The sequence below is a fragment of the Nelumbo lutea genome, chromosome 3 (assembly GCF_056320005.1).
Source record: "Nelumbo lutea isolate HS-2025 chromosome 3, American lotus-T2T, whole genome shotgun sequence".
Taxonomy (NCBI): Eukaryota; Viridiplantae; Streptophyta; class Magnoliopsida; order Proteales; family Nelumbonaceae; genus Nelumbo; species Nelumbo lutea.
The window spans coordinates 12,732,713-12,804,801 of record NC_142686.1 but is presented as its reverse complement, the minus strand read 5'-3'; the positions used below and the strand labels follow the sequence as shown (position 1 = coordinate 12,804,801).

The 72,089-nt window shown below is 37.8% G+C and overlaps 2 protein-coding genes and 2 pseudogenes across 4 annotated transcripts; 1 reads left to right on the top strand and 3 right to left on the bottom strand.

Annotated features, from left to right (window-relative positions):
* The first annotated feature begins 12,969 nt into the window (after positions 1–12,969).
* LOC148863015 (DDT domain-containing protein DDR4-like) lies at positions 12,970–44,940 on the top strand. Its single transcript, XM_088978977.1, has 12 exons — positions 12,970–14,524; positions 14,620–14,730; positions 19,535–19,621; positions 19,741–19,778; positions 19,866–19,947; positions 20,159–20,265; positions 20,403–20,559; positions 42,622–42,714; positions 42,824–42,947; positions 43,203–43,245; positions 43,362–43,550; positions 43,637–44,940. Exons 1-12 carry the CDS (start codon positions 14,120–14,122, stop codon positions 44,367–44,369), a joined length of 2,169 nt encoding a protein of 722 aa, XP_088835103.1. The 5' UTR covers positions 12,970–14,119; the 3' UTR covers positions 44,370–44,940.
* Positions 44,941–45,924: 984 nt separating this feature from the next.
* LOC148863014 (AAA-ATPase ASD, mitochondrial pseudogene) lies at positions 45,925–49,043 on the bottom strand (annotated as a pseudogene). The gene has a single exon (XR_016109562.1). The product of XR_016109562.1 is annotated as an AAA-ATPase ASD, mitochondrial pseudogene (transcript).
* A 1,035-nt stretch (positions 49,044–50,078) lies between these two features.
* Positions 50,079–52,621, bottom strand: LOC148863013 (AAA-ATPase ASD, mitochondrial pseudogene; annotated as a pseudogene). The gene has a single exon (XR_016110684.1). The product of XR_016110684.1 is annotated as an AAA-ATPase ASD, mitochondrial pseudogene (transcript).
* Positions 52,622–58,546: 5,925 nt separating this feature from the next.
* On the bottom strand, positions 58,547–63,013 carry LOC148863012 (hydroxyproline O-galactosyltransferase GALT6-like). Its single transcript, XM_088980560.1, has 8 exons — positions 61,850–63,013; positions 61,162–61,394; positions 60,781–61,071; positions 60,558–60,686; positions 60,305–60,478; positions 59,220–59,327; positions 58,984–59,135; positions 58,547–58,930 (listed from the first exon to the last, which is right to left on the bottom strand). Exons 1-8 carry the CDS (start codon positions 62,733–62,735, stop codon positions 58,873–58,875), a joined length of 2,031 nt encoding a protein of 676 aa, XP_088836686.1. The 5' UTR covers positions 62,736–63,013; the 3' UTR covers positions 58,547–58,872.
* Between the last annotated feature and the right edge of the window lie 9,076 nt (positions 63,014–72,089).

The following is a 72,089-nucleotide window of genomic DNA, read 5'->3' as shown; positions in this document are numbered from 1 at the left end:
GTACATTTCCTAGATATTTCTATTTAGTATCAATGCTCCAGGAAACATTTTCAGCACTGATACTCATTATCCAATCACTGTCACTTCACATCCCTATTAGCAGCAATGAGTTGCAGCTTCAGGAATCGTCAAATTTGACATTGCTCCAAGCCATGCCTTCCCGATTTCCAATGTATAGCTTGAAGCACCATTTTTTAATAGAAGAATGGTTCCAAACACATGCCCATTTTCTAGAACACAGTTTTTTTCTGATATGACACTGATGTGATGCCATTTTATTGAGCAATGGCAATGATGCCAAACAGATACTTAGAGTTTAGACCATTTAAAATTGAATCAGGATTGTGTCCTCACAAAACTCCAGCCATGCATTGAAAATATATTCTCTTGAATGAAAACATATACAAGTATAGAGATATTCCTCATGCATAGCTGCAATTATTGTAAGGACGGTGTAAGGACAAATTTTGCGAGTTTAAAATCCCATTTCTTCAAAATTAAAAGCATATTTTTTCCTCACTAGGTTTTCGTTGTAGGGATTTTCACCTTTTCTGTTCAGATCATCTTTATGCCAAAATCGGCAATATTACCAAATATCAATCAAATAATAAAAGTAAAAAATAAAATAGACAAATGGTTGAAGAGTGAAGACCTGCGGAACTTGAATCTACAATCTAGATCAAATCATCAAGGTCCATGATTGAATCTAATAAAGCTTAATTATGAAACCTTGACGCTATCCACTCAGTCAAAGAAGCAAGCTTTTCTCTTCCCTTTATTTCTCTAACACTATGAAAGTGTATGATAAACATCTGTGATATTTTTGCCACGTGGAGAGATTATATAATTATTCCCCATTCAAAAGGCCCATAGGGTAGGGCACCCTTTAGATTCTTCATCCATTATTTTTGCCACGTGAAAGTTCTTTCCTAAAAGATCCCACAAAAGGAGCCTATTCCTGACACGTGGATTTTGGTATCAAAATAGGACCATGAAATTTAAGGAAAACTTTCCAAGGATGAACGATCATCATTAAAATTGTGTTTGATTTGAAAAAAATAAAAATAAAATAGGGGAACCATTACCATACATCATATGCATCTCTCACCGTCAATTTGAAATATTCACATTTTTCGGTAAAAAATGCCGTGTGGGAACCACACGAGACCGCATTGTTTAAGATCAACTGTGAAGATGCATGGGTGCATTGATTACATGTCACCTTACCATTTCACCTTTTCTTGGTCCTGTGAGATCATGTGTGAATCTTCCTATTGAGCTAACTTGTATATCCGACATTCCAAACAGTTTTGGAAAGAAGATATATCTATACTATTTTAAAAAGTATAAATGACATCAAGAATATTTCTGAAATTTTATAAGGATAACATTTATCCATTTATATTTAAATTTATTGATAAAATATTAGGACAAATAAGGTAATTAGTTCTTGATATTAAATGAATTGAAAATAGGTCATTTTAAGATATTAAATGCATTTAATTCTCTCTTATTAAATTCAACGTTTAAGTTATTAACTTGCATTCATGTTCATTGAATCATATATTTAAGTCATTTTTGTTTCTTCTCATCGTTAATTTCTATTAATTAAGTTCATACTTAATAAATTAATAATTTCAATATGTAAAAGCTTATAGATTTAAATTTTAAAATCTACCTAACAAAAATAGTGTTTTCATTTAGGTGGTGGTAAGAAATTAAATCATTTTGGGTCAAATGGGTTAATTCATGTTGCCACAATTAAATAATAAAATTGAAAAAATAAATAAAATGAAAAAATTAAAAATTAAAAAATTGGGAACATTTTTAACATACATATTAAACAATAATAAGTATGATAAATAAGAAATGTTTTTATTGATGATGGAAATGTAAAATTTAAAATATATTTTTCTCACCATTAAATTCTTATAATTAAATCCATAATATTAATTTTAATAGTTTAATGTCAACTTAGAAATCAAACTATTTTTCTTCTTTGATGGTGGGTTAGTGGTTTGAGTCAAATGATACCATAAATAAATAAAAACTAAGTGTGATAAGTAAAAATGTTTTATATACTGTAAATGATATATATATTTTAAAGGAAAATTATAGTCAAAGTCGATTGTGCATTTAAAAGTAGGTTGCAGATTGGTCAAAACACTAACAAAACTCTGGCAACTTGCTCTACATTTCAAATTATAAAACCTCCACCATGTAAGTTGATGCTTATGTGGTTGTTGACAACATGTGACTCTTAGTCCATGTTAGACACAACAAAAAGCCTATATCGAAAATAGGTTTTCAGTTTCTTTGCCACTCCCTTTGTCTCTTGATCTCCCTCCCTTCTCTCTTACTCTCACAATCATCTCTCTATCTCCCGCTCCCTCTGTCTCTTCCACTCTCTCAGCTTCGGTCTGTAGCCGAATCACTCACTCTCTCTTTCTCTTTATCATTCTCTCTCAATCTCTCTCATTTTTCTCCCTCACTTTTCCTCACGGTCAATATCTCCTTCTCCCTCAATCTCTATCATTCTCCAGTTGGTGTAAATTTCTAGCCAATAGTTTCTTGTGAATTTTTATCAAATTGGTGTAATTATTTTTGAACTGTACCAAGTTGGTCTCATGCTTTTTATACTATCTAATTAATACCATATAAGTGTGTAAGAAAATTAAAAAAAAAAGCATGAAAGAGGGAGTGGGAGAGAAATTGAGGGGGAATGAGAGATCGACTGAGAAAGAGAATGAGAGAAATTGATATAGAGAACGTAAATGCAGAAACCAAAAATCATTTTTATTTATTTCCAAACCATACAGTCATTGAGCAGATAAAGATGATTGTAAGAGTGAGAGAGCGTGAGGGAGATTGAGAGAGAGAGAGAGAGAGAGAGAGAGAGAGAGAGAGAGAGGAACTAAAAACCCTTTTTTTATTATTTTCAATCACCCAACATTAAAGGGCAATTTCGATATAAGCTTTTTATTGTGTCCAACATGGATTAAGAGTCTCATGTTGGCAACAACCACATAAACCTCCGATGACATGGCAAGGGTTTTTGTAATTTGAAATGTAGAGCTATTTGTCAGAGTTTTGTTGGTTTATCAACCAACTTGTAGCCTAATTTTAAATGTACAACCAACTCCGACTATAACTTTCCCTAATTTAAAACCTATCCAAAAGCAAAGCTATTAGGGCAGCAAGTCAGGCCAGGTTAGGTCGCGTTGAGGCCAACCCTAGCCCAACACTAAGTTCTAAACCTCCAACCCTAACCCGACTTTCAACCCAACCTACCCAACCCTAACTAAATTCCTTCAACCCTAACCCAACCCAACCCAACCCAAAGTGAACTTTAGGTTGGGCCCAACCCAACCTTCTTCCCATCCCATAAAATCTTATTGAACTTCTTAATCTTAGATCTTAACTCGACTTTCATTACATATGTTAATCCTATGTTTTATTAGTATTTGTTTGTTGATGTTTTTATTGGTTCTTTAAGTACAAAATTCAGAAAAAAAAGTGTTTAAAATGACTATAGTTTATTATGATGACCTATAATAGATCTTTTATGGACAGCAAGCTATGGGCGGCAAACAACTAGGGTGAACATTAGTTGGGCTTTTCACGAGCCATTCGAGCTCGGCTTGGCTCAAATCAAGCTTCGAGCTGAATTCGAGCTTCATACCAAATTCGTATAGTAATCGAGCCGACCCAAATAGTTTGAAGTTCGGTTCATTAGGCTCGCAAGCCTAACAAACTTATATATAATTATATATAATTTATATTTTCATATATTTATATATATTATACCTTTTCAAGAAATTTTATTTGTGAAACTATTTTTAATGATAGTCCCTTATACATGGTACAATTTCAAAAACAAAAAACCCTTCGACCTAACCTAACCCTTCGAAAGTTCACTCTTCTCATCTCTATCCTCTTTGCTTTCTCGTCTCTCTTCTCCGACTCCGAGTCTCCTCTCAACAACTCTCAAGCTCTCAGAAGGTCAAACTCTCAAGCTTTAGCCTCTCACAAGTCACCAGACTCACCACCACCATAGCTTCTTCGCCTCTCGTCTCTCCTCTCCTCTCAGCTCTCTCGTCTCTTCAGAAGGTCAAACTCTCAAGCTTTAGCCTCTCACAAGTCACCAGACTCACCACCACCATAGCTTCTTTGCCTCTCATCTCTCCTCTCCTCTCAGTTCTCTCGTCTCTCCTCTCCGAGCCTCCTCTCAACTCTCAAGCTCTCAGGCGGTCAGGCCTCAGTCTCTCACTAATCACCACCACTACATCTCCACTTCTCATATCTCCTCTCCTCTTAGCTCTCAACTGAAGCTCACAGGTCATAGTCCAAAGACTCCAAATTCGCAAGTAACAGGTCTTAGCCGCAAGCTGCAGCCTCTCGCAGTCTAGCCTCTCACCGTCTCAGGTCTCACACACTCTATCCCTAGTCATTCTAATATCTAGTTTTCTTCTTTTCTGTCTGAAATTTCCTGTTTTGGGTAATTTACAGACTTATAGGGTTGAAACAGTCTTATTTGAGTCTGAACCGAATGGAGCTTTTTTTTCTTAAATAGATGCCACAGGTTCATTAGAGCTCGAGCTCGAATAGGCTCAAATCATTATCGAGCTCGAATATATAGTTTTTCATTCAAGCCAAGCTCGAGCTTGCATTTTCAGTTCGAATCGAGCTTGAGCCTAGTCATTTTATACCGAGTTGAGCTCGAATACCCTAATATTTGGCTCGGCTCAGCTCAAATAACATATATTTATATATGATATGTGTTATAGAGTTGGGTTGCCTAAGGGGTCAACCCTAACCCAACCCGAAGTAAAGTTGGGTTCATAAATTTCAACTCTAACCCTAACCCGAGCATTAATCTGACCCAACCTAACTCAACATTTTTGGGTTGGGTTCGGGCTAACCCAACCCAAGTTGTAGCCTTAAAAAGCTATTTTCTTATCTAGATGGTGGGTCAATGATCCAACTTTTCAAAGAAACCCATGATGTCATAATTGAATAATAAATATTTAAAAAAAGATAGTACACCAAAAATTAAAATGTACAGAATTTGGTCAAAAACATTTGAGAACATTTCTTATGTTATATATTTATCATATTAAATAAAAATAATTTTTAAAATAAAAGTTATTTTTATTTCTGATAAAAATATTTAATAATAATAATAACAATTGTTATTTGCTACAAGTATGTAAGTTTATTTTCATCATATTGTTACTTTTGTAAATTTTTAATTTCTATCTTAACTATGATTTATCTAAAATTCAAGTTGTTACCAACATATATATATATATATATATATATATATATATAGATAGATAGATAGATAGATAGATAGATAGATATAAGCAGTCAAGAAATTATCTCTTTTTTTTTGAATTTTTTGTTTTTTTTATTCCATGTCATTTTTGAAACATCCAATGAGATGTACTTTCCCAATAACTTAAATAATCTCTTATCCTAAAATTTATCATAAACTACCTCCCCCACTTTCTTCATAATTATCTCTAATTCCTATTTATCTCCACAATTATCACTAATTTCTTAGATAGTTTTTTTTCCTAAACTATCTCTAATTCCTATTTATCCTCTCCCCTACTTTTTATCTAAATCTATCTAAAGCAATTTTGGATTAAAAAATTTAAGAATTATTTAAATATTCCAACAAAATTATATAATAACTTTAAAATATTTATTAAAAATACAAAAAATAATTTTATATTTATTTCAAAATATATCACGAAATTATGTACTAAAAATTTAAATTATGTTTTTCTGGATTATCAAAATAAATGCTTTTTAAATATTTAATAATATGCAAAACATTTGTCATAACTATATTTTAAATAGTTAAAATAACAAAATTATCTGATAATTAATTTTATATTTTTACAAAATATATCACGAAATTATGTACTGACAATTTAAATTATGTTTTTACAGATCATCAATTTAAATATTTTTCAAAGATTTAATAATATGTAATAGCTTTAAATAAATAAATTTCAAATAACAAAAAAAATTAAATACTTTATAGATTATTTAAAATTTTAAATAACTAGATATTTATCATAACTATATTTTAAATAGTTGAAATAATGAAATTATGTAATAAATTTAATAAATTTCTTTAAAGTAGAAAAATAATTTATATATAATATCAAAATTAATAATGAAATTATGTAATAATAGTATAAATTATGATTTTGTGGATAATTAAATTCCATAAATAATTAATATTTTAAAATTTAAATATTTTTCATATTATTTAAGTATTTAATTAACTGGCCTAGTATTTGAAATAAGAAAATATTGAACATAACTAGATTTTAAATAGTTAAAATGGTATTTTTATTTTTATTTTTTATTTTATTTTGATTAAATTTATTTAAATGAACATTAGGGTCAACATTGTCATTTTCCACTATCATCTAATGAAAGATTGATTAAATCCATTGCAAATTATAAGTGGTGTTTTAGTAAAATTTTAACTATAGGGTAGATTTTAGTAAATCCATGAAACTATAAAGGGTATTTTAATAAATGACTCTTTCTATTATTTAGCTTTCACTTAATAAATCCCACATCGCCTAGTCCAAGATGGAAAGTGTATTATGTATATATGTGCAAGGCTCTAAATGGTATTCGATTGTCGAATTTTGGTTTTGAATATAATCATCTGATTGAGATTCCGAATCAGGTTAAATATGGATTTGATTAATAAGATGGTCCAAGGTTAAATTTCGGCTTTCCTAGTAAAGTACTCAAGTTGGTGGATGTAGTTTACAGTGAGCAATCAAATTTCACTTTTACTCTCTCCACCATTTTCATTTCTGGATCATTGTAGTGAGTTTTCTTTTTTTAATTATTGGGATTGCTTTTAAATTAACTTAAGAAACTAATTTTGTCAGGTATTTCCAGTTGGTTTTGTATTTTGTACTTGAAAATTATAAAGGCAAAAAATTGAGGCAAAAAGTGATTAAAAGAAGCTTAAAGTGGAAAGCACAAAGCCTAGGGCCCGTTTGGGAGGGCTGAAGCTTTGGTTGAATTGCTTTGGAGAAGTAACTAAAAGAAGCATTAATAGAAAGGCCTTTTTTTGGGGGGCCTGAAGGATAGAGAATTTGAGTTTTCTGGATTTTTCACCAAACATTGTCTATGTAGGTTGTTCTGGTGGGTTACACTCCACATGGCAAGTCTTATCAAAATGGAAATATCCACATGGCAAGTCTTAAAGGTCTATGGACTGGGTTTTTTATTTGAATTTAGAAACTATTTAAGGGAGGTTTTAGCAACATGATTGGTTTTGTTTTTCAAAGCAATATTGCTAATGTGGCAATTGTTTTGTGTCAAAAGGCAATTAATCATAAATGTTAGCAAACACTCCCTAAGTTGGTTTTGGCTTGTGATTAAGATTTAAGGCTATTTTTGGTTTGAAGGAAAAAAGTATGGAACATAAGAGAAAGTTAGGGACCTTTACAAACCTTGTATAGCTTTCCCTACCTTTTCCTTCAAACCAAACATAGCCTAAGAGATTTAAGCTACCTTTCTAACATGAATTAGGAAAATGTTTTTATATCTACATAGAATCCATATGACTATATAGGGAAAATCTATGATATGGAAAAGATATGGTATGGAAAGAGTTTTGACCAATTAAAACCCACCCATGAATTTTGATAAATAACACCTGATTGGCTACCAAGTCAATGATTCCAGTTGACTATCTTTTCCATATCATAAACCCAACTATATATGAAACCCACATGTGGTTGGCTTTTATGAGAATGATGCCTAACCATGTGTTTGAAGGAGAAGCCTTCATGCATGAAGGACTGTTTTAATACATGTCTATCCACGATTTGCACCATGAAACCAAAAATTTGAACCGATAAATGATAATGTTGTTGAAGTCTTTGATGGTAAATACGCCATATAAAATATAAACCAATAAAAAGTAAGGGGATGTTCTACAATAGTCTAGATCAAGTAGGCACAACATTGTAAGCACATTCGATGAGTACTTGGAAAATTTTTTGATACTTGTCCTTTAAAAGACCCACAACCTATCATTTGAAAAAGATTAAAAACAACGTTTGACTATTGCCAAAATATTTATTAAGTACTCATTGGACTTGCTTACTACATTGTACTTACTAGATCTGGTCCCGTTCTACAACATGAATGATTTTTCTTGTTGTTGGTTCCAAAAAAAATTGTTTTAAGACTCGAATTGTAGTACAGACCAGAATGCTCTCTAGGTCATGGTTTTACTAATCAATCAAGTGGTTTGCTTGTTCAACAAAACCCTCATTTAACTAAGACTGGAAAAGGCCACTAGTTCCTAGTTTTCACAGTTTGATTGTTTGGCCTAGACAATCTTAAAACATTGCCAAAAATAAAAACAAAAACCATCTAGTTTGAGAACATATTGTTTCTCAAAACAAAAACACACACACAAAAAAATGATCTTGGTTGTATATGTATTTTTGTTTTCAAAACTGAAGCCAAAAAGCGTGTTCTTGAATTATTTGTTTAAAAAAAAACATGTTTTCATCTAGTTATTTAATATCATATTCCATAAACTCATATAATTTTTACACTACAAAAACCATTATTTTAATGATTTTAAAAAATGTCGTATTTTCTGAAACAAAACCAACTTCTTTTTGCATTTGAAAACAAAAATTATAAAAACCTTTTTTTTTTTTTTTTTTTTTTTTGTTGCAGATGTGGTGATTAAAAAAAAACAAAAGAAAACGATTTCATGTTGTGGAACACCTCCTATATAAACTATATAATGTCTTTAAAATGATTGTTAATGTTTTAATTAACATGCAACAAATATTTAAAGTGCATCATAACTAGGCCATGTTTGGGAGTGCTTATGTTAAAAATAAGTGCTTACTAAATAACACTTATTTGCATTTGGCACACAAAATTTTCAGGTGCTTAGTTTAAAAACTAAGCACTTATTTTATATTGGGTGTTTGGTGGTCTTTTTCTCGATAAGCACTTGTGACTCTTTTGTCCTTCATTTTCTTTCAAATTTTCAAAATATCCAATCCAAAGTGAATGAATAAAAGTACATGCTTTGATGGAAGTGGTTTCGTAAAAGTGGTTTCATAAAAGTGTTTTTATAAAAGTACTTTCGTATTCATAAAAGTGTTTTTGTAAAAGTGCTTTTGTAAAAGTAACAATATTGAAAGGGCATAACTGGTATTCTAAAAATTTATTGGAGAAAGTTATGGGAGAAAACATTTGAATGAGTGTTTATTGTATGAGCACTTGAGAAAAAAGATGAAAAATTGGTTTTAAAAAATAAGCCATTGTTTTTCAAATAAGCACTTATTTCGGACTTATTTTCCAAAAACCAATAAGTGCTTAATATGCATAATAGTGTGGTCCCAGCCCAAACAAACACTTATTTTTAAGGACTCCCAAACACAACCTTAAGACTCATATACCAATTAACTAATGACACTGATATTTTATTTTGTTTTATTCATAAATTGGACTTTGAAACCCAAATATAAAATGAGATTAAGTAATCTGCAACCCAATGCAGAATTCTGAATGGCAGCCCCCTATATTCTGCTAGTAGCCCCCCTATAAACCTCATCCTGCCCATGAGTTTGACATCAATTCACAGTCATATGCATCCCCCTGTAGGGTGGGGCTACAAAATTCTGATCTGGACTGATCAGTCATTGTTGAACTCTCACCAAGTCCTGACATAGTGACATGGGGAAGAACAGAGTATGAAGCTCTTGAGGACTGAATTGTAAAAGAATAGCCCAAACCCGTGAATTCTGTACTACTTCTTCCTCTTCCAATATATGGGCCACGCTAATGACTCCAGTCCCATCCCATGAGAATCCCAGGTTGGCTTGCCTAGTCAATTTTAAGCGGAAGGCTTTATTTCTGTTCAACGCACGTTACTTTTGGTTGGACTGGACTGGGCCAATGCCTCATACAAACCCACCTTACTCAACTTGACACAGTTATTCATGTTTGTATATACAAATGCTAGTTATATAATTATGTATGTATTAATAATTTTGATTTTAAATGTTAAGATATTTTATTGTAACATGAGTATACTAGTATAGCACTCCTAAAGCACTAAAACCTTTTCCTCACTTCTTAGTTTAAAATACAAAAAAAAAAAAAAAAGCACAAGTAGAATGGTGTGGATTCCAGTTTAAAATCACGTTGTTTCCTAATCTAAGTTAGAAAGTTATATTACATTCTTTGAAGACAAATAAAATCCAATTTTAGCTTCCTAATTTAAATATCATCTACAATTTTGTGGGAATTTTCGGGTGTCCGATTCATCCTGACCCTAATAGGACCTGTTTATCAAAATCCTATAGAGTTTAGGATGTTTTTGGATTTTGACTCTAGGGTATCTAATACCCAATACCTGGTTTTATTTGACATAGGTAATATTTACTCCAAATATATCAAATTTGTTAACTTTTATAAGATATATATCATAAGCAAATTCATATTTTTTAATTACTAACATAATTATTTCATTATTAAATTTGAACTTCTATACATTAATTGAAACTAAAAATCATTTTTTCATATAAATGTAAATTAGTGGATTTCATAGATTCAATTTAATATTATATTCTTGAATATTTTGTAAACAGTTTTTTTTTTGTAGGTGATAAATATAATGTTGTTTAATATGGATTAAAATATTAACTAATAATTATAAAAACATATAAAGATTGTAATATATATCACACACAAAATTATAAATTTTAAGTACTAAGATAACTATTCTATTATTAATATTTTATTTGTATACATTTTTTTGGATTAAAAATTTTTCTTTTCATCTCCCTCCCACCACTCCAACCGTCAAGTTCCATTATGGCAGAAGATGAGTTTTTGGTCAGGCTTTAAGGGTGGAGGATGAAGAAAGGAGAAATCCTTTTCTGACGATATTTGGTCACATGGCTTCTCCGTCTATCACTATCCCATAACGTAACAACGTTGTTGTATAGCATCATTAAATCCTGATAATGGTACCAACCCAAATCTTCTGTATTCGTATTCCCTACTCCCACCCAAATCATTTCTGTTCCAGTTTCACCCCGTCATGCTCCTTAATGTCCCGTGTTGCTTACTGCCAAACACCACCGATGCCATCAAAACCCTGGTCATCCAAGCTCTTTGTTGGCATAGAATCGTCATCGTCGAGATGGCTGGAGACAACTACGTTGTTGCGCAAGCACTAGCTTGAGATGGCTTCTCCAACAAAGATGGTTAAGACAATTATTGGGAGGAGTACGAGGGCATTAACTCTAAAGATGCTCCATACTCATTGATAATCTTCTGGCGATGGGGAGGCGGAGGAGAATAAAGAGCTTCCAATTTTGGAGGGTGAGAATGGGAACTAGATGCTCTACTGCTCTAATTCTCCAAATACAATAGTTAAGGTGGTTGCTATTGCTGGAAATTGAAACAGACGGCGTTTCGTTTTCTCTCGGTGGGACAACAAGGACTGCAATCTCTTGCTTAGAAGAAAATGTTGGACTTTTACCTCCATGATTTACTAAATGCGAAGAGTGTTAAATGGGACCAAAACCTGGTTCACATTTTACACTCTCATGAATCCATCGGTGTAAATCTAAATTTACACAGCAAACTAACATAACCTTATGGGGGGTAGTTGTAATTATCAAATTTTGTAAAAATTTCGGTAATAATCAGAACTTCAAGGGAGGTTTTAGTAATTTATTCTAAAAAATTAAATAAAGTATTATATATAAAATCTATTCTATTTTTACTTGAACATGTGCATGACACACTCCCTTAAATTAGTAGAACAAACAAAAATACTTGTACTCAGGGTGAATGTTTTAAGATTAATGCTTGGATAGTGCATATCAAACAAGAGTGGTGCCTATAGCTCTCCTGTGATGACCGATGAATACGAAACAATAACTAGTATGGAATCGAAGAAAGGTGAACTTATTATTTATTATTACTATTATTATTTTGAAAGCAATAGGAGTACCATCACGAGGCCGACCAATCCAAGCCCAAGCCGACTTATATCCAAATGGTACCCAATAACTTATTGCTTTGTATACTCGGCAATTAGTGATTGAGTAGGTTTTTGAGTTGTTAGATGATATTCTGTGTGTTTTTTTTTTTTTTTTTCAAAGATTTTATGTTGAATATATTTAGGGATGGAAATTTGTGGCATTTTTTGGTACCTGACCATATAGGTATCAACTTCCAACCCATGTATATATTATTAAGTATGAGAAGATCTATGGTGCCGGGAAGACATAATATAAAGAATTTGACCAATCAAAAGCTCTAATAAATTTTAATAAAAAACATATAATTTGTTATCACTTTTATGATATGGGTTGATTGGTTATAAGTCCTTCCAGTATAGTAATCAAACCCTAATGAATATATTTTATAAAAAAGGGTTAAGCGAAATTTAAATCCTTCCCCCTTTATGTGTCCCATTGTAGACATCTTCACGGATAGCCTATCATACCATTTTTGCTTAAGAGGGACATCACATTTTAGTTATGTGATTATGAATTTAGAATATTGGTAGGAGAAACTATATAAATTTGAGACCAATGATGCTTAGATAAGTTTGAGAATGGAAAGGGCAATTTTCGCGAATACGGGGACTCGTCCTAAACTCCAAAAGAAAAAAAAAAAAAAGAAAAAGACAGCCCACAATGGTGGGCTCATGCAGTGATAAGTCTAGGTCTAGTTTGTTTAATTTGTTCCAACTCAAGGCCCAGTTAGGTTTAAAACGGCCCAAAATCGAAAGAGGTCCGGCCCACTTTAGTTATAGCGCTGTTTGGTTCAAACTTCAAATAGACAAATGGGTAGAACTTGAAATAGCTAGAACTCAGAAGAGCAGGAATGAATCAAATACAAGATTTCTTGACCTAGGGTTTCAGTTTCGTCTCCACTGCAGATATAATCATGCACACGCAATCGACCGCCGGCATCTACGGGAAGAGGGTTCCCGTGGGACCTTCCGAACAGTGTCGCACAGATTCAATTTACATCCATGAATCGCCACTTCTCTGTACCTTTTCCTGTATTAGGCAGCTGAGACCTACACGATATAGAAGATCAAAAAAACTTGGGAGGTAACTGACTGGCAAGCGAGTGCTCAGTCTACCGCCTGGCGTCTACCCAGTAGCCTATCAGTCATCATCTACTCTCTCTCTCTCTCACAGCGCGTGCACGATAGAGATAAGGGATCCGAAGATCAAACTCTCAGAGAAAGGGGGGAGTGGGGGGACTCGGGACTCGGGAGATGTCTTCAGTGTCAAGACTTTGGTCTTCAATGATCACTGATTCAATGGGGTCTGGGGGTTGGGGCCCATTCAACAAACATTCCCAGCTCCAGCAAAAGGAGTAGCGTAAGTTGTAGAACAACCTAATTCCCGTCCATCTGATTTGTAGACTTGCATCTGCAAAATCTTTACCTGGAACCTATTTCTATCTATCCACAGAATCCAATGTCTCTCGTGACCTCGGAAATTCTTCTACCACGGTCCCACTAAATCAATGCACCTGATTCTTCATAGACTGTAGATGCATGTTTAAACCATGGAAGTTATAATATAATAAAATTGAAGGAAAAGGGCAAAAGCAAAACAGAATTAACCACAAACACTAACCCAAGTTGAATAAATAACCGGATCCCTGACCAAATTCCGGGCATTGTCCCTTCTCCTCATAGTTCTTCCCCCTTTCTTTTCTCCATCTCTTTCCTTTCCCTCTCCCAGCCCCAACCCCAACCCCACCCCACTTCTCTGAAAAAATAAACTGAAAATTTATTTAAAATCTGTTTTCCTTTTATCTTTATTCATACATGTGTGATGATGGGCTGGGGCACTGGTTCGCCATGTCCATCTCGCCTCAAAATCCAGCCTTTTTGGGTCTCCGCATCTGTCTTCACCCTAACGACTCTCTTTTCTTCTTCTTCCTTAACTCGATTTCTTCCCTCTGTTTTGGTCTCGAATGCAAACCCTCGATCTTTCAGTTAATTCCTTCGTAAGTAATTCCAAGCCCCTCCGTCATTCGATCTCCCTCGATGACGTCCGAAGACGCCTCGGCGGCGATCCCCAATGAGGGATCTTCGCCCGAAGAGCAGCCGCGGAACAATAACAGCGAGAATAACAGCAAAAACAACAATAACGGCACCATAACCACCACCACCACTGCCAACAACAACAACAACCACACAGGCCGAAAAGAGCGTCCGCCACGCGCATGTACCTTTCGTTCCTCTGCTAGGCTTTACTCCTCTGCCCCCGCGGTCGAGCGCAAGCCTGGTCCGTCCAAGAAAGAGAAAGAAGAGCAACTTCAGCAGCAACAGCAGCAACAACAATGCAGCAAGATCATTACACCGCTCCTTAACGAGCCTCCGCCTTCGCAATTGCCGCGCTGGAATCTCCGGTCCATGTGGGAGTTAGCCTCCCTTCTTAACTTCTTACATGTGAGTGGTGAAAGTTTCTATCTTCTTTGTTTTTATTTTTTTTATTCTAGTTTTGCCGTTCTAGGGCTCAAGGTTGTTACTTTTTCTCCTCGTAGGTTTTTAGGCCGCTTTTGAATATTTCGGTAGAGTTCTCGGCGGAGGAGCTTGAAACTGCTTTAATCACCCCGAATAGTACTTTGGATGATATACACATACCTTTGTTAAAGGTTGGTACTTCGGTAGTAAAAAATGCAAAGTTCTTGTTTTTGGTATAAGAAGAACGATTATCTTCTTACGCCTGAACTCTCTCTTAGAGAAATAGTCCATGCGTTATGTTATGAGAAAGTTAAGTTCACGTGTCATAGGGTTATTTTTACTTCTTTTTCGTATGTTGTGATTATTCATTTGGTCTTTATCTAGCTCTTGTTGATACAGGTTCTCATGCGTTCTTAGTTCAATGTCCTTTCCAGTGCTAGTTCTTGAATTTAACGCTATTATTGTCATCACAACTTTTCCATCCATCTAGGGTGTCAGGAAGACATTTATGAAAATTCTAACAGTTGACTTCCTTAAGGTTTTGATTTTTTTTCTCTCATGTTTCCACAATTGTGTCTATCTATCATCAGTTCAAACTGTAACTTTACTATCTATTGTTTCTTGATGTGTTACCAGGATGTTTAATTTTGAATGTAAGAAGATTGAAAATGTTCATGAGTCACTGGCTCAATAAGAATGCACACATCAGTTAAAAGATTAAAACCTAACAGTAATGTGCAAATACCAAATTTATGTCAATTTTAAAAAGAACCACAATCCATGAGCTTTTCATGATAGGGTTTATGCGGCAATGTTAAATAAACCTTCTGATAAGAAAATAAAGAAATAATTAAATAAACCAAAATTTATGTAAGTCATTTCTTCACAAATCATAATAATATCATCTGTTTAGAAGGCAGTTACCTGAAACACAAAGTCATATGGATAAATATATTCTTTCTTACATGATAACTTGGAACTTTGATGTGAAACAAGAGCTGTCTAAATAAATACATTTAGTTGCAATAGATGTGGAAGCTTCACAAGGGAAAATGGCTGGTCCATTGGGAGTTGAGATACATGATTGGAGAAGCAAAGCACCTATAAGTTAATGAAAGCATTATATGATGCTGGGCTCTCAAGGGAACAGGGTTCTTGACTTGCATGTATTGTTTCCTCTTACATGAATGTACATTTTCCTCATATTAATAATTATTTAGTTACTAATCCCAAAAAAGTGAAAGATGCAAAAGTTTACATACAAGCTGTAATGTGTAATTGCATACTGAATACCTATGAAACTACTAAAAATTAACACTGAATATCTTTGAAACCTTCCACCTGCAAACAAGCACCTATAAGTTAATGAAAGCATTATATGATGTTGGGCTCTCAAGGGAACAGGGTTCTTGACTTGCATGTATTGTTTCCTCTTACATGAATGTACATTTTCCTCATATTAATAATTATTTAGTTACTAATCCCAAAAAAGTGGAAGATGCAAAAGTTTACATACAAGCTGTAATGTGTAATTGCATACTGAATACCTATGAAACTACTAAAAATTAACACTGAATATCTTTGAAACCTTCCACCTGCAAACAAGCACCTATAAGTTAATGAAAGCATTATATGATGTTGGGCTCTCAAGGGAACAGGGTTCTTGACTTGCATGTATTGTTTCCTCTTACATGAATGTACATTTTCCTCATATTAATAATTATTTAGTTACTAATCCCAAAAAAGTGGAAGATGCAAAAGTTTACATACAAGCTGTAATGTGTAATTGCATACTGAATACCTATGAAACTACTAAAAATTAACACTGAATATCTTTGAAACCTTCCACCTGCAAACAAACATCACTCATTTAGACTGAAAAGTTTGGATGCCCAAATTTGTTGGTAGAAGCAAAAATGCCATCTTAATAGCTGCTTCCAACTTGTTCAGTGAGAAGGCCACCTTTACTAAACTTGTTGGCTACTATAAGCATGTGGCCACTAATGGGGTTAGGTATAGGCTGCATGGTTCATATTTGTCAGTAAAATTATACGTGGTAATTGCCCTTCAGGCGATAATTGTATTTGTGCATTTGGTAATGGATGTGCATATTTCTCAATATGCATTTTCTCTTTTACTTGTCATCCAACATGTTTTGACAAGTCAACATATGCATCAGATTACATTTGCAATATGATTCATTTAAATATTTGGGAATTCTGGTGATGTCTTGTTTTTGGATTTGAATGACATTCAAAGAGGCTTTTAATGGGAGCTTTTATGTTATTATATGTTTTTTTCTTTTTAACTAGGGTGTATTAACTTATCAAGTTGAGTCCATCTCCTGCCTCTGGTCATTTACTTTAGGAATACGAAACATGACAATATGGGAAAATACTCCCATGTTTGATGCTTTTGCATGATGATCATCTGAAAAATTTGCTAGCGTACTTTTGCCTAGATCCTTGGTAAGCGCTTGATGGGTTGTTGCAATGCTATATAAATTTTCTGGCTCTTTTATGAAATTACTGACTTCTAAATGCTTGTTTGGAGACATCGATAGAAATGGACACATAGTCTGAATTTGATGAAATTTCTGGAGTTTTTGGCTTTAGAAAGAAAAATGGGTTATAGGATTAATAATTTCGCAGTTTGATGGTTGAAGCCAGACTGTAACAATAATCATCTGGCACCAAGTTATAAGTTACAATGTCAGTGCTATAATGATTTTATGTTAAGTGTCTTCCCTAAATGACACTGGAATCTTCCATATGGAAACTTAGTGAACTTCTCCTTACTCTTTATCAATGGATAAAATTTTAGCCAATCATTTGGTTAAGTGCTCAAATAAAACCTCTTTATTGAACAACTTTTATATTAATGAGTTAAAACTTTGGGTGGCTATTATTGACTAGGCAGAACTCCAATACGAGGTTGGGTACTTGACTGATGTGGACTGTGGGATTGGATGCATCTGATTGAGCATATCTCCTATATGATAGATGGTCCGGGTTACCCACCTGATTTTGTCCATATGGTATAAATAAGTTGGGTCATATGGGAGAAACTCCATACTTGACCTGATTAAGGGACCCTTTTTCTTCTCTCTCCCAATATGTGTTTGTAGTACATACATGTAGTCATGTATATAAGGTTTGGATAAAAAACAATTATAAAGATAAAAAGTAGAGAAGAAATTGGAAAGCTATGCCTATGCGTTATGCCTCATGCGTCTCATGCATGCACCTCATGCAAAACTTGTACAAAAAGACAAAAGAAATAAAAAAAAGAAAAAAAGAAAAGAAAACAAAGGAAAGGAAAAGAAAGGGAAGGGAAAGAAAGAAAGAAAGAGAAGAAAAAAAGAGAAAAAGAAAGAAAAGAAAAGGGAAGGGAAGGTATATATAAAAAAAGGGAAGGGAAGGTATATATAAAAAAAAAGTGAAGGGAAGGAGGTTGCTTCTTCGTTCTTCCTCCTCCCCCTCCTTATTCCTTCTCATTCTCCTCTTAAGGAGGCTTAGACCTCCTTGTGATCGGGAGGCTTATGCCTCTTATGTTCTGAACTACTCTTCGTACCTCCAGGTAGTGGTCCTAGTGGAATGCCTTGTGTCACGCCTCCATGTTTTGAAACATTGTGAGACAGTTATTAGGATCAGTTTGGTTGTATAGCTTAGGATGGGGCTTTATTAAAGAAAGGAAGCATCAAAGACCCTATTAGTTGGAGAGCATGTGAAAATCCTTTTAATAATTAAAAAGTAATAGACATCACCACACACATGTTCATTTTTAACTAGGTAGGCTGTTCTCCTTATTATAGCTTTTCCATTCACAAATTGGAATGAGTCATTTAGGTTAAATATAAGATGATGGATCTCTAATGGTGTTGGGCAAACCTGAAAAGATACTTCTCCTGATGGGTTTATTGCAGAAAAATTAATTTAGCTTCATGATGCTGAGAGGCTCTGGATATTTTTGCATTCCCACATGATCAATATTTGTTTCATCATTCCCATCAGGATGTCATTCTTTCTTTGTCAAGTGGTTTTGGACGAGGCAGGCATCACCTTTATCCTTTAAAGAGATTTTCTCAGATTCAATATTGCACTGCTGCACTTTCTGGTAGTGCTTATCTCTTTGTTGCCGGGATGCTCATATGTGCATTTTTGATATTCAACAGGAAGTTGTAATTTGTATTATTGTAGAGGTTTAGTAGTTGTGTCTTTGCAGTTTTTGGACATGCTTCTATTGGCCAGTTGGCAGGTGTCTATCTTTAGTATTTTACTTCTCTGCTTGTTTTAGAATTTGTACAAGGTGCCTCGAGGTGAGACTCATGCATTCTGAACTGTGGTTCATGCTAAGAAAAAGAAGCTTAGACCTCCTTTTGCAGCTTACTACTCTTGAGGAGGCTTAGACCTTCTTGCATTCAGGTTGATAACTCATACATTCTGAACTGTGCCTCATGCCTCCAGGTAATGGAATGGCTCAAATCGTACCTCCATGTTTTAAGAAATTGCTCCTGTGTGCAAATTACCATTTTTTTTGCTGGGATTTCATGGAAAGAAACAATCCAAAAGGATAAGTAGTCAATAATCAATCAGAAAGGAAATACATCTGTTAAACCTTAATACTGCATTGCTGTGTTGCATGCACTTTCAAACATTTTAACTTATCTTTGAATGTTTTGTTTTGTTTATTAGTCTATTGTGGTTCGTTTGTTGACACAAGAGTTCACTTATATGTGCTTTACTATGCTTACATTTCTGTTCTTGCATATGGTTGTAGTTCATTTTAATACATAAAATGTTTACTTCTAATCAGTGGTCTCTCTCTCTCTCTCTCTATCCACCTTATGATTCTCTATTGCAATATGACCTGTTCTAGTGAAGCTACTTGGCATGTATAAGTATAATTTGAGGAAACTTTTGTATGCTTTATAGTGTGGAAGAAGCAGTACTAGTACTTGTTTTACACATCAATCATGTTTTGATGCACTTGTAGGCTATTCCTCCTGTTACACGCATGGCACTAGGGCGTGCTACTTGGGTTACAGTGTTATGCAGAAAATTGAGGGACTGGTGGCATTGGGTATGCAATTCTAGTACTCTTCTTTTTTCCCACTCTCCTGTCATTTGTCCATGCTGCAACATGCAGGATGCAATTTTCTTTGAATGTTTGAGCTTACATTGCCTTGTACTTTATCACAGGTTGCTGAGGGTGAGCTACCAATTATAGCATCGCATGGGTGAGTAATATATTATACACAAAGTATACAAATATGCTAATACTCTTACCCCCACATTAACATGCATATAATGTTAATTTTGTTAAGGATGGAGGTTGAAGTATACAAGACATTAGATCCTGGGACTCGTGCAGTGATTTTGAAAGCACTTTGTGACATCCGTGTAGAGGTATTATTACATCCGGAATTAATCCTTATGGTTTATGCTCTACCCAAATGTCTACTTTTGGCCCTGCTTTTTGTCCGAAAATTATTGACTGATATGACAAATTCTTCTCAAACCCTTAGTCGGTTCTTCTAGTTATTTTTATCATTGTGTGCGTATGTGTATGCGGGCATGTAAAGATTGAAATGGTTGACCCTTGCTCCTCATTTTGCAGCAAGAAGATATCCGGAATTATATTGATAACTCTATAAAGCATGGTGTTCAGCTTTCAGGATTTCGTAAAGAACGAATTGGTGGTGATTCACATGGGGTTTCATATTGGTAAATTAAATAAATGTGAAATTTAACCTTTTTAACATTCTGATATCAAGCATAATTAACAAAATTTGGTGCAAAGATTTCATATTTTGTTTGATGGATTGTGATGCTTATATGATGTGCATTTCTCATTTGCGTAGGTATGAAGATGATCCTATTGTTGGTCATCGGCTCTATCGGGAGATTAGAAAAATTGAGGTAAAAAAGCCAAAGGGAAGGGGGATGCCATCCTCTCCGATCATATCTTGCCAGTGGGAAACAGTTGCAACCAACTTAGATGAATTCCAAGAAGTTTCAGTAAGTTCTAGTTTTGATTTTTCTTCTTATTGTTTATTTTTGTTGACAATGTGATGCTACTGCTGGACATTCTATCTCATGAGAACTGTTGAGTTTTGAGTATAGTTTCATATAGGGAAAATTACCCACAATTAACTTGTTTATAAATTGTGGACAGCCTGCTTGATGCAAGCTTGAAAGACCTGAGAATGCCTTTTTTTAACCCCAATGCAAGAACAACCATCTCTTTTTTCCAATGACCAAAGTTCCCTGTCTATAGAGTTAAGATGAGCTTTTCTTATGTATGGAGTTAATTTCAACTTGTACCTTCAATAATGGCAATACACATCATGGTGGAAAATAATTTGGTTGTAGAGAACAGAGATAATGGTAATTGTAGAGACAAAAATGGTTGTGGCCAATGGAATTGCAACTAGTTATTTAAGACTACTTTTTAATAAAAAATGAGAGGAGAAATGTTGTAGTGCAACAAACCAGGCAGAATTTCTTGGTTCCTATGATTTGACTTCATTGATTAAAGAACTTGTCTGATTATATAACTTGATCTGTTGTGCCTTTTTTGGAGAAAAGATCACTTTTTCTTCTATCTACCTTGACAACAAGGTTTTAAATTCATAAATAAATTACAATAGTTGCACAGCTCCATTGAGTAACAGTAACAGAAGAACTGCACATTTCCCCTCTTGACCAAAGGACCAATTATTTCATAAATAAATAAATAAATCTATTTCTCAAGAAATTCATAAAGAATGAGCTGGCAAAATCCATAGTAGTTGACTTTAAATTAAGTATCTAAACTCATAAAAGTCATCACAAATTTCCTAAGGGAAGCCATATGTCTCCATAATTACTGTGGTTTGTGGAACATCCACTTCATTCCTTGGCTGAGAATATGGTACTTGTTGAATTTCTCTTAAGAACTTCCAGACCTGTTGCCAACTCAAGTTCTTTGAAATCTCAATTTCTGTTTTTATATTTTTCCTAGGTGGGGGCGGGGGTGGGGGTGGGGGAGAAGACATACACATGATATTTCTTGTATAACATTTGATGACCTGTATTGCTCAGGTCTCAGAATGAATTTTTATCCATTAAAACATTAGTCTGTGCAGAATAAGGACAAGTTGCTAGGTATGGTATTACTCTCAATGGGAAGGGCATCGCTACTTCTACAAGGAAGCTTTAGGTTTTATTGTGCTTTTGTCAGACTTAACTGGTAAACGTAGGATCTTTGAGGCTTGATTTCATGATAAAAACAAATAATCAAAAGGTTGTTCAGGATATCTATTTTATGCATTTTCTCTAGATGAATATTTGATGATTCCAATAAACATTGAGATGTAAAAAACTGGGAAGTGGAAGGGGGCTCATTATTGGTCATCTCTTGGGCTAAGCAAGTAAACTCAGCACCATGAAAGTATAGATTCGCATTCAGGGAGATTGACTTACTGGCTAAGAGCTTTAACTCTACATTTGGGTGGACTAAAAGGACAGCAAATGGATTGGCAGACGCTCTAGCCAAAAAAGTAGTTGATAGGCCTTCTTTATTTTGGGCAAAACCATAGCTGGCTCTGTTAAAAAAGAGGGTTGATTATCCTTGTATTCTGGGACATTTCAATATTGTTATACTCTGGAAAGTACTTGTAATCTGTTAATTAAATTAATAAAAAAAAATATGGGAACATTTTGAACCTTCCACAGTTTCCTAGAAATGATGCAAGTGGGAGCAAGTTTTGAAAAAAAAATTATTCTAAATATGTGTGTTTTCCTTCACTGCTATCGGTTATTGATGGCTATATTTTGCTTTACCACTCAAATCGAGTTGAGCCGCCTCATCATATCTGTAGAGATTTAGAACAATAATGTGGTCACCATTGTTGCATGCCTATTTATATTGCTGTTAGTATGCTAGCTGGATTAGTTGGTACTTATTCTCTTTTATTTTTAGCTTATGTAAGCAGTAGGGTTAATACTGGTTTTTTACCTTGTTTTAAATCATTAATATAAATAGTTGGGTGGGGCGACAATCTTAGTTATGACCCACACTCTTCTCTGAATCTTTTCTCCTCTTCGTGTTCTCTCTTCTTCTTCTCCTCTTTTCTTCTTTTTCTTTTATTCTCTGCATTATTTCTTGTTTAATTCAGATCTAAACTAAGACTGATTGTAGTCTTACTAGACAACTTGGTATCAGAGCCAACCTAGGGTTTCTCATGTGAGTCTAATCAGGCCAATTGCATGAGAACTTCCTAGGTTTGGAAGTTTTAGCAAAAATAAGTCAATTGGCTGGTTCTTGGAGACTGCTGGTGGAGTGCAGCAGATGTCCAAGGGATTGTAGAGCCTTGGAAGGTGTCCAGTGATCAGGAAGATTTAGAGGAAAGAAAGAAAATTCAAGATTAGGGTTCAGACTGTGGATTGGAGGTGGTGGCTAGACTTTTCTGGGTAAGTTTCAATTTGTTTTTGAGATAGACTTCAATCAGAATTTGATTTGAGTAATCTGGAAGGAGCGGTGAAGTTTTCTATTTTCTCTGAATTTTTTACGGTTTTTTCTGACCTACGACTGGTTCTCAGATTTAAACCCTAAATTTATGACTGTTATTAGTTTCTGGGTAATAGTTAGACCTGTCTCAGTAGTTCAGATTGAGTGATATTAGTATCTAGAAGTTTGTTAGGCTTGTTCCAATATTTCTGGGTGATTGCTAGACCTATTTCAACCTTCTAGGTCGGCTGTTAGCAATTTCTGGGTGTAATTACATATGTTTCAGCATTAAAGGGGTTTCCTTTTGATAAATTTCTTGAAAGAGATGGCAGTGTTAAGATGTGCTGAATAGGGGTAGTTTAGTCTTTTTCTGTTTATTAAGTAACTTGCTTATGTGGCAGTGTTATTAGAGTTACTCTACCCCACACTTAAGTAAGGTCATTTCTGTCTTTGTAACTATGATTAGAACCTAATATAGATTAAGGGGGTCGACTGAATGGGTAATCCATCAGATTTTCAACAGACCCTTCTTCTTCTTCTCTTCTTCTTCTTCTTCGTCTTCTTCCTGTTCGGACTACTGTAGCAACAGTCAAAACATGGATTCAGAGCAATGCTCCTGACCTAAATCAGTTGGTAAAGCACCTTAGCACTGTTCGTGACTCTTCACTTTCGTTTCTGATCAATCGATGGAGAGAACTGGTTCGCCCTAGGTCAGAAACAGTACAGCTTGTCTCTCTGCTGCGCATAACCTTCTTCAACAAGGAAGGTGACTTCAATAGTGAATGGTTGCTTGATATTCTCAAAGGAAGGTCGGTTCTCTCTTCTTCTAGTGTTGCTTATATTTCTGGGTAGAAACCCTACAAGAAGCTGTTGTACTGAGTGGAACCTAGAGAACTGGGTTCATTGTTGCCCTAGGAAGGGCTGTGTGTGCAGTAGCCGAATGTGTAGGGCTGCTGTAAGTTGTTGTGTAATAGCCGAATGTGTAGGGCTGCTGTAAGTTGCTGTGTAATGCCCTCTTGATATGGTATAAGGTAGAATGCTGTAAGTTGTTGTAGGGCAGTAGCTGAGTGGTATAAGGTAGAATGCAGTGACCTTGCCGAACTCCTTGTGGTTGTGTAATGCCCTCTTAAGTGTGTTAAATAAGTCTGAACTGGGTGCAACAGATTTGACTGTGTTGTGGTGCTTGAGTGGTTGTAAGAGGGCCTCTACTTGTGATTAGTGAATGTAAACTGATGCTTATGTGAGACATAAGTGTGTGAAGTCAGCAGTAGTGTGAATAAGAACAAGTGTGTGAAGTCAGCAGTGGTGTTTAGAGGCTGCAATAGGGGCTGAAATATCAAACTGTGAACAACATCAATCAGCTTGTAGCTGAGAAGTAAAGTTAGAGACAACTGTGAAAAGGTACAATGGCAACAATAGGAGATAGCTACAATGATAAAAAACCTAGTGTAGTAATTTCTTCCGACTACCTAGGAGTACAAATGACCTCAATTAAGCTAAATGGGGAGAACTGTGTTCCATGGGCTAAATCCGTGGAAGTTTTTCTCAAGGCAAAGAAGAAAGCAAAGCATGTTAGAGGTGAGAAGCCACCGGTTGACTCTCCAGGGTTTGATGATTGGGAACAAGAAGATGCTCAAATCATGACTTGGCTATGGAATAGTATGGAACCCAAAATCAGTGCCAATTTCATGTTCCTTGATACGACTAAGGATATATGGGAGCATGCTAAGAAGCTATATTCTAGACAAGATAACACAACAAGAGTATATCAACTGTATTAGGAGTACTTTGATTTGCAACAAGGAACCAAAACACTAGAAGAGTATTATGCCTGCATGAAGAATATAAGGAATGAACTCTGTCTATCATCCCCTTACTCCAGATATTTAAGTTCAGCAACAGCAAAGGGAGCAACTAGATGTTACAAGATTTTTAGTGGGGCTGAAGTCGGAATATGAACTAGTTAGAGCTCAAATATTGGGGGGCTCTACTCTTCCTACACTTGAGGAAGTATTCTCAAGACTTCGTAGAATCTCTTTGGGCCAGATAGAGAATCCCACACAGTATGATAGATCAACACTTGTGACAGCTAGAGGTGGTGGACATAGTACAAGAGGGGGAGGTCATTCCAGAGGGGGCCGTGGCAATTCCATGATTGGTAAGGGTGGCCGTGACTCAGGGGGAGGCCGTGGCAGAGGAAAAAATAACTCTACAAGGAAGTGTACTCATTGTGGTAGGGATGGACACACAGTGAATTTCTGTTATAATCTACATGGCCCTCCCTCTAAATGGGCTAATCATGCTGTAGCAGGCGAGGTTGCTATTAGTGACAGTAAACTGGCAGACCTAACTCCTTCCACATCTACATCTACTTCTGGGAGGGAGATGGTGAGTGTTCCGCGTGATGAGTATGAACGGTTCTTTCGAACTACTTCACAACATACCACTGCCACATATGCCCAATCAGGTATCGCTTGCATGTCATCTAAAACTCCTTCATGGATTATTGACTCTGGAGCCTCAGATCATATGACCGGGACTCCAGGTGTGTTCTCTTCTCTTGCTGAAACCTCCACACCACAAATTGTTACATTTGCCAATGGGTCCTCATCTCCCATCTGTGGTGTTGGTAATGTTGACTTGGCTTCTGTCCCTTTATCATCTGTTTTATACGTACCTAAGTTTCCATTCAAATTTATGTCTGTTAGTAAAATAACCAAAGCTCTTAACTGTTCTGTTACCTTCTTTCCTTCCACTTGTGTTTTTCAGGATCTCAAGACGGGGAAGAAGATTGGTGGGGGGCATGAAGCTGGTGGATTGTATTACCTTGACGGCGGTGGATCTTCAATTGCACTTCAGACTTCCCTTACTCCTCTACAATGGCATTGTCGACTGGGACATCCATCTCTCAAGGTTCTCAAGATGTTGGTTCCATCAGAGTCAATTGTCAGTTTTACAATGTGAGTCATGTCAGTTTGGTAAACACCGTCGTGTGTCCTTCAGTCCAAGAGTTGAGAGTTGTATGTTGAGTCATTTTTCTTTGGTTCACTCAGATGTTTGGGGTCTGATCAAAATAGAGTCTTATAATGGTTACAAGTATTTTGTCTCCTTTATTGATGGATTTACTTAATGAAAGAAAGAAGTGAATTATTTTCCATTTTTCAAAAATTCCATACTGAAATACGCACACAATTTGGTGTTCCAATCAAAGTTCTCCGTTCAGATAATGGTCGTGAATACATTCTTACTGCATTTCAACAGTATTTAGAACAACATGACATTATTCATCAAACCTCATGTGCTTTCACCCCTCAACAAAATGGGGTGGCTGAACGGAAGAATCGTCATCTTCTTGAAATTGCTCGGTCTATGCTTCACAACATGCATGTTCCTAAACGGTTTTGGGGTGATGCTATACTCACTGCATGTTTTCTCATTAATCGGATGCCCTCTTTTATTCTTCATGGTCGGTCCCCCTTCTCCATCTTGTTTCCCACTTTATCTCCGTTTCCATTAACTCCTCGTGTCTTTGGTTGTGTGTGCTTTGTTCATAATCTGAGTCCTGGAATAGACAAGCTAGATGCACGCTCAATTAAATGTGTCTTCCTTGGCTACTCTCGGACTAAAAAAGGGTACAAGTGTTACAATCCTATTGCACGAAAGTGCTATGTCTGCCCTAATGTCACATTTTTTGAGTCTGTCCCCTTCTTCTCCAGTCATGAAGCACCCTTGTCCTCACCCTTACCTCCTCTTCCTCTTCCTGTCAGTGATTCAGTTCCAAAGGCTATTATTGGAGTAGACTCATCTCCTCATCCAGTGCAGATCACCACTGAACGACCACCGATCCGACAAGTGTATACACGTTGAACGACACCGGCCCCTCCTGCTTCTACCTCATATGCGGATCCTCTCATGGCTCCTATTGCTGAACCTTCAGATCTTGACCTACCCATTGCCTTACGGAAAGGTAAACGTAGTTCCACACTCCATCCCATTTTCAATTTTGTTTCATTATCTCGTCTTTCTGCATCGCATCGCCAGTTTGTTTCACTTTTATCTTCTATTTCCCTACCTAACAATGTTCAAGAAGCTCTTAGTTCACCTGGATGGCGGCGGGCAATGGAGGAGGAACTTTCTGCTCTTCAACATACTCAAACGTGGGAACTTACTACTCTTCCATCTGGGAAGCATGCTGTGGGCTGTAAATGGGTGTATACTGTGAAATACTTGCCAGATGGTAGTGTGGAGCGTCTGAAGGCCAGACTTGTTGCTAAAGGTTACTCACAGGTGTATGGTGTGGACTATATGGAGACATTCTCATCGGTGGCTAAAATTGGTTCTGTTCGTGTCCTAATTTCCTTGGCAGTTATGTATGATTGGCCTCTCCTTCAACTTGACATAAAGAATGCCTTCCTCCATGGTGATCTAGTGGAGGAGGTATATATGGAGCAACCACCTGGGTTTGTTGCTCAGGGGGAGGGTGGTAAGGTGTGCAGGCTGAAGAAAGCAATTTATGGGTTGAAGCAATCTCCACGTGCTTGGTTTGGGAAGCTCAACGAAGTGGTGAAGAGTTTTGGAATGAAGCAATGCCAGGTTGATCACTCAATGTTCAGCTATGACTCAGAAGCTGTGAAGATTTTATTAGTGGTCTATATGGATGATATTGTCATCACTGGTAGTGATAAATTGGGGATTGGCATACTAAAGGTATTTCTGCAAAATCATTTTCAAACAAAGGACTTTGGAACATTAAAGTATTTTTGGGAATAGAGGTTGCCAGGTCAAAACAAGGTGTGAATCTGTGCCAAAGGAAATATGTCCTTGATCTATTGGAAGAAACAGGACTGTTAGGTGCAAAACCGGCCGAGACCCCTATGGAACCAAATGTTAAGTTGAGCAGTGATACAGGAGAAATATTTGAAGATCCTGGAAGGTATAGACAACTAATGGGAAAGCTGAACTATCTGACTATCACGAGACCCGACATCTCCTTTGCAATAAGTGTGGTGAGCCAATTCATGTAGAACCCTCGTATACCTCACTGGGATGCAATTCTTTGAATTATGAGGTATTTGAAAGGTGCTCCAGGCCGTGGGCTATTGTATAAACCAGGAGGAAAACTTGAAGTAGTTGGGTATACAGATGCAGACTGGGCAGGCTCAGTGAGTGACAAAAGATCTACTACAGCTATTGCACATTTCTGGGAGGAAATCTTGTGACATGGAAGAGTAAAAAACAGACGGTTGTAGCCAGAATTAGTGCTGAAGCCGAATATAGGGATAAACCTATGAAATTGTACTGTGACAACCAAGCTGCACTACATATCTCATCCAATCCTATCTTTCATGAGAGAACAAAGCACATAGAGGTTGATTGCCACTTTGTGAGAGAGAAGGTTCCAATGACCAGTGGGCAGATTTGTTTACAAAAGCTCTAAGCTCAGGGAAAGTGAACTATCTATGTAACAAGCTGAGATTATATGACATATATTCTCCAGCTTGAGGGGGAGTGTTAAGATGTGCCGAATAGGGGTAGTTTAGTCTTATTTTGTTTATTAAGTAACTTGCTTATGTGGTAGTGTTATTAGAGTTACTCTGCCCCACACTTAAGTAAGGTCATTTATGTCTTTGTAACTATGATTAGAACCTAATATAGATTAAGGGGGTCAACTGAATGGGTAATCCATCAGATTTTCGACAGACCCTTCTTCTTCTTCTTCTTCTTCTTCTTCTTCTTCTTCTTCTCCTCTTCCTGTTCGGACTACTGTAGCAACAGTCAAAACAGGTAGGAATGGAGTTTAAAAATCAAGGGGAAAGTGTTGCAATCAAGCCTATTCTTAGTGCATAGTGAGCAAAGTAGGAGAAAAGTTATGTTGCAATATCAACCTATGGAATCAGCCTTAGCAGCAGTGAAACCAAAGTTTGGGGGTGACAAGGAGAGGGATATGGAGGATAGGAGGGAGTTAGTATGCGAGCATTGCAAGAAATCGAAGTATACCAAAGACACCTGTTGGAAGTTATATCCACATCTAATTCTAGCAATACTCATAAACAAAATGGGGAATGCCAATGTGGCTATCACTACTGATGGTGCACTCTCATCCAACACAAGAGCCACATCCCTAAACACTTTGGCTGTTCCGAGTTGCTCTGACTCAGTTGGAAAGTGAAGTTGGCACTTCAGCATTCTCATCTCAACCACTAGTTACAACATTTGTTACTCCCACTTCAGCATCTGCTCATTCAGGTACAAGGGCTTCAACATATCATGCCACAACCCCAAGTAACAATGAACCTTGTTGGGTTATAGATTTAGGTGCATTTGACCACACAATTGGCCTGTCCTCACTGTTTACTACACTATCTTTATCTGGGGAGATGTTTAACCAATAATAATGCCCCACATCAGTCATCAGCCATCAAGTGTAGATGCCCCACAACCACTTGAATCTCTAACTCTGAGTGCATGGCTGACATGGAGCATTAAGTTTAAACAGCCCCTAACACACTCATCAAAATGCAGCTAATCCAAAGTTGCATTGGTGCTGTCCTATATATCATATCCCTTGCCTTTGCTAGATCAAGTTATGTTTCAACAGTTGGTTGGGCAACTACTCTATCTTTGCCTCACATGACCAGACATTTCTTATGCAATCAGTGTTGTTAGCCAGAATATGCATTCCTCCAGAACTACTCACCTATTTGCAGTTGAGAGGAAATAGGCTTATTCGAAGGGGTGTCCAGGCAGAGGTATACTCTTCAAGGATAATGGTTACATGAAAATAGAAGTTTACACAGATGTTGATTGGGCTGGGTATGTTGATGATAGGAGATCTACCTATGGGTATTCTGATTTTGTAGGAGGGAATTTTGTATCTTGGAGAAGTAAGAAACAAAATGTTGTTGCTCGCTCAAGTGTTGAAGCTGAAAACAGATCTATGGCAAATGGTGTGGCTGAAGTATTATGGTTGAGATCCCTATTTGATGAGTTGGGTATTGCTTATGAGAAGCCTTTGGTGCTGTATTGTGATAATCAGACAACTATTAACATTTCCCATAATCCATACATCGCCTCCAATATGCAGCTTGCAGATCTCTTCACTAAGGCAGTTACAAAGACCAAATTGGAGACTGACTTATGCAAGTTGGAAATGACTAATATCTACTCCCAATTTGAGGGAGAGTGTAGAGATGTAGAACAATAATGTGATCTCCACTGCTGCATGTCTATTTATATTGCTGCTAGTATGTTAGTTGGATTAGGTGGTAGTTATTTTCTGTTATTTTTAGCTTATGTAAGCAGTAGGGGTAATACTGGTTTTTTATGCTGTTTTAAATCATTAATATAAATGAAGATGCTAGGAGCTATGTATAGCATAGAATGCAAGCTACTTTCTGTTCAGAAGGTCATTTAGGAACCTTCTGAACCCTGTTTGTCTTATGCATGGGAGAAAGATAATATAGGCTGAAAGAACTGCATTGGAGATAAAATTATTAATCCTATTGATGCTAAATTGGTAAAATATCCTTTCTTCTGAAATGACAATTTTTTGGCACTATTCCAAGCCAGAATTGGACCATAAACTGGGGGGTAGCGGGTAGTCCACCTCAAATTCTATACATTGTTGGTAGATTTCAGATTTTCATGCACTTGATGGCTGTTTTAGGGGATGTTTAACCAATAATAATGCCCCACATCAGTCATCAGTGATCAAGTGTAGATGCCCCACAACTACTCCAATCTCTAACTCCTGAGTGCATGGCTGACATGGAGCATTAAGATTAAACAGCCCCTAATACACTCATCAAATGCCAGTTAATCCAGATTTGCATTGGTGCTGTCCTCTATGTCCCTTGCCTTTGCTAGATAGTCAACAGCTTGTTTTCTTCTTGATAGATATGCTTGTATTTTACCAACAAAACTGCTTTTCTAACTTGTTCTTAACAATACTTAATACTGGATTGGTATTCTTGTTTGGTGAAGGTGTAAGGCACTTTGTTCTGGTATGATGGTCAATGACCTTGATATTTGGGCAGACAAAGTGGGAAACTTTAAGAACACAAGTCAAGCAGAATGGGGAAATATATACTTGTTAAAAAAAGGGGTTTCCTTTGTTTCATGTGAGGGTTAATACTGTTATTATTATAGTGTCAATAATGAACAAAGGGGTTTAGTGTCTTCAGTTTGTGAGATAATATATATCAAGTTGCTCTTCTGTTAAGCTATCTGGGGAATCTGGAACTAAATTTCTGTTGATGCATGAGTTTTATCATGTCAGGTTTCTGTGAGTCGATAAACTATTTGACTTATTAAGTTACAATTTGAAGAATCTGCTCCATGTACTGAAAATATTTTGCTCATTTTTATTTTCTTATTTTTCTAGACTGTTTAGTGCCCCCAGAATAGCTGCTTCTCCCTACAACACCTTGTCTTACTAAGGCATCCGCCAAGCCATTTGCTGGATTATCTCAATTATATATTGTTCTGGCTGTTCAGGAAAGTATTGTAGGAAATTGGGAACATCCTTTTCCTAGAGTATCTCAATTGTTATCTGTTCATTTAAGATGTGTATGCTTTAGGAGTTTTGACAAGGGATTTTCACTTAAGTAGTGAGCTTATGCTTTGCTTGCTCAATGTTTCTAAAACTTGGGCTTGTGCTAGATTTGGCTCAGTTAATTCACAAACTGATTTTAGGCCCATTTAAGCCCATATATATATATATATATATTTTATAGAGCCTGCAATAAGAGTCACAACTAACATATTTTATGGGTAGGAGGCAATTTATTAAAATGAAAGAAATAGGCCAGCAGTAAGTTATAATACACATATGTATTATATCTAATATATTAACTCGTGTTGTCAGACTCAGGCTGGACCGGATGGTTGAACAGGTGACCCATTTACCTTTTTTAGATCCTAGTTAAATGGCGGTTTCCGTGGTTTGAAATGGTGATCCCGTGAGCATTCTAGTTATCTGTTCGGTCAGAGTCCAAGTAAATTATTAACTACATAAAATTGTATGATATAATGAATGGATTTACTTCTTTTATTGATGGGTCTGGATCTCTTGAAAGCAAAAATTGGGTAACCATGGCTGAGGTGGTTGCTCATGGTGCACACTTGAATGCTATATTCATGGGGAGAATTGCCTGCCATAAGGTGGTTGCTCATGCTTGGTTTGGCTTGGCTCATACAAGCTTACCTAGAAAACAAGCCAATAGTAGATTTGTTCATTTGCATACCTACATGCAAATAGTGCCTATTGAAGAATCAGTTCCCATTGGACCTGGCAGCATTTTGATGCTACTATTTCCTTGGCATGTGACATGGGTGCACACAGATATTTAATCATTAACTACTTTAAAAATAATATAAAAGTAAATAGTCTAAAATTGGGCAAATCTATGATGCCAGGAAGTTATGATACTAGAAGATCTTTGACCAATCAACTCCCCCCCTCCCCCTTGAATTTTGATTAACACCAACTAGTGAATTACCACTTTTGTGTTACCAATTGATTGGTTATAAAATTTTCATGCCTTTCGGGTATGAAAGTGCTACAAAAGAACTGGTGTTTATCTCCTCATGCCTGTCTTTTGTGTTATGCAAGTGGGAAATCCATACACCATCTATTAATCTCCTGTCAGTTTCTGACCGATATTTGGGACTAGATTTTCTACCTTTTTACATGTAGATGGACTCCCTTTTTAGAAGATCTTTTTTCCTTGGTGAGAGAACCAAGAGGACTAAGGTGATGTGGAGATGCTTGCAGAAGGCAGCTTTGTGGGTAATTTGGGGAGAGAGGAACAACAAGTTATTGTAGGAAAAGAAAAGTTCTTTCAATATTGTTGTTGAGTTGGTCCGGTTTGTTTTTTATTTAGTTAGGAAGTTGTTGGGCTTTAGGCCCATTAGTTTATTTTTTTTAAGTTGTGACTGTTCAGCTATATTAGTAGCCGCCCTACTAAGGGCATCCTTGTAATATCTCATCTTTTAAGTTAAGTATAAATATAATGAGAGGTAGGCGGCTAGAGTTAATTTTATAATCCTGGTTGACTTCCTACTCTTTTCTTCTTCTCCTTTCTTCTCTACTGCTGAAATCTTCATCTTCCCCCTCTTTCCTTTCACAAGAAACTCGACTAAATCTGCAATTAGTGATTTCTACTTGGTATCAGAGTGGGTAGAAGGTTCCTTGAAGTTGTTCTCTCATGCAACTCTAGATCGGCCAACTGCATGGTGATTTAAGAGGCTGGTCGAAGCTCTCAGGTAAGCCCAGTTTTTGGATTTTTTTTTGGTGGATCTGTGTGCCCTGTAGCTTGTCTGGGGTCTCTCATCAAAATCAGGAAAAATTGGAGAAAGGTGGAGAGTCCTGTTTCTGTTGGACTCTTCAATTTTGACTTAGGAAGTGGCAACCTAATTTTTTAGAGATCCTTGGAGTTTTTTGTAAGGGGCGATTCAAGTCCTGCTTGATTTGGAGGCTTCTAGAGAGAGTGGCTGCCTCTTCTCTCTCTTCTCCCGTCCCACAGAAAAGGAATCTTTTGTGGGAAGAAAGTCTAGGACACCAAAAAGGTGTTGTTGGTTCCAAAAAGTGTTTTGTTTGATCTTGTTGCAAATTTCAGTTATTTTCTTTACATTTTTTGAGAAGCATGGAGGGACACAGAGTTGAAAATAAGCCTGGGAGTGAAATAAGACCAATGAGAAGAGGTGCTGGAGACCCTTTCGGGGTTGGGACCATTACTACAGTTAGGTTGGATGGTGCAAATTACTTAGAATGGTCACAATCTGCAAAGATGGCTATTGGTGCTCGTGGGAAATTAGGGTATATCACTGGTGAAGAAGTGAAGCCCGAAACTAGCAACTCCCGGTGGGTACAGGAGAATTATATGGTGATGACTTGGTTGTGTAATTCCATGTTGCTCCATATAAGTAAATTTTTTTTATGGGCAAATACAACTAAGGAAATATGGGATGGGATTGCAGAAACCTATTCACAGAGGGAGAATGCTACTAAGGCTTATCAGTTGAGAAGTCGGATTATTTCTACAAGGTAGGGAGATAAATCTGTTGCGGCCTATTTTTCAGCCCTTAAAACCCTGTGGCTGGAGATTGACCATTTAGAGACATTTTCTTGGGAAACCACTAAAGATGCAACTACCTATCAGAAACATCTAGAGAAGTATAGGGTGTTTGAATTTCTTGCTAGCCTTAATCCTGAGTATGATATTGCACGACGACTTCTTTCTAGGGACAATGTTACTCTCTCCCAAGCATATGCCTTTGTGTCAGGGGAGGAGTGCGGGAGAGATGTGATGATGAAAAACCTTATTCCTGATCAATCTGCCATGGTAAGTGTTGTGAAACCTAAACAAAGTGGAGATCGGGGTGGCAGTGAAATCAAGAAGGAAGATAAAAGAGATTTGATCTGTGACTACTGTAAGAAGCCTAAACACACGAGATACTTGCTGGAAGCTTCACCCACATCTTGTGCCGACTAGATTGAAAATTAAGAAGGGAAATGCACACACGGTAGTTACTGGTGACATTCCGGCCCTTCCTACTACAGTTGCTCTGGAGTCTGTTGCAGTTGTTGCAGTAAGGACCGAACTTGAGAGGTATGGGTTACTTCTGAACCAGCGGGATACAACTAGTTCCAGTTCAGCCGCAAGCAAACAACAAGGTACATGTGGCACTGGTGGAGTCCACTCTACTTTGCTCACACAGGTAGTTCACACGTCACTGCAAATTATGTTTCTACCTCAGGTAAGGAGGGACCTCCTTGGATTATAGATTATGGAGCCTCAGAGCACATGACCCAGAGCTCTACTATTTTTCAACTTACTAGCTCTGTTCTGGCAGAGATAGGGTCTCCACGGCTGATGGATCTCATGTTCCTATTGCTGGGAAGGGATCTGTCAAGATTAGTGATTCTATTTCTTTACCCTCTGTCCTTCATGTTCCTAGATTGAGCACTAATTTGTTATCTGTTAGTAGATTGACTAAGAACCTGAACTACTCAGTAATTTTTCTCTTGGTCATTGTATTTTGCAGGATCTGGATTCAAAGAGGATGATTGGGAGTGGTCGTGAAGTGAATGGAATCTACCTTCTGGATGTACTTCCTCCTCATCAGAGTTATCATGTCATCCGGGATAGTGAGTTGGGGTCTGTGGGTCAAATTATGCTTTGGCATAATTGTTTGGGCCATTTACCTTTTTCTTCTTTGAGTTTTTTGTTTTCAAAACTTTTCGAGTCTGTTAGTTTGTCAAGTCTAGAGTATGAAGGTTGTCAACTTGGAAAGCATTGTAAACATTCATCTAAACCTAGTAATAAAAGATGTTGTTCTTCTTTTGATGTTATTCATTCGGATGTGTGGGGCCCTTACCATCAGAGTCATCATGTCAGCAGGGATAGTGAGTTGGGGTCTGTGGGTCAAATTATGCTTTGGCATAATTATTTGGGCCATTTACCTTTTTCTTCTTTGAGTTTTTTGTTTTTAAAACTTTTTGAGTCTGTTAGTTTGTCAAGTCTGGAGTGTGAAGGTTTTCAACTTGGAAAGCATTATAGACATTCATTTAAACCTAGTAATAAAAGATGTTCTTCTTTTGGTGTTATTCATTCGGATGTATGGGGCCCTTACCATGTTCCTTCTATGGGAGGCTATCGCTATTTTCTCTTATTTGTGGATGATTTCTCACAATACTCTTAGATTTACCTGATGAAATCCCACGATGAAGTACCATCCTTGGTAAGGTAATTTCATCAAATGGTACTAACACAGTTCGGAACAAGAATAAAGGTGTTCAGATCCGACAATGCCAGGGAATATTTTGAAAGACACCTTGCCTTATATCTGTTAGAATATGGTGTTGTCCATTAGAGCAGTTGTCCCTGTAGTCCATAGCAGAATGGTGTTGCAGAAAGGAAGAACAGACACATTGTTGAGATTGCAAGAAGCATGATGATCACATCTATAGTTCCAGTTCGGTTTTGGGGTGATGCAATTCTCACAGCAGTACATCTGATTAACAAGGTGCCCTCTCGTATACTTGGATTCAGCACCCCATTTAGTCTCCTTTGTCCTCGGGGGAGATGTTTCCTATTCCTCTCAAGGTGTTTGGGTGTGTCTGCTTTGCACATATCCTTGGTCCTCTCCGCTCGAAGCTTGATCTCAAGGCAAAGAAGTGTGTCTTCCTTGGATATGCAGAGAATCAGAAAGGGTACTACTGCTATGATCCAGTCTCTGGGAGCCGGTATGTTACTATGGATGTCACATTTTTTAAATCCACGTACTTCTTTTCAAAGAATCCTTCTCAGGGGAGTGTTTTGGGGAGGTGAGTCAGCAGTCTATTCCTCTCCCAGTTCCAGTTCCTATGTCTACACTTGTGCTTGACCACCACCCTGTGTCACCTACCTTGCCACCTCATTTGCGTTCTGCTTCTCAGCATTACTTACGACAGAGACTTCACAATGAAGTTGATTCCACTACAGCAGAACTCACATCACTTCCTATCGATTCCTTAGAGACTCCAGATTCGGCTGACATGGATTCAGGTATTTCTCTTGGTCCCGCTACTGTTTCAGTTCCCATTGATCCTATTAACACTGTTACAGATAACCTTGTCCTCCCTATTGCTCTCAGAAAAGGGAAGAGAAAGTGTACTGCTCATTGTATTCCTCTCTTGATTCAGTGAGGCTTTCTCCAAACCTGAGTGGAAGACAACTATGCAAGAAGAGATGGCAGCTTTGATTAAGAATCAAACATGGCAAGACTTGTTGCAAAAGGGTACACACAAACCTATGTCATTGATTACTTAGAGACCTTTGCACCAGTTGCAAAGATGACATCTGTTCGGATACTTGTTTCTCTTGTTGCCTCATACTCTTGGCCCTTGTTTCAACTTGATGTGAAGAATGCTTTCCTAAATGAGGATCTGCAGGAAGAAGTGTATATAGATCTTCCTGTTGGCTTTTACAATGATACTGAAAAGGGAAAGGTATGCAGGCTTGAGAAGTCACTTGAAACAATCTCCTAGAGCATGGTTTGATAGATTCAGAAAGGCCTTGATTGCTTTTGGCTACACTTAGACTCAATCCGATCAAACCTTATTTGTGAAGCGAAGGGGATCTTTGGTGTCAGTCCTAATTGTTTATGTGGATGATATTGTTGTCACCGGGAATGATCTGAGTGAGATGATGGTCTAAAAGGAACCTACATAAAAAATTTGAAATTAAGGATCTTGGAGAATTGAGATACTTCTTTGGCATTGAAGTTGTAAGATCAAAACATGGAATTTTTATCTCTCACAGGAAGTATGTTTTCGATCTTCTTCAAGAGATAAGGAAGCTTGGAACAAAGGCAATCAACACCGTTATTGATCAAAACCATAAAATCAATGCATCAGAAGGTGAACTAGTAAAGGACATTGGGAGATGTCAGAGACTTGTGGGCCGGCTGCTATACTTGTGTATGACAAGACCGGACATTTCCTATGCAGTAAGTGTAATAAGTCAATACATGCATGCTCCACGAGTCTAGCATTGGGAGGCTTTTGATAGGATTCTTGCTTATCTGAAGGGACACCCGGGCAGAGGCATATTGTTTACTGATTATGGACAGTTGAAACTAGAAGCTTATACAAATGCAGATTGGGTAGGATGCCTTGATGACAAGAGATCAACTTCAGGGGTGTGCACCCTTGTTGGGGGTAACCTTGTCTCATGGAAGAGTAAAAAACAAACAGTGGTGGCAAGATCAAGTGCTGAAGCTGAATACAGGGTTATGGCACATGGAGTTTCAGAACTTCTCTAGACACATTCCCTATTAGAAGAAATTGGTGGTCATGCAGAAGAACCTATGATGCTATACTGTGATAACCAGGCAACAATTAACATTGCCCATAACCCAGTCCAACATGACTGAACTAAGCACATTGAAGTGGATAGACATTTTATCAGAGAAAGGGTAACTTCTGGAGAAGTTTGTCTTCCATACATTGCTTCTGATCTGCATCTCGCTAATGTTCTCACAAAAGGTGTTGCAAAGAAGAAGCTGGAGCATGATCTACGCAAGTTGGGAATGTGTGACATTTACTCACAACTTGAGGGGGAGTGTTGAGTTGGTCCGGCTTGTTTTTTATTTAGGAAGTTGTTGGACTTTAGGCCCATTAGTTTATGTTTTTTTTGTAAGTTGTGATTGTTCAACTATATTAGTGGCCGCCCTACTAAGGGCATCCTTGTAATATCTCATCCTTTAAGTTAAGTATAAATATAATGAGAGGTAGGCGGCTAGGGTTAATTTTATAATCCCGGTTGACTTCCTACTCTTTTCTTTGTAATATCTCATCCTTTAAGTTAAGTATAAATATAATGAGAGGTAGGTGGCTAGGGTTAATTTTATAATCCCGGTTGACTTCCTACTCTTTTCTTCTTCTCATTTCTTCTCTACTTCTGAAATCTTCATCTTCCCTCTCTTTCCTTTCACAAGAAACTTGACTAATTCTACAATTAGTAATTTCTACTATGGTGAAGGAAAATGTACAGAGCAAGGTAGTGCATTGGATCAAAACTATTTTTTGGGGGTAATAAAAAAACAAAACTTCAAAACCCACACAAACACTCTAAGCCGATCTATTCTCAATGAAACCAATAAAACTAGAAACTACAAAACACCACAACACAAGCCCCTTGGCAACAAAACCCCAAAAGACAGCTCAAACAAACAAAACTCAATAAATAAAGCCATCAAAGACGAAGTACAGAACCACAACAAACCCCACTAGCAAACATCCTTACTCGACAAGACCAAAGCCAAAAAAATCCACAGAAGCTACGGCCTTTGATCCACTAAACCACTAAAATCTTCTTGAAGCTTTCTTGAACTTTGACACCTTCCTATTTGGTCCAATTCCAAAGTGACTCCCTTTTAGTCTAGCAAAAGCCTTTGAAACCAAGACATCCCTATGTTTTCTTTGATTAAGTCTTCCATTTGCTACACCAAACTTCCTGGATTCCAATGAACTTTGAGGGTTCTCATTAATCCTTTTCACTTCCAGAACTGTATTCTTCTAAAAAAATTGGTCATCAACCATTGCTTTAGTTTTTTCTTTATCCAATTCTTCTGGTCTAGTTGTGCTCAAGTCAATATATCTCTCATCAGCCAAAGGGGATGCACTTGAAAATCTCCACCATTCTTCCTTACAAGCATCTTGTAGCGATCCTCTAGTTCTTGAAACATTTTTCTCGTAAAGGTTCACCTCCCAACACAATTAGACCCAGTGTTTTACCTACCTCAGCTGTCGCATCAACCACTTTGTTCAAGTCAAATGCCTTGACGATATAGTGTGTTTCATCAATAAGAACTTGTTCATATGCCTCACTTAAACTCTCAACTTCATCAAAAGAAGTATCATCTTCTTGTAGGGCTGTGAATGGGTTGGGTTTGGGCTGGGATAGGGTAGAACCGGTCCTGAACCGATAAGAAATATCAAGGTCCCAGAACTGAACCAGACCCTTAGGGTCTGTAATTTTAGACCCAGAACCAGACCAACCGATTCTCAGGTCTATCGGGTCCAGTGTAGGCGTGGGAGGTGTATGCCTGGAGGCGCTCCCAAAACGCCCTGAGGCGTATGCCAGAGACGCTGATACCTTTGAGGCGTATGCCTCAGGTGCTTTCATGAGGCGTGCTAGAGGCGTACGCCTCTTGCGCCTCATGCACACTTGATATGAAAATACAGAAAAAAAAAAGAAAAAAGAAAAAAAGGAAAGGAAAAGAAAAGAAAGGGAAAGAAGAGGAAAGGAAGGAGAAGAAAAAAAGAGAGAAGGAAAGAAAAGAAAAGGAAAGGGAAGGGAAGAAAAGATAAGGGGAAAGAAAATGGTTTGTCCCCTGCCCCTTCGCTTTGACAAGACCCCCCTTTGAACTACTATTATGCGTCTTTATTCTTCTTAATATAAAAGACTTTTAATAAAAATAAAGAAAAAAATGAGATCCCCCCTTCCTCTTCATCCTCCTCCTAACCCCCTTCTCTTAAGAAGGCTTACGCCTCCTTGTGTTCGGGAGGCTTACGCCTCTTGCATTCTGAATTACACCTCACACCTCTAGGTAGTGGAATGCCTCGTGTCATGCCTCCGCGTTTTAAAACATTGATCGGGTCTGACCTGATTGTTCCCTGCGAGAAGAACTAAAAAAAACTAGGGAAAGAAACTTCCAATCTCTATCAAGTAATGGAGATGAATCACAACCAAACTATAGGTTTTTCTGTTGTAATGTTGAACAAGACAAAAAAAGACACTAATTTTAGGCATGAGACATACCTATCGGTTGTGACATAGACTCACTATTGCAATGCTTTGTCATCGTTATTTTGCCTGAGATTCCACTGGTCGGACTCCACTAGGCATCACTGTCATTGTTGCCTCCACCAGCAGATGTTACTGCTACTTGTGGCCTCACATTCTTAGGTACACTCAATAGTTTGGTACAAATTAGAGTTTGGTTTCTTGGAGCTCAATAGATCTGAGGCCGAACGAGTATTGAGATTGAGTGAAATTGTGAAAGGGAGAGTGAGAGTGATTGAGTGAAAAAGTGAAGAGATTAAAGGAATAATGGAGGAAAAGGGGAAAAGAGAGGAGGAGAGAGCATACCTGAAGCATGACACTTGAAGACTTGGAGGTTGGAGTCGTCGGTCGATACTAGAGAACTGAGAAAGAGGGGGGTGAGGGAAATGAATAGTTTTGGCATTTTGCTTGTTTTGTTTTGTCTTAGGGTTTCATTTCTTCAAAACCTTAGTGAAATGATCCTTTTGGACATTTAGAAATTATAAATATTATATGTAAATTTATTGAATATATATACATCGGTTCGGGACAGGGGAGAACCGGTCCCAGCCCGATAATAGTTGGGACCAAAAAAGGAACTGGAACTGACCCATGGGTCTAAATCCTGAAAAAGAGATAGCTATCCTCTCTTTTGTGATGATCTGTTAAGGAACTGACAACTGAGGTATAATAGCTGCTACACCCATCCAAAGAGTTGTGATTTTTCTTTTGGGTGGTCCCCATTACTGTAGGCAAATTAAGTTGAATTTTGATGGTTGCAGCCTGGGCAATTCAGGGAATTCGGGAAAGGGAAAGGGGTATCAGAGATCCTAATGGGAGCATCATGGCAATCTTCTCAGGGCCTATCTGGTTTGGAAAATAAGGTCTGAACTGCTAGCAGTGTTGCATGATCTGAAGTAGGCAAGGACCCTAAATCTAAGAAATATCACAGTGGTGGGGGGGGGGATCCAACTGTACTGGGCCTATTGGCACATTAACTGAACCAAAATAAGCAGGGCCTTTGGAAATATTGGTACCAGTTGAAGGAGATTAGAAAGCTAGTGGCTGAAGTAAATGCAAGATTCCTCTGGACATACAAATCGGCAAATTGCCAGCTGATGCTATTGATAGGCAAGGGATAATCTGGGAACAAATGTTTTGAGGTAATCTGTTGTAATAATGTAGAGGTCTGGGAAAATGTAATCAACCCCACATGGATAGTTGGTTGAGGCTAACCATTCTTTACAGCTATGTACTTTTAAATTTGAAACTAGATATTACAGTTACCCTAATAAAATAAAATAAAAAGTTTGGTGTTTAACTTTAACTCCTTACTGAATGTACCTTTCATCTGATATTTGGTTCTCAATGCATTTTTCTTTCTTTGTCTTGGAGCATCAGCAAAAAGCTACAAGTATTGTGCGTTGTGCGAATTGTCATGATGCCCAAGCACCTGCCTGCACAACTAGACTCTTGAGGTTTCCTGACAACACCTCCTGCACTGTATCTGATCTGATTGGGAAGGCTGTGGAGTGGTAGGACTTTGATGACAGACTTCGGTGCCAGATAACTAATGATCCTCCTAGAAGATGTACCAATTTGTTTTTAAACCATCATTTTTAGTGGAACGTTGTAGCATTTCACCATGTTTGCACATTTGCATTCCCTTGAAAGGCCTGAGCTATATAACAAACTATTCCTTTAAGCAGAAGTGGTGCTTATTGATACTGTGAGATGTCTAATCACTGTCAGTTCCATTGGTAACTTAGAATTTGATTTTTGATGACCATGAGGCACATAGCACAGCTAGCTGTACTACCTTGGAATTTCTTGCAATATAATCCACTAGTTGATTTACTGATATTCTAATCCATCTGAACGAGTAGTTAATTCTGAGAGCTGAAGAAATTGATTCTCTTATTAGACGTCAAAAATCCCATGGTTATGATTGCCTTTTAGTAACCATTCATTTTATCTGCCATTTAGTGGACAAAAAAACACTTTTTGGGAACCTATTGGTTCATAATTGTCAATTTCATTTTTTACTTGCAATTTTGGCTGAATGTTGTTTCTTGTTATATATTATTTTATTTTATTTCTGATTCTATGGCAACCTTATCATGGTTGTCATTTTTGTCATCTTCTCCTAAATGTTTCTGCCAAACATACGAAGGCAGGCTCTCTCTCTCTCTCTCTCTCTCTGCTGCAATTATACCTCTTTTTTCTTTTTTTAATGATCTTTACCTCCTTTATTTGACATTGTCCATTTCTTCTCAGGAGAAACTTTTTTCAAGTAAAAATAGAACAGAAGTTGCAGTTGGGAAGAAGCTAAAGATCGATATGCTTCCGGAGATTGAGAAGGTTCACAAGGTACTCACGTAGTTTAACTGGGTTTTAAGGATTCAGAAACAGAAGTTGTCTGTTTGTGAAGCACATACCATTAACAAATAATTACATTCTGTAATTGCTGTTTATACAGAGGAAAGAGAGACTGCTGAAAAAGCAGCATCGACAGGCCCTACTTCTTGATAGCTATTTGAATGCAGATGGGCTTGCTGCAGGACGCTCCCTTCGTGACAGAAAACCAGTCACCTATACTTTTGGTAAGAGGAACTATATAAGTCAAGAGGGAAACATTATTGGGCTTCACCTTTCCAGTATCCTACTTAAAGAGGAGAGAAACACAGAAGTCAGCATCAATCATTCTGTACACCTTTTAAAAGACATATTGGCGTGATACATTTAATATTCTTAGTACTTATTGACCTATACTAGTACGCCTTAGTTTACTGTGTTATATAGTCTATTATATGAGGTTATCTATTTAGATAAATAATGGCATCTGAACAAAATTGCAGATGATTTTGATCGGTCAATCAACGAGGCTATTAAAATAACCAAGTATGGTTCCTTCCTTGTGCTTCATGTTTTGTTTCTGATGAAAAGACATTTTAGTTTTGCTACTCTGATATTGCCATGACGTGTATCTATTTTATTGTCCAATTGCTATATTTTAGGCGAAAACAGCCCTCCCCAGAACATGTTTCTAGAAGGGAAGCTGTTATGAAACATGAAGCCTCAACAAACGGTAGATGGAATGGTCCTGCACAAGCACCTCATCACATGTCCCACGATGCAGCATCTCCTAAATCAAATGATAATGAAGGGGCTGATGGGGAACACAAGTTTGGACATTTGGACCGCAGGTGTGTTAAGACTTCTGTTTTTGATCTTTGAAATGTCTTGGCTTGGTGATTATATATCTGATTACAGAAGTGTTTTTGACATGTAGCAACCGGAGAAGGCAGAGGCCACAGAGGTATTCAGAGAAAGAATTTGTTGAAGCTGTTTCAGATAACGAAGCAGACTTTGACAGTGATGATGATATAGTTGGAGAAGCAGTATATGACGAGGAGTATCTGAGGAGCCGGAAACAGCGGAAGAAGGTCTCTAGCAGCTCTGAGGGAGATGAGGAATACAGTTGGGATGAAGAAAATGCTGAAGATGACGATGAGGAGGAAGATGATTCTTTTAGCAGTGAGGATACTGATGAGCCACGCAGATCTAAGAGTTTTCCTAGTCGTAGTAGTAGGAGGGGAACTAAATTAAAGTCTGTTGATGAGCTGGAGTCAGGTCTGAGACGAAGCAAGAGGGCCACCCGAAACCGAATAAATTATCGACAATATGAGCTGTCAGATTCTGAAGCTGAGTCGAAACCTGAGAAGTCAGATGCATCAGAAGGCAACTCAGATGCAAGCAATGACATGGAATACTCGACGGAAAGTGATGATTCCCAGGTCAATGAAGATGAGGAGGAGATGAAAGTTGAAGAGCCGATTCCAGACTACAATGAGACAGTAGGGGAGCAAGCTGTGCCACCTGAGAAACCAAGCAGCAGCCCGGGCCAAGAAGTCGAGGGTGTAAAGAAAAGGCGATTTCTGGACTTAAATGAGGTTGCTCCGGGTACTGGTTTTGATGATAGTCCTAGTATGCTAATGAAGGATGATGATACTGATAACTTCTGAAGTATTCTCTGAAGATCTGCCTTCTTCTAGGCTTGTGGAATGTGGACTATCTGTTGCTGGAAAGAAAAGCTGGGTTAGGAGTCCTCTTTATCAAGAAGGGTGGGTGTACAATAGATATTTCTAAATTTTGCTAAAAGCCCCTTGAAGGGGTTTATGGCCATCGCGTTCTCTCCTTCCATGGAAAAATGCGAGCACCCACTCCACTCCAATGTAATTTATCCAGGGGAGCACAGACAATATGATGTTGAGAGAGTATTGTGTAGATAGGGCAGCGAAATTTAAATTTTACATCAAAAGCAATGTACTGCCACTGGATGATGGGATTTGTAGGATGTCCTTGATTGGTGTGTTGTTATCCAATCAATGTACTATAACACCCCCCTCCCCCGGAAATTTACTGGCTGAGATGTTCAAGCCACGTGGTTGCATTCTGCAGGATCAAAACAACGTTGTGGCTCAAAGCACTGGGGTTGGTTGGTCTGTTGGCAGAATGATGTATTAGATAACTGACTCTTGTTGTAATGGAACTTTTCTTCACGAGGTAACAAATGTTTCTTTCATTCCTTCCCCAGATTTTAAGATTGATGATGTCTTGGTTGGAGTTTAAGACTTAAAACAGCGTCCACCTGGTATATGCCTGTCTAGACCTGTTCATGGGCCGGGCTCGGGCTCGGGCTTGGGTCTAGCATATTTCTGTTAATGACAAGTGTTTTTTTTTTCTTTTTTTTATATTTTAAAACATAATTTTACATTCTTAAATCAAAAAATTTATTCAAATGGACATAATCACATTATTCACTTTAAGTCTAATATTAGGTCGGGTCAGGCTTGGGCCGGGTTATTTTGACAAAATTTGAGCCTGGTTTTTTGGTCCGATTTTAAGCTTGCGGGCCTATAACCATGTTCAAGCCCATCCGGGGGCCGGCCTGTCGGGCCACCCGACCCATGAACAGGTCTATGCCTATCCATTCGAAATTTTGAATCAGGTCAGAGAATTGACATCAACCTAGTCGACAATTTCCTGTTTCTGGATTGTGGTATGAAATCATAGTATCAGTAATTAAATCGAACAATAAATTGATCGTCCCCTCTATAGGCCAATGTTATCCAAAGAAAAAAAAACAAAAAATATGTTTATTCTGAACGAGCCTATTGTCAAAGATCTCATGACATTTCGGCATGATTAAGTACTTGTTAAATGTATTTCTCACTTCTAAGAATTACTTATTTTAATAATTACTTAAGGTTGTTTGGTAATCCACTTTTTTTAAATCACTTGTTATATTTTTAAACATTTATTGGGGTGGAAATGTTTGGTAAGCTATTTTCCCCATAAATGCTTATATTGACACAAATGACAATTTTAGCTCTCACCTCACTTGTACATATATACAATGGTTTTCACATGTTATAAACTTATAATATACATTTCAACTGCAGTCCACGTGGGTTGTGGGTTGCTATGTGGATTCGAATAATAATAATAATAATAATAAATAACTAATCATAATAGGGGAAGACAACAGAGAACAAGTCTCCAAGCTGACACAACCCAATGATCCAATCCTCAATACTATATCTGTACACCTTCCACAGTTTTCCGAGAACCATGTTCACCCATTCCACATACTCTTTTCTTTGTAAATCCTTCTCGAGGAACAAAGAAAAGCTTGTAGGCTAGGCACCTGTGTTCAAATACCAGTCTAAGCATCATGGCTCTGTTTATTTCTTTTCCTTGATATCCATAGCTTATCAAAGGCAACCCCAACAAAGAAAAAGAAGACAAAAAGACCCACCACATTCCTGTTGATTGGAGGAGAGGGAATGGGGTGAATTACTCCTAGATGAGTCCTGAGTTTATCGACCACAAGATCTTCCTGGAAGCTAGTAAAACTCGACGCCATTTGAATATGCTCTAGAGCAAGTTCTCCATGGTCCAATTCATCTGCAAATCGCTTAGCAACCAAGACTTTTGCATCCTGCCTTGCTGAATTGCAAAACTCAATGCTCAGATTCGGATTTTGACCATCGGTCGAAGGAAGCATACATGCTCTACAAATCCATCTTCGAGAAACCTTACTGGAGACAATTCCAGGAAATAAATTTTTCCCACAACACCCAATTAACTGGGAATTCCTTACATTTCCACCTCCACTCCTAACCCCAATTCTATCAATCTTACGAGGATAAACGGAAGGCGAAACCCAAACAAGACGTGAGACAAACCCAGCTCGCAGAAGCAGATTGCAAGATCATTTAAACCGTCGAAACTCAGAGACCCAAATCCAAAAGGGGCTCTGCAATTCATACAAAGTAAACAGGTAAGCATGAATTCAAAGCTAGATTGATTGGCAAGTAAGCTCTCAAATCCAAGAAGCTTCGGGTTAAGGTACCTTAACCCGAAACTAACAAGCTAGATTGACTGGCCTTCATCGGGAGAGGAACTTACAAAGAGGGGCCAAGATTTGGCGACTAGAAAAGAAAGAGGAAAGGTTTCCAATGACAGAGTTGGTCGACAGGGAGGTGAGGTAGATGAAGGGACATAGCAAGGAAGGGAGGAGCGGAAGGAAGATGATGAAGTTGAAGCCGTGAAGCGTCAGATTGGGGAGTGGGGACAGGTCAGGGAAGGCGATGATGAACAGTGATTTTTTGGGCATGGGGGTATTTTAGGTATTATAGAAATTTATTAGGGACTGATCCGTCCTTTTTTTTAAAAGTATTTTTTCAAAAAATACTTAAAAGCCAATTTGAAGTCACTTTTTCAAAGAAGTACTTCTTTAAAAAAATAATACTTCTTCTCCACTTTTTTACCAAACACCCATAAGTACTTAAAAACCACTTGATGTACTGTCTCATGTTTTAGTTCTTGCTATCAAAGAGGGCCTTCGACTCTTGGCCTTGGGAGATAACACAATCCTAGGGCCAAGGACCTGGCTTTCTAATAGAACATAGTAATAGCTCTTTGTTCTACACCCCGTGTTCTTGTTCAAGGGGAACTCGTTTTCTGATTTGTTATTCTCTTTTGCTTTATCGTTGCTGACCTCCTTTCTCCCGCATAGGCGGGTCCTTTTGCTTTCTCAAGAACTCGAATCAGGTTGACTAGGCATGCCTCGGTGTTTTCTGAGCTGGGTAATGTGTTACGAGCCTTAATGTTCCAGCGGGATGAAAAGCTTACTACCCTTACTACTGCTGACGTGTACGGGTCTGGCATGGGTATTTACGTAAAAGCCACGGGCACCACTAGAGACCGTTAGAGTTGATGAGAGAATGGAGAATCATTGCCGTTATGATCACTAATTGTAATCATTGCAAATCATTTCCTTGTAACGGCCATGAGCCTAAGGTAAACCAATAAGGAAGGTATTCGACGACATTTTAACCAAATTCTTCTTCTTCAGTGATCTTGTGATCCTGAGCCCTCTTTGAGCGGCGCTCCGGCGTTATTGCTCGAGGGAGTTGCGTATCCGTTTCCAAGGGTGCGCAACATAATGTTGGTCTCGCTCATCAGTTGCTGAATGTTCTCGAACAGATAATGTGACTCTACATCCAAATAATTCTTGGCCAGCTCTTTGAATCCCTCAAAGCTGCAGTACGACATCTCGATGTGCATGTCCATCCTACCCTGAGCAGGGTCCAGTTTCTCCACATGGTTGGTGGTGAAGATGATTAATCGCTCCTCTCCGCAGGCAGACCAGAGAGCATCGATAAAATTGAGGAGTCCCAAAAGAGTAACTTGGCTGCTATTGATACTCTCTTCCTTGCGCATGGGACAGCAATTCTTCTTTCCCTCTTTGTCGTCATTGTCTGCTGACTTCCTCGCCTCCTTTCTTCGGCCAGTGAGATCGAGGGAGCAATCGATGTCCTCGATCGCGATGATAGATTTGCTAGTCGTCTCAATCAATAGCTTCCGCAACTCCCTGTTATCCTTAACTGTTTTGAGCTCGAGGTCGTAAATATCATAATTCAAGAGATTGGCCATCGACAATCTTTGCGTAGTAGTCCTTGCTCTTGCTGAAACTGAGGAGGTCATCTACGTGACTCCACTTCGTCTCCCTGTAGCTCAGCCGGTCATAGCCAGAGACATTGGTGTGGAGCTTCCTTTGCCGATTATTCACCCTGATCGCCTTCCCCTCCTTCACCACATGCGCCAAGTAAGAGCCGGTGATGAGTTCCCGGTCACGCTTGTGGAATGTCATCCTGTAGTATCTTCTCTCGGGCTCTGCCGGATCGTAAGACATGGACCATCTCGGCGCCGAATCAGTCGTGAACATAAACCCATTTAACATTGGCGCCATGGAAATCATCCGTCACCCTCTCATCTCATGGTCGTCCATGCTGAGCGCGAGGCTGGTGCTGTCCTTAGTCCTTACCCATCTCGGCCTTGAGCCGCTTTGCGCTCTTAGAGGCGTTGGCACTCAGGTTGGCCTCGACGGCAGCATAGACTTGGCTACGCTCAAGGCGATTTTTGGTGAACTCGTGGATTGAGATATGGAGGTAAGGACGGCAGAAACCCATCCATCTGTCTGTGGGTATGCTTCTCTCGGTGTAGCTTTGGAGCTCATATGGATACGGGCAGTACTGGCGAAACATAGCCCACATCAACATGAGCCCCGTTAGCCCACTTGCTATTTTTGACCATATCTCCCCCAACCCCATCATCATGACCATAGACATCGTGGGCATCATCGTATGTATTGTTCTCTTTTCTTTGATTCTATTATTTCTTCTTCCCTGAGAACCTCAGCAATTAGATATTGTCTGTGTGCTCAGTACTGGCTCGCAATTCTACAATTTAAGAAATCAACTAAGCATTAGTTTATTAAAAATGTTCCATCAACATCAAACCGCCCCATGATTAACTACCACTCATAATTTTTCTAGGGCTGCAATTTGCAAATGGGTTGGGTTTAATCTGATTTGAACTCGAAGGTGGCTCGTTTAATTTATTTAAACTTCTTTAGAATTAGTATTAATTTGGATTTGAGATTTAGATAAAGCATATTTTGTCTTTTTAAATATTACAGATTTATACTATTTTCAGACAAATTTATTAAGGTTTGAGTCAAATCGGATATCTGGATACGAGTGAATCAAATTCTAATTGGCCCATATGTCGGTGGAATATTTCCTGGATTCTTATTGGACCGGATTCAGATATATACCTCTATGTCTATCCAAATTGGATCCTCTAATCAGCCATAAGTTTTTCAACCCTGATACTATTCATACCCACGACATTGATTATGAGCCCATATATCCAGCACCATCCTCATAACTTTTATATATCAAACGGTTGAGAGCTTTTTCTTTTCCTTAAAAGACTTTGTTCCTAGCAACCCAGTTTCAGGGCGTCAAGGGGATTGTGTGTTGCTGTTTGGTCCCTAATCTTCTTTTTCAACTATCTCAAATTTTAGTTCACAAGTGTCTTTTTCCATTTTGAAAGAATTTTTTTATGTTACTTGAGATTTGGATCTCTCTCTCTCTTTGTATGTTAACCTCAGGTTATTTCTTATTCATATTTTAATGATTATCATTTGTGGTACATGTTATGCATTCTATTCATTAATATTTTTGATTTCTTACTAGTTAAATTGAACAGAACAGCCAGAATAGCCGAACAGAACTCATGGAGCCAATCCGATATTATTAGGGAATAATGACGATGATATGATGACGATGACGACGACGACTAATTTTGTCAAAAAGTGGTAAAGCGAAACAGAGAAAAGCCCAAATCAGTTTGTCTAGTCTCGATTTTCCCATCTCCATGATGACAATGGAGAATGATTTGAAGGGCAAAGACAGACTTGCAGGGAAGCTTTTCAAAAGGAAAAGTACATACAATAAGATGAACTCCAGAGGATTACATTACATTATATATGCAGAAAGGAGAAAACCAGAAAAAAAGAAACAAAGCTACCCATTTCTTTTCCTTGGTCTCTTTCTCTTTCTCTTTTCTCTGCCGGCCGTGAAGATTCTCTAATCCTGCTTTTTTTCGTTGGTATTTTTCTCTTTCTCATGAACTACAATTCCATTTTTTGACGACTCTTCTTTCTCTTTAGCCGATGCCTCGTCTTTCTTTTTGGCCTCTTCTTCTTCTTCTTCCGCCTTCAACCTGGCTTCTTCCTTGGCAGTCTCCAGAGCATTGATCAGATTCTCCAAGCAAGTAGTGTCAGCATCTACACCGAGAGTCTTAGGCATCAAACACTCGGCGACATCGGCGGGGGTCATATTGGCCTCCTCCAACAACCTGCCAATGGTGCCGAACAGTCTGTGGGAGTCCAGGTTCAAATAATTCCTGGCCAGAATCTTGAATGCTTCATACGAACAATAAGATAACTGGATGTGCTTGTCCATCCGACCTTTCCTTATGAGAGCCGGATCCAGCTTCTCCACATGGTTGGTGGTAAAGACGATGAGCCTCTCGCCACCGCAGGCAGACCACAGTCCGTCGATGAAATTCAGAAGCCCAGAGAGAGTAACTTTGCTGTCTTTTTCCCTGGCCTCTTCTTTGGGAGGCTTCGGAAGCCGGTCCTTCTCGTCGTCGTCTCCCTCCTCCTTTTTCTTCTTCCTCTGTCCCGTCAGGTCGAGCGAGCAATCGATGTCTTCGATCACAATGATGGACTTGCTGCTGGTCTCGATCAACAGCTTCCTCAACTCCGTATTGTTCTTGACGGCCGTCAGCTCGACGTCGTAAACATCGTAATCCAAGAGATTGGCCATGGCGGCGATCATGGTGGACTTGCCGGTCCCAGGAGGGCCGTAGAGTAGATATCCCCGCTTCCATGCCTTGCCAATCTTCTTGTAATAATCCTTACCTTTGCTGAAAGTGAGGAGGTCGTCGATGATATCTTGCTTCTTGACGGGGTCCATCGCCAGCGTGTCGAAGGTCGCCGGATGCTCGAACACCACATGACTCCAAACCGTACTCTTGTAACCGTACCAATTGGAGCTAGGGTTGTTGGTGAAAAGCTTGCGCTGGCGGTTTTGCAGGCGGACGGCCTTGCCGTGGTCCAAGACATGATTGAGGTAGGAGCGGGTGATGAGGTCGCGGTGGCGCCGATGGAAGGTGAGCTTGTAGAAGCGCCTCTCGGAAGAGGAAGGGGCATAATAGAAGGGTATGGACTGAGTGGGGTTCGATCTGTTGTTGGAAGACCACCAAAGCTTAACCCCGTTGAACTCGTCGGTGACCTCCTCGTTATCGTCCATGCTGAGTACGAAATTCTTAGAGTTCTTGTCGATGTCGGCTTTGAGGCGCTTAGCACTCATGGTGGAATTGAAGGTGAGGTAGGACTCGATGGCGGAGTAGACGTCGTTGCGCTTGAAGCGATCGCCGCTGTATTCCTCGAAAGAAATAGTAAGGTAAGGGTAGACGAAGGCCACCAATTTGTTGGTGTAAAAGCCGATTAAACCGGTAAGCTGCCGAGGAAAGTATTGCTGAAACATGGCATACATGAACATTATGCCTGCTATGCCGGACCCTAATTGTGCCCACGTTTCCCCGCTCATCATCATCCTTCCTTGCCTTTGATGGGCCGCCGGCGCAGAGATGTGCTCCATCGTGGAAGATGTGGAACTGCTTGGTTTGGGTTGGGGACTGGGGGGGTCTATATGGAGAGCAGAGAGAAGAGAGAGAGGGAGAGAGTCTATGTGGCATGCTCGTCAGCGTGTGCGTATGAAGTGCAAGTGGGTCAATGAGTATTATTTGATTCTTAGTGAGCAAGGATTGAAAGAAAAGGTAAAACAAAAAGCGGTGTCGATACGTTCCAAACAAAAAAGGTGAATAAGTATTATTATAAAATGATCATTGAACAATGATGGATGGGGAGTGTTTATACTTTATTAAATTAAATTAGGAATTTCGTTTTCTTTTCTTAGCCGCTCGAGAGTCAACAGAAGAAGAAAAAGAGATGTGCCTTTCACCTTCCAATTCATCACATTGGTGGAGGACGGGACGGAGCTCCCCGGCCCCTAGTCCTAAGAGGTAGGGCTGCAAGTCGGGTCGGGTTAGTTCGGGTTGAGTCCAATTCTACTTAAGTTTTAAACCTCCAACTCTAATCCTAACCCTAATTCAATCCTAATTTTAACTTTAATTAAATTCCTCCAACCCTAATCCAATATGAAATCAGTTTTAGGTTGGGCCCAATCCAACCTTCTTCCCATTCCTTAAAACTTCATATAATTTCTTGATTTTAGATCTCAATTCAACTTTTACTACATATATTAATCCTATATTTCATTGGTATTTGTTTGTTGATGTTTTTTGTTTTTAATTCTTTTGGCTCAATTTGGAAGGAGTACAAATGCAAATATGTAGAGTGCAAAACCTTGTTTTTTGCATTATTTTGTATATATTTGTGCTGTACATATTTGTATTTGTACTCCTTCCAAACTGAGCCTTTGGAACAAAATTCAGTAAAACAAGTGTTAAAAATGATTATAGTTTATTATGAGTTATGATTTACGCAGATCTTTTATGGGTGGCAAACAATAGAGAGGAAATGAAGAATAAAATTTTCAAAAAACATAAAATAATGTTTTTAAGGTTTTAATCTTTTTGATTAGGATTAAGTGAAATGATTATCTTAAAAGAAATACATGATACTATGTGGTGGGGGCTATACAAATATCATTCATCTAAACAAATCAATGTATGTTGTATATTACATATAACATATATTTATATATGACATGTATTATAGAGTCGGGTTGGGGTTGAGTTGAGTTGCCTAAGGGGTCAATTCTAACTTAACCCGAAGTAAAGTTGGGCTCATGAATTTCAACCCTAACCCTAACTCTAACCCGAGCATCAACCCAACCCAACATAACCCAACTTTTTCGAATTAGGTCAGGGTTGGGTTCAAGCAAACCCGACCCAAGTTGCAGCCTTACTAAGAAGAGTTCATGAGGTGAGCCGTGTCTCCAACTGTCATCGACTGTTTTATAAAACAATTCATTTATGTGAATATGGCAGCTCTAATAAGTCCACTCAGGAGTCGTCGTCGTGTTGTGTGGGTGTGGGTGTTGTGAGGAGTAGATCGTAGATCCAGACTCTAACATGGGAGACATAAAGGATAATATATATATATAGTTAATCTGTGATTGTGGTTTTTTGTTCTACTTCACAATATTTTTAGTTGACTCCATTTCCAAATGTAAAAGTAATTAAGATGGACACCAAAGAATTTTAGCTGCGAGTTTAAATATAGAGAAAATGCAAATATATTAATGAAAAGCTTTGATGCAAGTATGCAAGTCTCTTGTCATTCGCCTGTTGTTTTTCTTTTTTTCTTGGTTGACTAGTATGCAAATCCCTCTTATCAATTTTCCAGCCAATAACATATATATATAGAGAGAGAGAGGTTGCAACCTTTCTTTGACTTGGACTGGTAGAGAGAGAGATTGCAACCTTTCTTGGACTGTACACTGTAGATGGAAAATAGAATAAAAGAACTTTTCATCAATTCTGGACTTTATTATCCTATTTATTTAGCGAATTGGCATGGATGTCCCACAGTACATCCCAAATTGTGTATTAGGAACATCTCCTCAGGCCAAAGCACGTTGAGATGTACATATATGGCGCCTGTGGGGCACCAATCTGAACTCTTATTTGGGAGGCATTGGGGCCTCGACCCAATCTCAAGTCTCAACCATACAAAGGAGGATTGCTTGTGCATCTCTGCCTATAGACAAAGTGTAGAAAAGACATGGGTTATCTCTTCAACTTTTATCTACTTGTCTTTTTAAACATTTCAAGAAAAAATCAAGACAGCTGCGTTTGGAAATGTACTTTTTTATTGATGCAAACATGAATTCCAATAAAGAATAGGCTTTTTTTTTATCAAAAGCCCACTTGAATGTAAATTTACTTCTTTTTTATTGATGTGCTTTTATATCTTATTATCAATGTAAATATGCATTGGTCTGTCATTTGTTAATGCACAAATATAGTGTTGTCAAACACGAGCAAAAGTGAATCAGAATGCAAATTTACCCTGAACTAGAATTTACACTCCATTTGCATTGTCTCCAAACGCAGCTGACAGAAAACAAAAAAGAGGTTGCAATGGAATCAATATCGACTTTGGAGCCACATTGGTTCATTGAAAATTTTTCAACGAGTTTGTGTATGGGTGGGCTTTGTCGACACAGACAAATTAAGGTTTCACTTTCACCCATCAACAAAACTTACATCACAGAAACTCAACTCATTATGCTCTCATCAGCCCTCATAGATAGACATCTCAATGAGTAGGCCTTTGCTACCATTACATGCAAGTCGTCCTTTTCCATCTGCAGTTGGGCAGACAGGGGTTTAGAGGGGGGATGTCAGATGTGAAGTTTCATCTGGTTCTTGTCATTACATCATGTATTTGGGGCTTGGATGCTCCATGTCTGACCTGAAGAACCAAGGCAGAATAAGATATCACACAATTGCCTGCGTCTGAGACTCTGAGGCAGCTGCGTTTGATACCTAAGACATCTCAAAGGAACTTCTAGGTTTTTCCGTTTTTAACAAACCTTCTATTTCTCTGAGAATCATTCAAAAGGAACTTTGCACTTCACCAGATCTGAGGAGTGAGGACCATAGTTAATTAGTTGATAACTTGATATCAGATATCGTACCATTCACCTAAACTGGACTTACCAAGCTACAGACCAGGAAACAAATTGTGCTCCACGCCTCCTCTGTTGTTCTCCATTGAAGCACATAAATCAGATATTCAAAGATTATAATTGATGGCTGAGAAACCTGTAGACAAAGGGCAAATGTGAATTCCATTTAAATGAAAAATAAATAAATAATTAGGGATCTATGCTTAGAATAATTGATTAGGATCTAGAAAATCATGATGGCAATGCTAACTTGATGAGAACTACGCAAGTCGATAATTTTCTCATATTTCAGCAAGGTTGAGCATTCCCAAACAAACCATCAAACACCAGATTTAACCATTTCTGTAATGGAACTAACTACCTTTCATTATTGGTTTCACCAGCATCACTTGCTTATAACTATTCTTGATTCCATTCTCAATCCATATATTCTCCAGGAATTGACCCACTTTAAACTAGCTCAACAAGAAAATCCCGTGCCTCAAGAACTCTTCCTGCTTCACATAATGCATGTATGATAATCCCATGATTCATCAAGTTCATCTCTTTTAAATCTCAGTGGCCTTGTCAATCTCATTAGTTTTGCCGTAATACTTAATATGAATTGTAGGTAACCCAGTTAGGGATACATCCTCTCTAAATCATATCATCGCTCAGTTCGTTTTTTGGCAAGTCACTTACCTGAGTAAATGCATTTATCTGGGTTAGTTTTTCTTGAGAAACATTATCCGGGTAAGTGCATTTACTCATGTTCTATAAATAAGGCAATGAACATTTTAACCATAAAAATTCATTATCAAAAGAGGCATTTTTGTCCCATTAAAGTGTTAGCAACTTTTTCCCTAGGTGGGAAAGTTATTTATCCACCTAGGAGATGGGTACAGGTAAATTATACCCAAGAAAATAAACTTTCCCTGATCCCCACATAAATCTGAAAAAAGAACATGGGATTCTTGGTCAATGGAAACCAACATTCCCCCTCTCAAAATCCAAAAAAAGAACACCCCTAAAAAGCTCTAATGCCTTGTCAATCCTATAGGTCTTGCAACAACAATCAACGAAACCATTATAAGTAACAACATTGAGAATGAAACCTTTGAGCAACATAAGCCTAAACTAGTGGTTTGCCTCTCAGAACCTCCTCTGCAAGTATGAGAATCCAATTGCATATTGAGAATATTTTCCAATAAATTTAACATGCATGTATAGAAGATATTTTCAATGGATGAGTGCTACGCGCCCAAAGGTTTTGTTCTGAATATATTTGAAACAGGGTAGTTCATCCCATACCCTTAATCCCCCACCCCACCTATGGTCAATAGCCAACACAAATGAAAATTTGTTTTTTCTTACTTTTTTTACATTCAAAGATGTGAGCTTTTTGTACTCAAAGTTGGTCAATACAAAGAAAAAGGTAGATGCTAATATTGAAATTCATGTTTTCTCCATCCCTCCCAAGAGAGTTTATCTGCTAACCACAAAAAGCTTTCACAAGGCACCGCAGCTGCGTATAGATAGCATCTCCCCATGAATGGCATAAGAGATATTTCTAATGTATGATCGTAGGTCTTGTGTAGGGGTGTCCACAGTTCAGTTAATCAAAGTATAGCTATTTTTTTTCAAACTGAACCAGTCTTACCGATTTTTCAATTTCTCCAAACCAAAATGAATCAATACCACTAGTTAACTGGTTGATCGGTTTTGGTTTTTGACTGGTTCAGTTATATATATATATATATATATATATATATATATATTATAAATAATAAATCATATATAATATATTTATAAATAGATAATATGTGACATATATTAAATATATATAATATACATATAAATATATATACCAGCCGGTTTGGTTAAACATTGATTTTTTTAGGTTAAAAAAATCGTATATGTCATTCGGTTTTTCAAAAATACTGAACCGATCAGTTCAATTAACCACATTTTGCGATTTGGTTCATTTTCGGTTTTTTATGGACACCCCTAATCTCGTGCACAATGTTTTTTGTCATCAGGCAGACTAATCCTAAGAGCCCAAATGGGTGAAACCAACATTATTGGATAAGGGCCTTTTCTTATACATTACAACCAAATAATAAGTTTCCTAAGACTACAAAATTTATCGATGTTAATTATTAGCAAAAAGGCCAGAAAAAAACCAAGTCAGGATCTCCTCCCGATCAAAACAGTTCCAACATGATGATGGTGTTTGATTTTGTTGCCATTTATTTGAAAATTGGTGCTAATATTGTCCAATCCGAGGTGTCCTGAATTGAGGTTGTAGTCAGATAGTCCTACCAACTTATGAAGTCGAAGTGGAAGGACGAAACCACACACCAAGATCTAAAATCAAGAAAAAGATCATAGGCCTGAGGAGTTGTACCCCAGGTAAGCACTCCGACACTCAAGTTAGTGATGCGAGAGATGGGTGGTCGGACCGAGCAATTAAGAGCAATGTCGGTCCGAGCAAAAGCAAAATAACAATATGAAGGCTGAAGAATCAAAAGTCCCTTACCTTGAGCGGGGGTTACCTATTTATAGCCAAAGACCCGTGTCCAATTCGAATGAGGCATATGGGGTTGTTGGGATGAGGTTACCCACCAAGGTCTTTGGGATAAGTCATCTTCCCTGGTGGGGTTGTCTTCCTTATCCATATGGGACTCATCTTTTTTGTTGTGTTTATCCATCTTATGTGGTGTCAACATGGCTGAGGAGATGAGATGGCCACGGAGGTCGCCACGTGGCATGCAAGACCAGGTCAACCATAACTCAAACAGATGCCACCTCATTGTCATATAGACATTTAATCTAAAATGTTATTTGATAAAATATTTATTAAATAAACGTTTGTCTTGAAAGCCAATCGATAGGGGAAGCTTCATTTTAATAATTCCCCAATATCTTTCTTATTGTTCGGCTTATATGGCACCTATTGATGCCTAATGTGGTGCCTAACTATCTAACAACATCAAAAAAATATTCAACCATTTTTTTCATGTTTCAAGATAAATTCCATACAAACATTTATTAAGAAGGTGAGATGTGCGGACACAGATATGTTGAGATCGTGTTGGAACAGTTTTTGTCGGGAGGGGATCCCAAGTCGTATTAGGTGATAACCTCGAGGCCTGTTCAAGCCACCAAGCCACCGATGCCCCCATGCCTGACTGCCTAACCTAAGTTGTCATGGATTGTTTAAGTTGAGCTTGGGCCGGGCCGGCTGGCCAATTCGAGCCTTGACCTTGTTGGACCACGGCGGGCCTTAGGTCCATGTCTTTGGGTTGGACCATGGGCTTACTTTGTCCATAAACCCGACTAAACGTCTAATCTAAACCCCCTTTGTTGCACCCGCAACTGGGCCTGCAAGCAAAAACTCTGCTCAATGAACAAATCACATTCATCCCATTCCCAAGAGGCACCAGAGGGTTGCTTGTTGTTATGAGAAATCAACTCCATTGCTATTGCTGGCCCTGAGTCAATGCCAAAGAACATATCTTTGGCTTCTTGAAGACCTAGCCAAAATCATTACTTTAGCTTTAAAGGGATGATGGAACTAGAAAAAGGTATTAATTTTCATTTGTTGCTTTAATGTGTTACTATAGGTTACAGAACTCGGAGGCAGCCCCCACAGAGAATACATGCCATCTTCATCACCCTCCAGCCTCAAAAAGGAAAAAAGAACAAGAAAATAATGAATGAGTTGGAAGGGGCACATGAACAGCCCCCATCCCTATACACCCACATAATGCCATGGCTGCAAAACTTGATTTACTGTGTTTTTCCCTCTAGGATTCTCCACACTGTTATCAAACAACATTGACGTTGTTGCAGACTTCTATGCCATTTGCATTATCACCGGCCACCTCCACAATCAACATGGTCATCTCATGTTGCAGCACAAGGCTCTTCCCTGCTGTTGCAATTTGTTCCACATGCAGGTCATCTGCAGCACAAGGCTCTTCCCTGCTGTTGCAATTTGTTCCACATGCAGGTCATCTGCCTAGGAGACTGATAATGTGCTGTTAAGTAATCGTCGATGCAACCGAATTGGCAAAACTTCAAATCGTGTTGATATTCCACAGTCCTCGAGCTGTTGAACTGCCCCACCCACATCCCCATGCTCACATCTTCCATTTTGAACAGCTGCAGTGCAGATGGTTGATTAATCACCATTTACACACACACACACAGCAAAATAAGCAGTGGTGAGCAATTTAAGGTACTTACTCTCAATTTGTGTTTCTCAAACTCAGAGACAATGAAGTCTGCAATGTCAGATGACACAACGTAGCCTGGTCCATTTGCATAAGGTGGATAATCTTCTTCTGGCCATTCCTGAAATCCACCAGAAACGAACAAAATTTGTGAACACTACTCAAATTACTCCTATCCCCCCAAAAAAGCCACACAATTTAAAAATGAAACAAATAAAGTTAAAACAAAAACTATCAAAAAGAACTTGAACAGTGCAAGAGAGAATATACAGGGCCACAACTTGAAAAGACTACCGTTTAGATTAAGGCATGTAGAGCCCTGGAGAACTGGATTCTATATCCATTTAGATTTGTGAACAAGGATTTAAATGTTGTTACACGATGAAAAGTAATTTCAAGGAGATGCATCTCAATGCACAACCAATCAGACTACCTATAGTTTGTTCTTCATAGCATATGATTTCAGAAAATCAATTATCATTAGCCCAGGCAATTTTTTTCCTTACGCTCAACTCAGTCATTCAGTGCAACCACCTTTCTTTTTGCGTAAGTTCCTTTACTGAATCATCATTTTAGAAATAAATCAACATTTGCAGCATATGCAGCACAAATATACATGTTAACTACAAAAGTAGGTTGTCCAAGCTATTTCCTGTTTTGCCACACACCAACATTAACATTTTGTATCTGTATTAGGTGCAAAAAAAAGCAGTTCAGCAAAATATATGCCCATCTATGCACGTGTAAATGTAACCAAATTTCAATAATCAGCAACTGTTTCCCTGTATGTGCCAGGAAAAAAAAAAAAAAAAAAAAAAAAAAAAAAAAAAACTCAACCCGACAAATAGTCAAAGGTAAAAAATATGCAGCAGAGAAAAAAACAAAAAACTTCCAACTCCAAGAATCATGTGAACCAAAAATCTAGTAATGACCAACACACAACGGCAAGCATTAGAGCAACAGGGGATTTAATTCTCTATTTATTGTTGCTGATAAGAAAAATAACACTCATGGAAAAACCATTGGCAATCCATACTAAGGGAAAACCAAGTGCAAACATGGCATAAAATCTTTGTAGCAAAAGAACCCAATACATACCTCATATGTCACTGCCCATTTACCATATCGCAAGGGCTTGTGGTAGTAATTCATGTTTCCCACATACAGGCTCCTGTCACTGGGGATTTTTTTCACTTCTTTGATTACTGCATCCACCCTGACAAATGTATCATCATCACACTTCATAATGTATTTTGCAGATACCGAGCGAACCTGTGAATAAATGAGGTGTCAAATATTAGTAATCCACAATGGGTGTAAACTTTTAGCTTTAATTTCTTCCCCCACTTACCCCGTATTCGCAGATGGCAACAGTCTTCAACACAACAAGGTCATAGCTATCCATGAAAGGCACTATTACAATGTCACCAAAGAATTCAGCTTCTTTCTTCAACTCCGCATTCACTTTCTTCCTTCCATGCTGCCTCCAAAGAATCAACTTCAAAAGTTAAAGCCTTCAAACTGGATAAATGGACTTCATACAAATGGTATACACTGAAAGGACCAGCATTTACCAGTGCTACAAAGAAGCGGGCCACAACATTTGAAGACTTGATCAGTTCAGACTGCATCCAAGACTTCCTCACAGCCATACGCTCAGCAAAATGATGGCCTGCAGAAAGGATACCAATGAAAAGCTCCACAGGCCCCTCTGGAAGAGGTGGAGCCTTCCATTTAGTAGACATCTCGAGAAGCTTCTGCATGGCATAGCTAGGATGTGCAGTAGGTAAAGAAGCAGCAACTATGGAATGTACATTAACATCCCCATTCAGAGATAGGCCAGTTGCATCCTCGAGAACGAAACCCTATCAACATTAGCATTTAAAATTCAAGAAATAATCCAGATTCCTCCAGGTTTATAAAAACCAACATAGAGTTTTGAAAAAGGTACTCACGGTGCGGTAAGGGAAAGAGGTAACATGCCTCCCATCAACATTGACATGATAACCTTCTAAACCGGCACTGAGTGTAAGAACAAACAACTTGCCCTCTGCAAATGGGTATGGCCAATCAATCGTGACCTTCTTTGATCGGCCAATTAACCGGTTTAACCACCATGATGACTTTGATTCCTCTAGGCCGTTATCATCATCACGAAGCCACTTCTCACATTTTACCTGTCCATCAACTGCAGAGAGCGTTAATTCTTTAAGAGGCGGCCTGTGCAGAAGGCAAAAGTGAAAAATCCCTCAACTCATGTTGCCATAGCTACACTCCTTCAAAAACTTGCGGTAGATAGGAGGCAACACTTGAAAAGTACAGGTTCCTCCAAGCAGGTTATTCTCACTAAGGCCATCAACATATGGGTCTAAAGAACGGAAAGAACTCAAGATGTTCACGTATGCTTATTATGTAATTAACACATCACATGGAATTTGAATTTACTGAACTGCATATTCTACAGTAAATAAGAACAAATTTGGGTTGTAGCAATTCAAAAGAAACATGAAACAAGACATAAAAAAAATAAAAAATAAAATTTTCCCAAATAGTTTAAATCCAAATAACAATTTGAAGCAGAAAAGAGAGACTTGGCAAAAAGCAAGAACACAGAAACATAGAAGATCATCGAAATCTAGTTACCAGTTTCTTCATCAGCGTTTGATTTCCACCCCTCGCACCTAAGAGCTGATCCCCATTGCATCCTATAACAAGTATTCTGCTCGATGACAGGCTTGCCACTCCAGTCCCCCTTCAACCTAGGATTGAAGTGCAGGATCCTCGGTGGGTCTTCCCCATCAACCGACTTTAGTCCTTGCAACTCCATCATGAACTGCGAGACCATGACTGACTGATCCCCATCCTTCAACAGCGATATCTTGGGGTCCTGCTCGGCGTGTGCTGGATATGGCTTCCCCACAACAGTTATGTGTGACCCCAGAGTCAGCCCGCACGGAAGAAGCATAATGTTTCCCTGGTCCCGAAACTCCGAACCAGAAATCACAATCGAAGGCATGCAAGACTCAGACCTGCTCTCTGCCCTGGACTCTTCATCGACCCGAACCTTCCCGGACTCAAGCTCTTCCCAGAGCTTCCTCCCAGCGTCCCAAGCATCCTTAGCGGATTTTTGAAGCTCAGAGAACCCATCTTTACTGCTAGTATTGAATGGGCCGTCCTGAAAGTTCAAACCTGACAAAACCTTGTATTCAAGCACCTGTCCCTCAGCCGTTACCTGCTTAGACGGTTGAAGAGCACGCTGAAAAACCTTAAAAGGCACCTCGGAAGGTCGAACAGGGGCTCCTCTTTCCTCCATGTCCTCCTCACTATCAAGCCTGAGAGGCCGAGGCAAAGCGTCGTTAAGGAAGCCATTAAAGCCGTCCCGTGATACGGCACCGAAGCCGCTCCTGAAAACTAATGGGATTTCTATACTCATCAATAAAATGTACAGAAGCCCTGCACCAACCACCAACTGAATCGATCTCTGTCGACCGAGAGCCACAAACATATCTAATTTGCCTCTCTTCATCATCACCTCTGTTCTTCTTCTTAACGGAAAAAAGTTCTTCTTCTTAACGGAAAAAAAAAAAAAAACCGAACCCTAGACCTGGTTTGATTAGTTCCGATTAGAAGAACAAGATCAACAACGTCTAAAATTCGAATTCGATCAAAACGATTCTTATTTACAGACCCTACCTCTCTACCGTCTACCCTACCCCCTCGGCCCTCGATCGGTTAAGAAGGTAGGTCAGCAAACCAGCTCAGAACGTCCAGAAAGAGATAGGAGAGAGCCGTTTAATTTCAGGTCACAATTTCAATTTTCCTTTTCTTTAATTTTTATTAGACAATTGAAAATTAAAAATAGTAATTAGTAAGATTAGTTGATAATTTTTCTTCTTTTTCTCTTGTTTTCTTCTCAATAACACAACCATACGAATGTACGATAGACGGTAGGCGGCGTACGATAAAGCCCGCGTGGAAATGTGGCCACATAAACAACCGTTGATACCAATACGAAGTTAGATCCAAGCGTCCTTACTCCTTACGGGACCAGCGATTCAGCACAATGGAGTATGGACTCGCCGTCAATTAGTCAATTAGTCAAAGGAGATAATAATGGTGAAGACCGTTGAGGTTGTATGGGCCATTAATACATGGGGTGGGCCCAGGGTGGGACCTCATGGGCCGAGTCATGGACTCTTGGTTTGGATTTGGAAGCATTTGTATCGTTGGAATTTGGAAATGTCTTGTCTTCGGTTGCTCTCAATTTAGAAAATTGAAGAGTACGTGTTTTCTTATTTGGACGCCACCTGTCATCTATAATAAGAACCGACTAATTACATTAGGTAAAGGTGACTCATTTTTTTTTTTTTTCTTCAGATTTTTGGCTTTCGTGTTGGTGGCCTGGTGGGGGAAAAATCAGAAATGGAGGTGAATTGGTTGAGTGAGAATTATTGTCAAATATGTGGCCTTCGTTCGCTTATGGAGTTAAAGCTGGTATGTATGTTCGTCGTTTAAGTTGAACAATATATAAACTTGGGGGGTCATGGGGTCTTAACGGCCTCGTTTGTTTTGGTTAAATTGAACGGGTTTTCAGTTTTGTCAATTTCAAGGCTTAAATCAACAACAACGGCAGCTTGTTTGGGGACCCAGATGGTCAGAGTTGGCTCGTTTCCTTCTGGTTCTGAATTTCTTCCCTTTTTCGTACCGTAGGTGATTGAGATTGACTGTGTTTTTTAGGTCAATCGTCGCTTTCATTCGCATTTCGCGTGGCCGATTTCCCAACATCAAAATATCAAAATATAAGGAGCTCTTCAGAAACTTCTATTGACTTGGCGTTTCCTTCTTCATACCACGCCACACAAATATTCTAAATATTTTTTTGACTGAAAATTAATCTTCTATTTTTTTTGTCGGTTAGGACTTAGGGTAATTAAATTAGTTTCTTTGACATTTATAAAACAAAGTTTTAATCATATGGTTTTATATAATTTTCCACCACCTTTGTTTCAGAAGAGAATTTGCTTTCCTTGCCGAACATGCCAACTTGTCAGAAGAATATGAAAAAGTACACCTAGAAGCATGAGTAATGCAAGCAATGCACAGGTATCCAAGGAAGGGATGTCATCGGGTCGGGTCAAAGTGATAAATGTACACTCACACTCATTCTGAATCTGATCCATTGAGATTGCACTATTGAAATATGGCAAAATCTATAATGTATGAATGGTATCATGAAATCAAAATTTTGAATTTTTTGAATTCTTAAATTATTAAAGATTTTAATAATAAATATATCTTATAAAATGTGAACCAATAAAAAATAAATAAGTCATATAACATTTTTAATGTGATTTAATTAAAACTCATGCATTATTTTTGAAGATAAGCTTTTCTTTTCTTTTCTTTTGTAAACCTTAGAAAGCTTTCATTACTTATAGTAGCGTATTACACGGGATACTGTGGCTATTCAGAGTTTCTACTAGGATATTATATTTACATGCATGTTCATGAGCAATCATATTCATACTTCTATTTACATGGGCTATGACTGTTATTATCAAAAAAAGGACAGTAAATCTAGAACTTTCTGTTTGATGGATTGAACTTGCCAATCCATTTCATTATCCATATAGATGTTGTTTACCAAGCTTTTTGAGTCAGAAAAGATAGTCAGGCTTTTCATCTTCAGCTTTAGGCCATATTGTATGCCAAGTAAAAAGGCCCACCATTGTTTGAAGTGAGTTTGCTACTGCAATTCTTCTGCTATCTGAGAAGATTTCATTATCATCTGTTAAGAGAATCCAAGCTCCTGTTCCTGCCATACTAGATGATGGATTAAAGGAGCCATCGATGAACTTTGCAATGAAGGCTTGTTTTTCTTTTTTCTTAGACAGTTTAGTTTAGAGTGAGTATAGCTTGACTTCACATAGTATAAAAAATAACGGATGGGGTGACTTTGATTTGTTATTCCTTCTTTATTTAATCAGGTTGTGCCAGGTGTGCCAAACCCAACCCGTTGATATCCGACTAGTGGGATCCACTGAAATGACACAATGATAATAGTGAAGTCATTATTAATTGTTCAAAAATTAATAATCGATGTCAATTATTAATTAATAATTGGTTTGATGCCAATTAACTTAGTGGATTACTATGGTTAATTATTTTAAAAATTACATCACAGGCCAAAATCGGACTAAAAATGAAATAAGTGCATTTTCAAAAAAAAAAAAAAAGCCTTCACTCCCAAACAAGGTAGTTAAACATGATTTTTCACAAAAAGAAATGAAGATATTCCATGCACCTTCTAAATAATCCAAAAAAAAGAAAAGAAAAGAAAAAAAAATCTGCAATCATAAAACAACTTAATTCAATGATGGGACAGCCAATATTCTTATCTGGTTTCTAGGCTCTAGGGTTTATAAAAATCATGTAAATAAGAATATTAATTTAAACATGTAATAGAAAATTATTTCCAACGATGCCAAATCAGTCCAACCGAACTGGAATATTTGGAAAAGTCTCAGATCAGCCTAAAACCATACAAGGGAAAGAGATTATTGATTTGTCTCTATCAATACAGCAAAAGCAGAAGCATAAGAAATTAAATAGTCGATTAGTGTTGTTGCATTGCATCTGTTAAAATTACAGAAATATTAATTGATTAATAAATGGATAGAAGCGATGGTTTAATTTGACAGCAGAAGCCAGAAGGCATCACCGATGATGACCGACTCGCCTCGCCTCGTCATCCATGAATTGGTGGTGACAAGCTGTGTGTAGGACAAAAATTCTTAGTGGTGACGCGGCCCACATGGGACCACGGCTTCTTTCTTCCTTCCACCCACATCATTAGATTCATTACTACCACTAAATGAAAGAGACTTCACCTACCATCCACTATATTTTATGCTCTTCTTCCGAGTTATAGAAACTTTGAATTTTCCAAGTTGATGGTAAAATATAGGAAAAATTTATGATTAGCATCTTGTATTTTGGGATAGTGGCATTTTGGTTCTCCGATTTTAAAATATAATAATTTAGTATTCAAACTGTCAAAACGTTAATTTAGTATTTATTGTTAATTGACTATTAATCAGTCCATAAGTGGCATTTGAAAATATATAAATACCTTTTAAATGTTATCTAATTATTTTTATCAATAATCTAAACACGGATAAAAAAATGAACAGTCTCAAATTCTTATCTCTTCTATTTAATAAAGTTGGGGTTAAGTCTTAGTTGACATCTTGGTGACATTTTTTATCAACAGTTGGATGGTTGATAAAGAAAATTAGATGACACTCTAAAGATATTGTGTCTTTTCAAATGCCACTTAACGGTTGATTAATGACCAGTTAACGATAGGTTTAAATTGACATGTTTTAAAAGTTTGAATATTGAATTGTCACATTTTAAAATTCAATGACCAAAATAACACTACACCCAAAGTACAAGGTACTAATCGGAAATTATCCCTAAAATGAATCATGAACGAACCTCAGTCTTAAAAACGTTAATTTTTTTTATTGGTTGAATTTTTGAGCCAATGAGTACTGATAAGTGATGAATACAGTGGGTCTTTTTTGCAATCAATTGAATGGGCCTTGATCCCAACTATTTGGAGTCGGCTGCAAGATAAACTCTTTCACGAGTTTACATCTTGGCCCCACAGCACATCCCCGCCGTGTATTAAGAACATCTCCCGATGATGACATCATCGGTTCTAGTACCATCATCGGGAGATGTTCCAAATACATGATGGGAATGTGCTGTGGGGCGGAGATGTGGTCTCCTCTTTCACCATTAAACCACTGAAAGCTGCACTTTTTTTAGGTTATTTTAATGAAATAAATAAATAAATAATCGGATTAGTTTCGAGCTCGAGAATAACCCTGCGCTTATGTTTGCTTTGTTAGATAGAGGAAAAGGGAAAGTTGAAGAAACAAGGCAAGGCTCTGTTGGGAAAGAGTGTAAATATAAATGTGGAGATTGCATTATGGTCCGTGCAAATATAAAGTTGGTTTAATTTTATATTGATTAATTTAAATTTTTTTTCAAACTATTTTTTTGGTAAAGTTGTCAAACTACCTTTTTAGTTGCAAACATAAATTTTTAGGTTGAACTTTACCGTTTTTTTTTTTTACATTGACCAATTTGAATGCAAAATTTGCTTGAAATTTATAAAATCTGTCAATTTCAATATATAAATGCATTCTTATCTTTTTTTTTTTTTTTTTTTTGGGGGGGGGGGGGGGGGAGGGCACTACATGCATTCTTATCAAGCACCAACAAAACTGATCTAGAAAATATATATGCACTGAAATGACATAACTATATTTGCTTTATTCCCAAATGGAACTTAAGAAGTTAATGAATTATATTAAAAAATTTGGAGAAATACAATGCAACCCACTATAGAATTCTAAAATTATAGCTCCCCATAATCTAAAATTATAGAATTCTTATCAACCCATGAATTTGGCATCAATCTACGTGAGGATTCATCCCACTTATAAGGTGTGACTAAAAATTAAATTCTGAGATGGGCTGAACAATCATTCTTCCTAAAAACTTTTTTATACTCTTACATCCTATAGGCTAGTGGGAGGCAGGACAAACACGGGAATAATTAAAAAATGCGACAAGTAGAAATGGATCTGCTGTACTTTTTCTTCCACCTTGATCAATTTGTGATGCCACTCCACTACAAATGTGCTCTCATACGCATTACATGAGTTTAACATTGAGCCCCACTCAATTCTAGCAAAACCCAACCTGAATAATAATATTATCCTATAAGTTAATTCTTAATCCTATTTTAATAATTACCATAGGATTAATTTAAATGATTGTGATACATATTACATATATAGAGAAATGAGTCATATTCTATTATCTTACTATTACTCCACTCACAAATGGACCTCAGGTTCAGTTTGGAAACAGTACAAATATAAATATGTACAATGTAAATACATACAAAATAAAATATAAGATTTTGCATTCTACATATTTGTATTTATAATCTTTTCAAACTTGGCTTTATTTTCTAGAAGATAAAAACGAAATGATCTGCCTTTTGATTTGGAATTGGGTATAAACCAACAACATGCGCACAACGAATATTTGCTATTGTTGGAATCCAAATCAGAAAAGCATCATCCTAAGGCCTACTACATGAATTAGCTTTGTTTTCGATTCCCTTTTTCCCTTTACAATTAGGGGTTTGCGTTTGCTAATGAGTAAGGGGATATTAGTATTCATGTTTGTATAACAAATGCCCCCCCGCCCTGCCACCCCCTCAAAAAAAGGTAAATTGTTGAAACCTCCCTTGAAATTTGGTAATGACAATCATCTTTTTTGAACTTTGGGGCATAATTTCAAATTAGTCTATTTTGTTAGAATTTATTGACAATTAGACTTATTCATGGGTCGAGTAGCCCGATAGCCCAGCCTAACTGTGGTCGGGCTTGGACATATTATTATGCCTTTAGGCTCGGGCTTGGGCCTTATTATCTAAGCCTAACCTGATTTCGGATCAGGCTCAGGATTTCACAAAAAAACGCCCGGCCCAACAATATATAAAAATATTAATAATATATTATTAAAAATTCAATATTTCTAACCCTAACCCAAATGTTCATTCAAACTCACCCTTGTTTTGTTTGAAGTTTGAAGACTTAATCCCTTCACAACGACGACGGTAGTGCTTCTACAATCTACACTCAAGCAGTGATCCGGTGACTGGCGAGGTGATGACATCTCTTTGAGCTCTGTCCTTGACTATCTCTCAGCAGCGTGACAGTGTCCGCATTTCTTCGAGCTATGCTCAAATCCAGTCCTCATTTCTTCGAGTTATGCTCTACTCCAAACACTCCCAAGTCCCAACAAGTTGATAGCATCTACAGTGCAATGGTGAACTCAGATTTGAAGTGTTAGCAATTCAGAAAATCGTCATCGTTGCGGTGAACTCAGATCGACGACATTTACTCTCTCTCTCTCTCTCTCCTCAATTCGCCAATCCTACTGTGAACTCAGATCTGCAACTATAATGTTGGACCTCGGGTCTCGGTCCTTTACGAGGACTGGGCTCGAGCTTAAGATATATGCCCGTTGGTCAGGCTGGGCTTGGGCTCGGGTCTTAATATATTACATTAATAGCTAGTACAAATCCGACCCATGAATAGATCTATTAACAATAGGCATGCAAATATCCAAAATATTCATGCAATTAATATATTTTTTTTGTTAAGTATCCATTTCTTCGAGTTATGCTCTACTCCAAACACTCCCAAGTCCCAACAAGTTGATAGCATCTACAGTGCAATGGTGAACTCAGATTTGAAGTGTTAGCAATTCAGAAAATCGTCATCCTTGCGGTGAACTCAGATCGACGACATCTACTCTCTCTCTCTCTCCCCAATTCGCCAACCTTACTGTGAACTCAGATCTGCAACTATAATGTCGGGCCTCGGGTCTCGGTTTTTTATGAGGACTAGGCTCGAGCTTAAGATATATGCCCGTTGGTCAGGCTGGGCTTGGGCTCGGGCCTTAATATATTACATTAATAGCTAGTACAAATCCAACCCATGAATATATCTATTAACAATAGTATGCAAATATCTAAAATATTCATGCAATTAATATATTTTTTTGTTAAGTATCCATGCAGTTAATATTGAGGTTGGTTTCTATAGAAGAAAGCCAATATGAACTTTATAAATAATAAAAAAGAGAATTTAAAGTTGCATTTTTACTTTTAAGCGTATTGACGTGACAGATAAATTAAAAAAATAAATCAATTTCAGAAATGAAATTAAAAGGATTTGTGCTAAAAATTCATATGAAAAAGAAAATTTAAAAAATAGTAATTGCATGAATATTTTAGATACTTTCATGTCTCTATTTTATAAGATTGTAATAAAGGGGGTGTAAAGTTCGAAAAAGATGATTGCAATTATCCAACTTATGGAGAAGTTTCAGCAATTTATCCGAAACAAAATCATGTCGGTGCACTTTTTACTTTTTTAGATTCCAAAAATGAGTCCACTTAACTAAGGACGAATACGGCATGCTGTTTGTAAATCAATTAGGGGTCTGTTTCAATGATCTGACGATTATATATTGATAAAAAACGATCAGATGGTGATTAATTGGGTCATCCACTTCGACCAGGTCTAGTACGGACCTAAATCCAGTATAGTGGGTTCGCATGCATGGGTGCAACTTGGACCGAGTTGCATTGGAAATTTTAAAATCTTTACTGGGCCTAAATCCTAACCCGAGCCCATGCAGACGAAATTTTGCCTTTTTTTTAGGTCGTAACTTGGCCAGAAGGCCCAGAACAAGCTGAAATTTTGATTGGACTTGAAATTTCAGACTTCAAGGTGGGCTCGGCCTGAAATTATGGCTTCACCTCCGTGATATTGGCTGTGGTTGTGGGCTTGAATAACTCAAATCAGTCCAAACTAAACCCAACCAAATTCAAGCGTACCTAACCTGAATAACTCAATATGTTGCATATTGTGAGGTTGGTGTGGGATGCATTCTATGAGGAGAAAATCCGAATTCAATACTGTCAGTTTAGACATGAATGCTCAACAAAAAATGTGATAAATTTTGAGATACAAGTGAACGGATTAAAATGTTAATCTTATAGATGGGCACATAGCTTGAGTTTGCGTATAATGGCTTTTTAGATCCATCAATGAAGGAAAAATGGAGCGATTTCCCTAAAAATGACTTCCACATTTGGTTGCATTTAAAATGAAAGAAAATTGAACGACTACATCGAACAATTAATAGGAAAAATAATTACAATCCATATTTTTCCAGATAATTTGTTTTACTTTAACTAGAAAAAATAAACTCGAATGGTTTGACAGGTTGAAAGTATGCATGTTGCAAGACATGAATCAAGAGAATAAACCACTATTCAGAAAAGAAAATTTCTTACAAATATCAGAAATAATAACACTCTACTTTTTGGGAAATGTTAAATTTTCATAGCCACTACTTTACATGTAATCAAAAACCATAAATAACAGTTTTCATGGAAATTGCTGATTTCTCTTCATTTTATAAGTAACCAAACAAAGCTTCAATCAAAAGCACGTTTCATATTTCCTAATTTTCCCAATGTTCTGGTAAAGTTGAAGAAAGAAACCTGAATGGTTGAGAAACAATGTCTACTGCAATACATGAAATTAACCTATGTTTGGAAAGTAGCAGATAAAAATGGGAAGGAATACTGACTTCCTAGATTGTTATTTAGGCTGCTTTTAATGGAGTGTAAAAATAAAATTACATTAATGGAGATGTTCACCGATCGGTTTAAATTTTTGGACTGTTGTAAATGGAAAATGGGATTACCAATGTAAATATTTACATCGTTTTTTATCAACGTTGTATTTACATCGATGTAAAACTCGACATGAGTGAAGTTTTGCAACGATTTTTGTTGTTTAACTACATTCCATCTAAACGCCGATAAAAACCGGATTGAAATGATTAATAACACCAATCCGTATTTCACCACAAACAAATTCAGCTTTAGATGGTGTTTGGCAACATGATTGATTTTACTTTTGAAAAATAAAATACAACTGGCCGATGTGACTAGTGTTTTTTTTTAACTAAAATCATATACATTGGCAAATAACCCCTTTGGAGAGATGCCATCATGTACACTCAACAAAATGTGAGATGAATTGCCTTTGGGCTTTTTAAAAAAGAGAATATATATATATATATATATATATATATATATATATACAACCCCATATACTTGATAAGACTCAGATGATAATGAATTTCTTTTTCCCTGCATTTTACATGCAACCAAACAAATTAATGCAGAAGAGGCTGTCTTTGTAAACAC

Excerpts from the sequence above, each read along its gene's own strand:
- LOC148863015 (XM_088978977.1), top strand. The coding sequence starts at position 14,120 with ATGACGTCCGAAGACGCCTCGGCGGCGATCCCCAATGAGGGATCTTCG. Across the intron at positions 42,715-42,823 it reads AGATTGAGAAGGTTCACAAG|AGGAAAGAGAGACTGCTGAA; the intron begins GTACTCACGTAG and ends CTGTTTATACAG. Across the intron at positions 43,246-43,361 it reads GAGGCTATTAAAATAACCAA|GCGAAAACAGCCCTCCCCAG; the intron begins GTATGGTTCCTT and ends GCTATATTTTAG.
- LOC148863012 (XM_088980560.1), bottom strand. The coding sequence starts at position 62,735 with ATGATGAAGAGAGGCAAATTAGATATGTTTGTGGCTCTCGGTCGACAG. Across the intron at positions 61,395-61,849 it reads AAACGCTGATGAAGAAACTG|TTGATGGACAGGTAAAATGT; the intron begins GTAACTAGATTT and ends CGCTCTCTGCAG. Across the intron at positions 58,931-58,983 it reads CAGTCTCCTAGGCAGATGAC|CTGCATGTGGAACAAATTGC; the intron begins CTGCATGTGGAA and ends GCTGCAGATGAC.